This window comes from Oncorhynchus masou, unplaced genomic scaffold, assembly GCF_036934945.1.
Source record: "Oncorhynchus masou masou isolate Uvic2021 unplaced genomic scaffold, UVic_Omas_1.1 unplaced_scaffold_2135, whole genome shotgun sequence".
Taxonomy (NCBI): Eukaryota; Metazoa; Chordata; class Actinopteri; order Salmoniformes; family Salmonidae; genus Oncorhynchus; species Oncorhynchus masou.
This window is the reverse complement of record NW_027008612.1, coordinates 831-72,919: the sequence shown is the minus strand read 5'-3', so window position 1 is coordinate 72,919 and position 72,089 is coordinate 831. Positions and strand designations below refer to the sequence as shown.

General features: G+C 44.6%; 3 protein-coding genes across 3 annotated transcripts; all 3 read left to right on the top strand.

The window, feature by feature from the left end:
- Nucleotides 1–245: 245 nt before the first annotated feature.
- LOC135532975 (unconventional myosin-Vc-like) lies at nucleotides 246–5,273 on the top strand. Its single transcript, XM_064960386.1, is given in 10 exon segments — nucleotides 246–338; nucleotides 431–515; nucleotides 1,165–1,409; nucleotides 2,085–2,174; nucleotides 2,659–2,809; nucleotides 3,025–3,193; nucleotides 3,516–3,632; nucleotides 4,341–4,512; nucleotides 4,716–4,845; nucleotides 4,963–5,273. Coding segments are annotated over 10 exon segments (1,395 nt in total). The 3' UTR covers nucleotides 5,106–5,273.
- A 7,291-nt stretch (nucleotides 5,274–12,564) lies between these two features.
- On the top strand, nucleotides 12,565–27,982 carry LOC135532977 (guanine nucleotide-binding protein subunit beta-5a). The gene is made up of 11 exons (XM_064960387.1): nucleotides 12,565–12,790; nucleotides 15,628–15,764; nucleotides 16,124–16,165; nucleotides 21,050–21,126; nucleotides 23,578–23,710; nucleotides 24,512–24,655; nucleotides 25,088–25,179; nucleotides 25,335–25,383; nucleotides 25,560–25,656; nucleotides 25,906–26,072; nucleotides 27,636–27,982. The coding sequence occupies exons 1-11, from the start codon at nucleotides 12,655–12,657 to the stop codon at nucleotides 27,645–27,647; spliced, it is 1,086 nt and encodes a 361-aa protein (XP_064816459.1). The 5' UTR covers nucleotides 12,565–12,654; the 3' UTR covers nucleotides 27,648–27,982.
- An 11,125-nt stretch (nucleotides 27,983–39,107) lies between these two features.
- LOC135532974 (AP-4 complex subunit epsilon-1-like) lies at nucleotides 39,108–66,366 on the top strand. Its single transcript, XM_064960385.1, is given in 25 exon segments — nucleotides 39,108–39,441; nucleotides 42,783–42,854; nucleotides 43,186–43,309; nucleotides 45,973–46,046; nucleotides 46,164–46,285; nucleotides 46,683–46,842; nucleotides 47,317–47,461; nucleotides 47,464–47,482; nucleotides 47,752–47,825; nucleotides 47,941–48,063; nucleotides 48,280–48,389; nucleotides 48,859–48,998; nucleotides 49,579–49,633; nucleotides 49,635–49,692; nucleotides 49,977–50,092; nucleotides 50,346–50,530; nucleotides 52,215–52,335; nucleotides 52,553–52,664; nucleotides 53,446–53,584; nucleotides 57,579–57,670; nucleotides 57,673–57,821; nucleotides 58,255–58,869; nucleotides 59,081–59,271; nucleotides 62,966–63,129; nucleotides 64,075–66,366. Coding segments are annotated over 25 exon segments (3,474 nt in total). The 5' UTR covers nucleotides 39,108–39,300; the 3' UTR covers nucleotides 64,248–66,366.
- Nucleotides 66,367–72,089: the final 5,723 nt, after the last annotated feature.

Below are 72,089 nucleotides of genomic sequence, written 5' to 3'. Positions count from 1 at the left end.
GGTGGAAAGAGAGAAGGAGGAGGTAGAGAGAGAGGGAGGAGGTGGAGAGGGAGAAGGAGGAGGTGGAGAGGGAGAAGGAGGAGGTGAAGACGGAGAAGGAGGAGGTGAAGACGGAGGAGGTGGAGAGGGAGAAGGAGGAGGTGGAGAGGGAGAAGGTGGAGGTGGAGAGGGAGAAGGTGGAGGTGGAGAGGGAGAAGGAGGAGGTGGAGAGGGAGAAGGAGGAGGTGGAGAGGGAGAAGGTGGAGATGGAGGAGGTGCTCAGGAAGCAGAAGTACACAGAGAACGAGGCCAAGGCCAGATTCAGTCTGGAGGCATCACGACTCACTGCACAGAACATGGTGAGTGTGTGTGTGGGGGGGGGGCTTCCTAAAGTTCCTTGCGTGTAATTCACTTGCAATTCGCTCCTTACGATACTTAAATGTTATTCCAGGACTTTGAGGAGCAGCTCGACATGAAGGACAGGTTGATAAGGAAGCTACGAAACCAAATCAAGAGCCTTCAAACATCCGAGGAAGGTAACATGATTGCAACAAGTCATCTACATTTTATCACAGTTGATTCTCAGCTCTCCACTCATTTCCTGTATTTCATTTCATGTGTTTTCTTCCTCAGCCAATCAAACACCAGCGGTGTTTTTACTGTTGGAGTTGACACGGTTTTGTATTGCTGTCACATGACCACACAAGACTACATGGCCTAAGAAAATAGAACTTCGATGACCAAACAACTAGCTCTCTCGACGATAGTGTGCAGCCCCCTCCACATCTCTCTGATTCAGAGGGGTTGGGTTAAATACGGAAGACACATTTCGGTTGAATGTATTCAGTTGTACAACTGACTCGGTGTCCTCCTTTCCCTTCCCGATGTTTGTCTAAGCTCGGTTATGTTCATTAGGTACCAAATGGAAGAAAGACTGAAACAGGGAGGGGCTATCTGGACTTGTCTAATAAAAAACACAAATGTTTATTTTCTGTTGTAAAACATTTTCCGTTGTGTTCTAATGAACATGGCACTGTCCTATCCTCGTATCAGACCTGAAGCCCAGAGGAGTACTGGTTAACATGATCCCCAACATGGCTGCCCAGTTTCTCTTCATGTGTGTCCATTAAACTGCCTCATGTTTGTAACTGACCTCTACTCTCCTGTCAGACCTGAAGCCCAGAGGGGTTAACATGATCCCCAACATGGCTGCCCAGTTTCTCTTCATATGTGTCCATTAAACTGCCTCATGTTTGTAACTGACCTCTACTCTCCTGTCAGACCTGAAGCCCAGAGGGGTTAACATGATCCCCGGCATGGCTGCTCAGCTTCTCTTCATGTGTGTCCGTCACGCTGACTACCTTAACGATGGAGCCAAGCTCAAGTCTCTCATGAACGCCATCATCAGTGGGGTTAAAAAGGTCATCACGGTAAGCTGTGGCAATGTTTTGACAATCCTACTGTCTGTGCTGACATCTTGAAATCTCTACAAATACTAACTGAGTTTCTTCTTCTTTTTCTACTTGTTCTTCTTCTTGTTATTTTTCTTGCTATTCTTTTTCTACTTGTTCTTCTTGTTATTTTTCTTGTTCTTCTTTTTCTACTTGTTCTTCTACTTGTTCTTCTTCTTGTTCTTCTTGTTATTTTTCTTGTTCTTCTTCTTTTTCTACTTGTTCTTGTTATTTTTCTTGTTCTTCTTTTTCTACTTGTTCTTGTTATTTTTCTTGTTCTTCTTGTTATTTTTCTTGTTCTTCTTTTTCTACTTGTTCTTGTTATTTTTCTTGTTCTTCTTCTTTTTCTACTTCTTCTTGTTATTTTTCTTCTTGTTATTTTTCTTGTTCTTCTTGTTATTTTTCTTGTTCTTCTTCTTTTTCTACTTGTTCTTCTTCTTGTTCTTCTTCTTGTTATTTTTCTTGTTCTTCTTCTTTTTCTACTTGTTCTTCTTCTTGTTCTTCTTCTTGTTATTTTTCTTGTTCTTCTTCCTCCCTTGGAGGAATGATTGACCTTGTTTATAATGACATGCTCATTCTCTCAGCGCTCACACTCTCAACGTTATTGTGGTTGTTAATAGTTTTGTTGTTGTTGCTATTTGTTACCTGTCTCAGGATCACCAAGAAGACTTTGAGTTGCTATCGTTCTGGCTGTCCAACACGTATCACATTCTCAGCTGCCTGAAGCAGTACAGTGGAGAAGAGGTGGGATGGTTGTTTCTAGCATCACACCATCACCATCCACAGAGATCCTTATTGTTTGTGTTCGACACAGAGATTGTAATTGAGATTAAGGAGTCAAATCTATTCCACTCATTATTTTGTACAGTGTTTTTATTTTAATATATATATTTTTAGTTAAGAACAAATTCTTATTTACAAAGTCAGTGTTTAAAAAAACAAACATTTTTATTTCACTAGGCAAGTCAGTTAAGAACAAAATCTTATTTTCAACGACGGCCTACCGGGAAACAGTGGGTTAAACTGCCTTGTTCAGGGGGCAGAACGACAGATTTTTACCTTGTCAGCTCGGGGGATTCTATCTTGCAACCGTTTTGGGTTACAAGTCCAACACTCTAACCACTAGGCTACGCTGCCGCCCCTATGAAGTAAATGTATAAATTCTTCTTCTTCTCCATCTTCCCATTCTGTAACTGATGTTACTTTTTCTTTGTACATTCTGTCGTAGGAGTTTATGAAACAGAACTCTCCGCGTCAGAAGAAGAACTGCTTACAGAACTTTGACTTGTCTGAACACAGACAGATCTTCAGTGATCTGGCCATCCGTATCTACCACCAATTTATATCTGTTATGGAGAAGACTCTTATGCCCATGATCGGTAGGTTTTCTCTCATAAGACAACATGATATACATTGATATGATGTACATTGATGTGTAGTCACTTTCCAATCCATTAAATATCTGTTTACAATAAATTATTTCTATCCTCAAGATTATTATATTTAAAGGTAATAAATAAAGTGTTTCAATCATTCGTCTATTCATACCTATTCTATGTAATGAGTGTGTTTACGCGTCTCTGTTTTCCTCCAGTTCCCTGTATGCTGGAGCACGAGAGTCTCCAGGACATTTCTAGTATGAAGCCTACAGGTTTCCGTAAGCGTTCCAGCAGCATCTATGAGGACCAGGAGGTCTGCACCATCTACTCTCTCCTCCAGCAACCCAGTCTATACCACAGCACTATGAGTCAGCACGGCATGGAGGAGGGGGGGGTCAGAGGTAGGGGGGGGGGTCAGAGGTAGGGGGGGCAGACTAGTGGTGATGGGGGTCAGACAAGTAGGGGTGGGGGGGTCAGTGTGTAGGGGTGGGGGGTCAGTGTGTAGGGGTGGGGGGTCTGTGTGTGTGTGTGTGTGTGTGTGTGTGTGTGTGTGTGTGTGTGTGTGTGTGTGTGTGTGTGTGTGTGTGTGTGTGTGTGTGTGTGTGTGTAAAGGAAAGGAGTAAACTCCCTCTTGGGATCAATTGTGGTGTTTCACAGGGATTGATTCTTGGACCTGTGTCATTTCCAGTTTATATCTAACTGTGTGTATCTGTGTTGTCCAACAGGCTGTGAAACAGACCTTCTTCCTGGTGGGTGCGGACACACTCAACAACATCCTGCTACGCAAAGACATGTGCTCCTGTAGGAAGGGCATGCAGATCAGGTAGGGGACAGAGTGTGTGTGTATCCGTGTGTGTGTGTGTTGAACAAGAAGAGAGGAAGGAAAGAGAGAACCAGTAAGGAAGAGAACCAGGGAGGAAGAGAGAACCCGAGAGGAAGAGAGAACCGGTGAAGAAGAGAGAACCAGAGAGTGAGAGAGAACCAGAAAGGAAGAGAGAACCAGAGAGGAAGAGAGAACCGGAGAAGAAGAGAGAACCAGGGAGGGAGAGAGAACCAGAGAGGAAGAGAGAACCGGAGAAGAAGAGAGAACCAGGGAGGGAGAGAGAACCAGGAAGGGAGAGAGAACCAGAGAGGAAGAGAGAACCGGAGAAGAAGAGAGAACCAGGGAGGGAGAGAGAACCAGGAAGGGAGAGAGAACCGGATCAGAAGAGAGAACCAGGGAGGGAGAGAGAACCAGGGAGGGAGAGAGAACCAGGGAGGGAGAGAGAACCAGGAAGGGAGAGAGAACCAGGGAGCGAGAGATGGAAAGCTAAATCCTACTCAACAAACAGTGAAAGTTCCTACAATATGTGTTAGGTAACGTAATAACATGTTTCAGTTACCTGTCTGTGTTTTCCAGGTGTAACATCAGTTACCTGTCTGTGTTTTCCAGGTGTAACATCAGTTACCTGTCTGTGTTTTCCAGGTGTAACATCAGTTACCTGTCTGTGTTTTCCAGGTGTAACATCAGTTACCTGTCTGTGTTTTCCAGGTGTAACATAAGTCACCTGGAGGCGTGGCTAAAGGAGAAGGACCTAGTGCAGGGTACCATGGCTACTCTGAAGCCTCTGTCTCAGGCTGCCTGGCTGCTGCAGGTCAACAAGACCACTGATGACGACATCAAAGACATCACAGAGCAATGCTCAGAACTCAGCCCTGTACAGGTACTGAAGCGGCAGGTAGCCTAGCGGTGACGTGCGTTGTGCCGGATCGCTGGTTCAAATCCCCTAGAAAAAAATCTGCCGATGTGCCCTTGAGCAAAGCACTTAACCCTAATTGCTCCTGTAAGTCGCTCTGGATAAGAGCATCTGCTGAAATGTAATCGAAAGCGTGTTTAAATGAATCTTGTTTTACCGCCCTGTTCTAGATTGTCAAGATTTTGAACTCTTACACGCCCACTGATGATTTTGAGAAAAGGGTGGCACCGTCATTCGTCCGCAAAATTCAGGAAAATCTCGATCCTATGACAAGGATCAGGAGCACCTGCCTTTTACACAGTTTGAATTATTATTACATTTGAATTACTAGAAATTATATCATTTTAATCACAACGTCTCCATGAACTACATCTATGAAAGTAATTTATTTCCCTTGTCCCCAGGGCTTGCTCCAAGACCGTGAGGGGGGATCCTCCCAGCTGATGCTGGATACCCAGTATCGTTTCCAAGTCACCTTCCCCTTCACCCCGTCCTCTCAGGCCCTGGAGCTACTGGAGATACCATCCAGCCTCAGACTGGGCTTCCTCACCAGGATCTAACCCCTGACCTCTGACCCCTTCACCCTGTCCTCTCAGGCCCTGGAGCTACTGCAGATACCATCCAGCCTCAGACTGGGTTTCCTCACCAGGATCGAACCTCTAACCCCTGACCTCTGACCCATTCACCCTGTGAATCTCAGGCCCTGAAGCTACTGCAGATACCATCCAGCCTCAGACTGGGCTTCCACACCAGGATCTAACCTCTAACCCCTGACCTCTGACCCATTCACCCTGTGAATCTCAGGCCCTGAAGCTACTGCAGATACCATCCAGCCTCAGACTGGGCTTCCACACCAGGATCTAACCTCTAACCCCTGACCTCTGACCCATTCACCCTGTGAATCTCAGGCCCTGAAGCTACTGCAGATACCATCCAGCCTCAGACTGGGCTTCCTCACCAGGACCTAAACTCTGACCCCTGACTAGAGAAGCGGTCCAGTAACCTAAAGATGGCTGGTTTTTAATCCCAGTGATGACAGGGGAAAAGCTGTCAGGAGTGAAGTTGCCGCTTTCTACTAGAGTCTCAGGTGGCTCCGACTGCCATTGTGTCCTTGAGCAAGGCACTCCTAACCAATCAATCAATCAATCAAATGTATTTATGAAGCTCTTTTTACATCAGCCGATGTCACAAAGTGCTGTACAGAAACCCAGCCTAAAACCCCCAAACAGTAAAAGCAATGTTGATGTAGAAGCACATTGGCTCCAGGGACACTGCTCTAAAACCAACCTTTTACAATCATCACAGTAATTATGGATCCAAATAACCAAAGATCCTTTTAAAAGAATGAGTGTTTTGATTTACACTTGTTATACAGTTTGATAGAAATATTAAATGACTCCTGACTAATGTACAGCAAAAAATGCAGATGCTGTTGCGGAGTGATTTTCTAAAGCTTGGCAGTATAACGAGAAACCTTACTTTCTCAGTTCAGATGAGATGACAAATGTGAACTGTGTTGTTGTTTTTTTATATTGTCTTGTCTGTGTAAATTGAGAATGTGACCACTCAATGTTATTGAGTATCATGCACAGTAAATAAATCATGGCTTGTTTTTTTTGTTTTTAAGATACTTTTTTGTTTAGGGGGGGGGGGTATTATGCGACATGTAAAAACATGTGCCTAAAATTAATTATATTAATAGAATATTGTATTAGTTGATGATGATTCTATTTGCAAATTGCTGTACAGGAGCACTTTAGACCTGCAAATGATACAGTACGACCAGGGTTAGACCAAACCTCTTTCTGATACAGTACGACCAGGGTTAGACCAAACCTCTTTCTGATACAGTAGGACCAGGGTTAGACCAAACCTCTTTCTGATACAGTACGACCAGGGTTAGACCAAACCTCTTTCTGATACAGTAGGACCAGGGTTTGACCAAACCTCTTTCTGATACAGTAGGACCAGGGTTAGACCAAACCTCTTTCTGATACAGTAGGACCAGGGTTAGACCAAACCTCTTTCTGATACAGTAGGACCAGGGTTAGTCCAAACCTCTCTTTGATACAGTAGGACCAGGGTTAGTCCAAACCTCTTTCTGATACAGTAGGACCAGGGTTAGACCAAACCTCTTTCTGATACAGTACGACCAGGGTTAGTCCAAACCTGTCTTTGATACAGTAGGACCAGGGTTAGTCCAAACCTCTCTTTGATACAGTAGGACCAGGGTTAGTCCAAACCTCTTTCTGATACAGTAGGACCAGGGTTAGACCAAACCTCTTTCTGATACAGTACGACCAGGGTTAGTCCAAACCTGTCTTTGATACAGTAGGACCAGGGTTAGACCAAACCTCTCTTTGATACAGTAGGACCAGGGTTAGACCAAACCTCTTTCTGATACAGTACGACCAGGGTTAGACCAAACCTCTCTTTGATACAGTAGGACCAGGGTTAGACCAAACCTCTCTTTGATACAGTAGGACCAGGGTTAGTCCAAACCTGTCTTTGATACAGTAGGACCAGGGTTAGACCAAACCTCTCTTTGATACAGTAGGACCAGGGTTAGACCAAACCTCTTTCTGATACAGTACGACCAGGGTTAGACCAAACCTCTCTTTGATACAGTAGGACCAGGGTTAGACCAAACCTCTTTCTGATACAGTAGGACCAGGGTTAGTCCAAACCTCTCTTTGATACAGTAGGACCAGGGTTAGTCCAAACCTCTTTCTGATACAGTAGGACCAGGGTTAGACCAAACCTCTTTCTGATACAGTAGGACCAGGGTTAGTCCAAACCTCTCTTTGATACAGTAGGACCAGGGTTAGACCAAACCTCTTTCTGATACAGTACGACCAGGGTTAGTCCAAACCTGTCTTTGATACAGTAGGACCAGGGTTAGACCAAACCTCTCTTTGATACAGTAGGACCAGGGTTAGACCAAACCTCTCTTTGATACAGTACGACCAGGGTTAGACCAAACCTCTTTCTGATACAGTAGGACCAGGGTTAGACCAAACCTCTTTCTGATACAGTAGGACCAGGGTTAGACCAAACCTCTTTCTGATACAGTAGGACCAGGGTTAGTCCAAACCTCTCTTTGATACAGTACGACCAGGGTTAGACCAAACCTCTTTCTGATACAGTAGGACCAGGGTTAGACCAAACCTCTTTCTGATACAGTACGACCAGGGTTAGACCAAACCTCTTTCTGATACAGTAGGACCAGGGTTAGTCCAAACCTCTCTTTGATACAGTAGGACCAGGGTACAAACCTCTCTTTGATACAGTAGGACCAGGGTTAGTCCAAACCTCTTTCTGATACAGTAGGACCAGGGTTAGTCCAAACCTTTTTCTGATACAGTAGGACCAGGGTTAGTCCAAACCTCTTTCTGATACAGTAGGACCAGGGTTAGTCCAAACCTCTCTTTGATACAGTAGGACCAGGGTACAAACCTCTCTTTGATACAGTAGGACCAGGGTTAGTCCAAACCTCTTTCTGATACAGTAGGACCAGGGTTAGTCCAAACCTCTTTCTGAAACAGTAGGACCAGGGTTAGTCCAAACCTCTTTCTGATACAGTAGGACCAGGGTTAGTCCAAACCTCTCTTTGATACAGTAGGACCAGGGTACAAACCTCTCTTTGATACAGTAGGACCAGGGTTAGTCCAAACCTCTTTCTGATACAGTAGGACCAGGGTTAGTCCAAACCTCTTTCTGATACAGTAGGACCAGGGTTAGACCAAACCTCTCTTTGATACAGTAGGACCAGGGTTAGTCCAAACCTCTCTTTGATACAGTAAGACCAGGGTTAGACCAAACCTCTTTCTGATACAGTAGGACCAGGGTTAGTCCAAACCTCTTTCTGATACAGTAGGACCAGGGTTAGTCCAAACCTCTCTTTGATACAGTAGGACCAGGGTTAGTCCAAACCTCTCTTTGATACAGTAGGACCAGGGTTAGTCAAAACCTTTTTCTGATACAGTAGGACCAGGGTTATTCCAAACCTCTTTCTGATACAGTTGGACCAGTGTTAGTCCAAACTCTCTTTGATACAGTAGGACCAGGGTTAGTCCAAACCTCTCTTTGATACAGTAGGACCAGGGTTAGACCAAACCTCTTTCTGATACAGTACGACCAGGGTTAGACCAAACCTCTTTCTGATACAGTAGGACCAGGGTTAGACCAAACCTCTTTCTGATACAGTACGACCAGGGTTAGACCAAACCTCTTTCTGATACAGTAGGACCAGGGTTAGTCCAAACCTCTCTTTGATACAGTAGGACCAGGGTTAGTCCAAACCTCTTTCTGATACAGTAGGACCAGGGTTAGACCAAACCTCTTTCTGATACAGTACGACCAGGGTTAGTCCAAACCTGTCTTTGATACAGTAGGACCAGGGTTAGACCAAACCTCTCTTTGATACAGTAGGACCAGGGTTAGACCAAACCTCTTTCTGATACAGTACGACCAGGGTTAGACCAAACCTCTCTTTGATACAGTAGGACCAGGGTTAGACCAAACCTCTTTCTGATACAGTACGACCAGGGTTAGTCCAAACCTCTCTTTGATACAGTAGGACCAGGGTTAGTCCAAACCTCTTTCTGATACAGTAGGACCAGGGTTAGACCAAACCTCTTTCTGATACAGTACGACCAGGGTTAGACCAAACCTCTTTCTGATACAGTAGGACCAGGGTTAGACCAAACCTCTTTCTGATACAGTAGGACCAGGGTTAGACCAAACCTCTTTCTGATACAGTAGGACCAGGGTTAGTCCAAACCTCTCTTTGATACAGTACGACCAGGGTTAGACCAAACCTCTTTCTGATACAGTAGGACCAGGGTTAGACCAAACCTCTTTCTGATACAGTACGACCAGGGTTAGTCCAAACCTCTCTTTGATACAGTAGGACCAGGGTACAAACCTCTCTTTGATACAGTACGACCAGGGTTAGACCAAACCTCTTTCTGATACAGTAGGACCAGGGTTAGACCAAACCTCTTTCTGATACAGTAGGACCAGGGTTAGACCAAACCTCTTTCTGATACAGTAGGACCAGGGTTAGTCCAAACCTCTCTTTGATACAGTAGGACCAGGGTACAAACCTCTCTTTGATACAGTAGGACCAGGGTTAGTCCAAACCTCTTTCTGATACAGTAGGACCAGGGTTAGTCCAAACCTCTTTCTGATACAGTAGGACCAGGGTTAGTCCAAACCTCTTTCTGATACAGTAGGACCAGGGTTAGTCCAAACCTCTCTTTGATACAGTAGGACCAGGGTACAAACCTCTCTTTGATACAGTAGGACCAGGGTTAGTCCAAACCTCTTTCTGATACAGTAGGACCAGGGTTAGTCCAAACCTCTTTCTGATACAGTAGGACCAGGGTTAGTCCAAACCTCTTTTTGATACAGTAGGACCAGGGTACAAACCTCTCTTTGATACAGTAGGACCAGGGTTAGTCCAAACCTCTTTCTGATACAGTAGGACCAGGGTTAGACCAAACCTCTTTCTGATACAGTAGGACCAGGGTTAGTCCAAACCTCTCTTTGATACAGTAGGACCAGGGTACAAACCTCTCTTTGATACAGTAGGACCAGGGTTAGTCCAAACCTCTTTCTGATACAGTAGGACCAGGGTTAGTCCAAACCTCTTTCTGATACAGTAGGACCAGGGTTAGTCCAAACCTCTTTCTGATACAGTAGGACCAGGGTTAGTCCAAACCTCTCTTTGATACAGTAGGACCAGGGTACAACCTCTCTTTGATACAGTAGGACCAGGGTTAGTCCAAACCTCTTTCTGATACAGTAGGACCAGGGTTAGTCCAAACCTCTTTCTGATACAGTAGAACCAGGGTTAGTCCAAACCTCTCTTTGATACAGTAGGACCAGGGTACAAACCTCTCTTTGATACAGTAGGACCAGGGTTAGTCCAAACCTCTTTCTGATACAGTAGGACCAGGGTTAGTCCAAACCTCTTTCTGATACAGTAGGACCAGGGTTAGTCCAAACCTCTCTTTGATACAGTAGGACCAGGGTTAGTCCAAACCTCTCTTTGATACAGTAAGACCAGGGTTAGACCAAACCTCTTTCTGATACAGTAGGACCAGGTTTGGTCCAAACCTCTTTCTGATACAGTAGGACCAGGGTTAGTCCAAACCTCTCTTTGATACAGTAGGACCAGGGTTAGACCAAACCTCTTTCTGATACAGTAGGACCAGGGTTAGACCAAACCTCTTTCTGATACAGTAGGACCAGGGTTAGACCAAACCTCTTTCTGATACAGTACGACCAGGGTTAGACCAAACCTCTTTCTGATACAGTAGGACCAGGGTTAGTCCAAACCTCTCTTTGATACAGTAGGACCAGGGTTAGTCCAAACCTCTTTCTGATACAGTAGGACCAGGGTTAGACCAAACCTCTTTCTGATACAGTACGACCAGGGTTAGTCCAAACCTGTCTTTGATACAGTAGGACCAGGGTTAGACCAAACCTCTCTTTGATACAGTAGGACCAGGGTTAGACCAAACCTCTTTCTGATACAGTACGACCAGGGTTAGACCAAACCTCTCTTTGATACAGTAGGACCAGGGTTAGACCAAACCTCTTTCTGATACAGTAGGACCAGGGTTAGTCCAAACCTCTCTTTGATACAGTAGGACCAGGGTTAGTCCAAACCTCTTTCTGATACAGTAGGACCAGGGTTAGACCAAACCTCTTTCTGATACAGTACAACCAGGGTTAGACCAAACCTCTTTCTGATACAGTAGGACCAGGGTTAGACCAAACCTCTTTCTGATACAGTAGGACCAGGGTTAGACCAAACCTCTTTCTGATACAGTAGGACCAGGGTTAGTCCAAACCTCTCTTTGATACAGTACGACCAGGGTTAGACCAAACCTCTTTCTGATACAGTAGGACCAGGGTTAGACCAAACCTCTTTCTGATACAGTACGACCAGGGTTAGTCCAAACCTCTCTTTGATACAGTAGGACCAGGGTACAAACCTCTCTTTGATACAGTATGACCAGGGTTCGTCCAAACCTCTTTCTGATACAGTAGGACCAGGGTTAGACCAAACCTCTCTTTGATACAGTAGGACCAGGGTTAGTCCAAACTCTCTTTGATACAGTAGGACCAGGGTTAGTCCAAACCTCTATTTGATACAGTAAGACCAGGGTTATTCCAAACCTTTTTCTGATACTGTAGGACCAGGGTTAGTCCAAACCTATATTTGATACAGTAGGACCAGGGTTAGTCCAAACCTTTTTCTGATACAATAGGACCAGGGTTAGTCCAAACCTCTCTTTGATACAGTAGGACCAGGGTTAGTCCAAACCTCTCTTTGATACAGTAGGACCAGGGTTAGTCCAAACCTGCCTTTGATACAGTAGGACCAGGGTTCATCCAAACCTCTCTTTCTGATACAGTAAGACCAGGGTTAGTCCAAACCTCTCTTTGATACAGTAGGGCCAGGGTTCGTCCAAACCTCTCTTTGATATAGTAGGACCAGGGTTAGTCCAAACCTCTCTTTGATACAGTAGGACCGGAGTTAGTCCAAACCTCTCTAGCACCACTGCCAGTGGCAGCTTCCCTACTAGAGGCAGCTTCCCTACTAGAGGCAGCTTCCCTACTCGAGGCAGCTTCCCTACTAGAGGCAGCTTCCCTACTTGAGACAGCTTCCCTAATAGAGACAGCTTCCCTACTAGAGGCAGCTTCCCTACTAGAGGCAACTTCCCTACTAGAGTCAGCTTCCCTACTAGAGGCAGCTTCACTACGAGAGGCAGCTTCCCTACTAGAGGCAGCTTCCCTACTAGAGACAGCTTCCCTACTAGAAGCAGCTTCCCTACTAGAGGCAGCTTCCTTACTAGGGACAACTTCCCTACTCGAGGCAGCTTCCCTACTAGAGGCAGCTTCCCTACTGGAGACAGCTTCCCTTATAGCGGCAGCTTCCCTACTGGAGACAGCTTCCCTAATAGCGGCAGCTTCCCTACTAGAAAACTGAGAGATCATCTTTTATCTGACGTCATGACAGCTGAATCAGCTGCGAGCCTTCAGTTTGCAAAGAACCTTTTTGCCGCCCCGACGCTTCTCTGACAACGGGAATATATGAGATTTTCCATAAACCCTGAAATGGCTACACAGGAGGTTCAACCGAATGAGACTCTCACTAACCTAAAAGCAGAATCGGATACGTTGAAAACGAAGCTGGAGGACGAAAGAGCGAAACTGCACGATGTCGAACGTGAGTGGTGCTGAAAATGAGAGAGGAGAGGGGAAGGCCCCGCGAATGAAAACATAATCTGCCTCCCAAATATAATTGCATGACACATGTAAACACGACCATAATATTAGAATGTATATATATAATAGATATATATTGTACATTTGTCGTATTGCTATTATTAGGCCACAGTGCATTGAATCGGTCATTTGAAGAAAATGCATTATTTTTTGCATAATTTGTAAATGGTTTATTTGTAGCCATTTGCTCGTCCATGTTTTATTTTTTGTACTTGTCGGATTTGTTCAGATGACAAGATGCATAGAATGGCTATGTGTCCATTTCCATCTGCAATTACACATATAGCCTAGGCTGTGGTTGAGATTTATCCTTGTATTTGCCATTGACACTCAAAAGCACCGTTTTATTATAGCCTAGCCCAGATGGCGGTTTGTACAATTATTCGTATTCATCGGTGATTTATGCTTGGCTGGTCGATCTGGTTGAGATCAAAGAGATTAATGTAACATCTCTAACCGTTTACTGCACGTTCATCCCCAACACCATGCGATGGATTATGGTAACCACAGGCAAACGTCGGGATTTTCGTCCCTATAACAACAGTACACTAACGATAGCTAATGCTAGTCCCCTATAATTTACCACTCTAGATTCGTTAGATTGATCCCTACAACATTTGATTGATTCCCTGCAACATTAGATTGATCCCCTACAACAATGCCCTAATGTCGGATATTGGTCCAGAATTTACCACTTTAAAGTAGGATCTTGGTCCCTACAACAGTACACTAACGTAGGATCTTGGTCCCTACTCCCTACTACAGTACACTAACGTAGGATCTTGGTCCCTACAACAGTACACTAACGTAGGATCTTGGTCCCTACTACAGTACACTAACGTAGGATCTTGGTCCCTACTACAGTACACTAACGTAGGATATTGGTCCCTACTCCAGTACACTAACCTAGGATCTTGGTCCCTACAACAGTACACTAACGTAGGATATTGGTCCCTACTACAGTACACTAACGTAGGATCTTGGTCCCTACTACAGTACAGTAACATAGGATATTGGTCCCTATTACAGTACACTAACGTAGGATATTGGTCCCTACTACAGTACACTAACCTAGGATCTTGGTCCCTACAACAGTACACTAACGTAGGATATTGGTCCCTACTACAGTACACTAACGTAGGATCTTGGTCCCTACCACAGTACAGTAACATAGGATATTGGTCCCTATTACAGTACACTAACGTAGGATATTGGTCCCTACTACAGTACACTAACCTAGGATCTTGGTCCCTACAACAGTACACTAACGTAGGATATTGGTCCCTACTACAGTACACTAACGTAGGATATTGGTCCCTACTACAGTACACTAACCTAGGATCTTGGTCCCTACAACAGTACACTAACGTAGGATATTGGTCCCTACTACAGTACACTAACGTAGGATCTTGGTCCCTACAACAGTACACTAACGTAGGATATTGGTCCCTACAACAGTACACTAACCTAGGATCTTGGTCCCTACTACAGTACAGTAACATAGGATATTGGTCCCTATTACAGTACACTAACGTAGGATCTTGGTCCCTACTACAGTACACTAACATAGGATATTGGTCCCTACTACAGTACACTAACCTAGGATCTTGGTCCCTACAACAGTACACTAACGTAGGATCTTGGTCCCTACTACAGTACACTAACGTAGGATATTGGTCCCTACTACAGTACACAAACGTAAGATCTTGGTCCCTACAACAGTACACTAACGTAGGATATTGGTCCCTACAACAGTACACTAACGTAGCATCTTGGTCCCTACTACAGTACAGTAACATAGGATCTTGGTCCCTATTACAGTACACTAACGTAGGATATTGGTCCCTACAACAGTACACTAACGTAGGATCTTGGTCCCTATTACAGTACACTAACGTAGGATCTTGGTCCCTACTACAGTACACTAACGTAGGATCTTGGTCCCTACTACAGTACACTAACGTAGGATCTTGGTCCCTACTACAGTACACTAACGTAGGATCTTGGTCCCTACTACAGTACACTAACGTAGGATCTTGGTCCCTACTACAGTACACTAACGTAGGATCTTGGTCCCTACTACAGTACACTAACGTAAGATCTTGAACCCTACAACAGTACACTAACCTAGGATCTTGGTCCCTACAACAGTACACTAACGTAGGATATTGGTCCCTACTACAGTACACTAACGTAGGATCTTGGTCCCTACTACAGTACACTAACGTAGGATCTTGGTCCCTACTACAGTACAGTAACATAGGATATTGGTCCCTACTACAGTACACTAACGTAGGATCTTGGTCCCTACTACAGTACAGTAACATAGGATATTGGTCCCTACTACAGTACACTAACCTAGGATCTTGGTCCCTACTACAGTACAGTAACATAGGATATTGGTCCCTACTACAGTACACTAACCTAGGATCTTGGTCCCTACTACAGTACACTAACGTAGGATCTTGGTCCCTACAACAGTACACTAACGTAGGATTTTGGTCCCTACAACAGTACACTAACGTAGGATCTTGGTCCCTACTACAGTACAGTAACATAGGATCTTGGTCCCTATTACAGTACACTAACGTAGGATCTTGGTCCCTACTACAGTACACTAACGTAGGATCTTGGTCCCTACAACAGTACACTAACATAGGATTTTGGTCCCTACAACAGTACACTAACGTAGGATCTTGGTCCCTATTACAGTACAGTAACATAGGATCTTGGTCCCTATTACAGTACACTAACGTAGGATCTTGGTCCCTACTACAGTACACCAGGTGGCAGAGAAGGTGGATGGACTGGGCCAGTTTGTCATGAAGACCCGGCGTACTCTGAAGGGACATGGCAACAAAGTTCTCTGCATGGACTGGTGTAAGGACAAGAGGAGGATCGTCAGCTCATCACAGGTGAGTGTTGGATTATTGTACAATCTTCCTGAAGTCCGAAACAGATGCGTTCATGCAGTCGTCACTCCAGGCGGTCACTGTCCATGGTCCTGAAATGGATTGTAAGCTTGTCATTGGGGAATTTGAGGTTTGGTAAGTTCCTCCTAAACAGATGGATTCATGCCAGTCGCCACCCTTGATATACTTATGGTCCATAGGGCAGATTGTTTTTTTTTTGGGGGGGGGGGGGGGGGTTTGTTTCAGCTAATATGCACTGCTTTCAGTGGTTATTAAATGAATGCCATATTTTGTTGGAAATGTAGAGAATCTTACGCTTGTGTGCTACTTCTAATATTTTTCCAATCTTAACTTATTTTCAGGATGGGAAAGTGATTGTATGGGATGCCTTCACCACTAACAAGGTAGGGAATCTTTCTTCTCCCTCCATAAGCAGTACGGCAGGGTAGCCCAGGGCGGCAGGGTAGCCTAGTGGTTAGAGCGTTGGACTAGTAACCAGGAAGGTTGCAAGTTCAAATCCCCAAGCTGACAATGTTCCAAACTGTCATTCTGCCCCTGAACAGGTAGTTAACCCACTATTCCTAGGCTGTCATTGAAAATAAGAATTTGTTCTTAACTGACTTGCCTAGTTAAATAAAGGCTATAGAACTGACAACTGATTGGAGAAATAGTTAGAGTTCTTTGAGCTGATATTTAGTGTACGTTTAGTAGACTTGCCTAGTTAAATAAAGGCTATAGAACTGACAACTGATTGGAGAAATAGTTAGACTGTCATTCTGCCCCTGAACAGGTAGTTAACCCACTATTCCTAGGCTGTCATTGAAAATAAGAATTTGTTCTTAACTGACTTGCCTAGTAGACTTGCCTAGTTAAATAAAGGCTATAGAACTGACAACTGATTGGAGAAATAGTTAGAGTTCTTTGAGCTGATATTTAGTGTACGTTCCAAATGGCGCCCTATTCCCTACATAGTGCACCTCTTTTTGACTAGTGCCCTATTGGCCCTAGTCAAAAGTAGTGCACTATATTTGTATTTATTTGACCTTTGAATCCCATTTAAACCAAGGTCTCTTTTGCGAGGGAGTCCTGCATCTCACAATCTCACACAACAAACACAGTCCCGGAAGCACATTTGTTATTGGTTGCCGTCTGGGCCGCGGACAATGGGTTTTCATAGCAAGTTTTATTTTAAGCCTTCCCTTAGAAGCGTGCCAACATTGGCAATAAGAAGACACAATATTTCCTTGGCAGATTTGAATTCTGTTGTTGTTGTTGTTGTGGTTGTGGTTGCTTATTTCTGTAAGCAAGATGTTTCCCCACTGAGTTTGATGATGTCATGGTGTTGAAGTCTCCCTCGTGTATTTGAGATGGATAACATTGCAGTTGTGCAGAATCACCGATCAAATCACATTGCATACAAAATAACTATTGTGTGATCAAGATCAGAGATTCGGCGCCTCGGCGCCTTGATGAATACTTATGCCCTCAAACACGCCAATTGTTTTCTAGGAGCACGCGGTGACCATGATGTTATATTGCTGATTGTACCTTTATAATGTCGTGTCCTCTAGGAGCACGCAGTGACCATGATGTTATATTGCTGATTGTACCTTTATAATGTCGTGTCCTCTAGGAGCACGCGGTGACCATGATGTTATATTACTGATTGTACCTTTATAATGTCGTGTCCTCTAGGAGCACGCGGTGACCATGATGTTATATTGCTGATTGTACGTTTATAATGTCGTGTCCTCTAGGAGCACGCGGTGACCATGATGTTATATTGTTGATTGTACCTTTATAATGTCGTGTCCTCTAGGAGCACGCGGTGACCATGATGTTATATTGCTGATTGTACCTTTATAATGTCGTGTCCTCTAGGAGCACGCGGTGACCATGATGTTATATTGCTGATTGTACCTTTATAATGTCGTGTCCTCTATGAGCACGAGGTGACCATGATGTTATATTGCTGATTGTACCTTTATAATGTCGTGTCCTCTAGGAGCACGCGGTGACCATGATGTTATATTGCTGATTGTACCTTTATAATGTCGTGTCCTCTAGGAGCACGCGGTGGCCATGATGTTATATTGCTGATTGTATCTTTATAATGTCGTGTTTTCTAGGAGCACGCAGTGACCATGATGTTATATTGCTGATTGTACCTTTATAATGTCGTGTCCTCTAGGAGCACGCAGTGACCATGATGTTATATTGCTGATTGTACCTTTATAATGTCGTGTCCTCTAGGAGCACGCGGTGACCATGATGTTATATTGCTGATTGTACCTTTATAATGTCGTGTCCTCTAGGAGCACGCAGTGACCATGATGTTATATTGTTGATTGTACCTTTATAATGTCGTGCCCTCTAGGAGCACGCGGTGACCATGATGTTATATTGCTGATTGTACCTTTATAATGTCGTGTCCTCTAGGAGCACGCGGTGACCATGATGTTATATTGCTGATTGTACCTTTATAATGTCGTGTCCTCTAGGAGCACGCGGTGACCATGATGTTATATTGCTGATTGTACCTTTATAATGTCGTGTCCTCTAGGAGCACGCGGTGACCATGATGTTATATTGCTGATTGTACCTTTATAATGTCGTGTCCTCTAGGAGCACGCGGTGACCATGATGTTATATTGCTGATTGTACCTTTATAATGTTGTGTCCTCTAGGAGCACGCGGTGATCATGATGTTATATTGCTGATTGTACCTTTATAATGTCGTGTCCTCTAGGAGCACGCGGTGACCATGATGTTATATTGCTGATTGTACCTTTATAATGTCGTGTCCTCTAGGAGCACGCGGTGACCATGATGTTATATTGCTGATTGTACCTTTATAATGTCGTGTCCTCTAGGAGCACGCGGTGATCATGATGTTATATTGCTGATTGTACCTTTATAATGTCGTGTCCTCTAGGAGCACGCGGTGACCATGATGTTATATTGCTGATTGTACCTTTATAATGTCGTGTCCTCTAGGAGCACGCGGTGATCATGATGTTATATTGCTGATTGTACCTTTATAATGTCGTGTCCTCTAGGAGCACGCGGTGACCATGATGTTATATTGCTGATTGTACCTTTATAATGTCGTGTCCTCTAGGAGCACGCGGTGATCATGATGTTATATTGCTGATTGTACCTTTATAATGTCGTGCCCTCTAGGAGCACGCAGTGACCATGATGTTATATTGCTGATTGTACCTTTATAATGTCGTGTCCTCTAGGAGCACGCAGTGACCATGATGTTTTATTGCTGATTGTACCTTTATAATGTCGTGTCCTCTAGGAGCACGCGGTGACCATGATGTTATGTTGCTGATTGTACCTTTATAATGTCGTGTCCTCTAGGAGCACGCGGTGACCATGATGTTATATTGCTGATTGTACCTTTATAATGTCGTGTCCTCTAGGAGCACGCGGTGACCATGATGTTATATTGCTGATTGTACCTTTATAATGTCGTGTCCTCTAGAGCACGCGGTGACCATGATGTTATATTGTTGATTGTACCTTTATAATGTCGTGTCCTCTAGGAGCACGCGGTGACCATGATGTTATATTGCTGATTGTACCTTTATAATGTCGTGTCCTCTAGGAGCACGCGGTGACCATGATGTTATATTGCTGATTGTACCTTTATAATGTCGTGTCCTCTAGGAGCACGCGGTGACCATGATGTTATATTGCTGATTGTACCTTTATAATGACGTGTCCTCTAGGAGCACGCGGTGACCATGATGTTATATTGTTGATTGTACCTTTATAATGTCGTGTCCTCTAGGAGCACGCGGTGACCATGATGTTATATTGCTGATTGTACCTTTATAATGTCGTGTCCTCTAGGAGCACGCGGTGACCATGATGTTATATTGCTGATTGTACCTTTATAATGTCGTGTCCTCTAGGAGCACGCGGTGACCATGATGTTATATTGCTGATTGTACCTTTATAATGTCGTGTCCTCTAGGAGCACGCGGTGACCATGATGTTATATTGCTGATTGTACCTTTATAATGTCGTGTCCTCTAGGAGCACGCGGTGACCATGATGTTATATTGCTGATTGTACCTTTATAATGTCGTGTCCTCTAGGAGCACGCGTGACCATGATGTTATATTGCTGATTGTACCTTTATAATGTCGTGTCCTCTAGGAGCACGCGGTGACCATGATGTTATATTGCTGATTGTACCTTTATAATGTCGTGTCCTATAGGAGCACGCGGTGACCATGATGTTATATTGCTGATTGTACCTTTATAATGTCGTGCCCTCTAGGAGCACGCAGTGACCATGATGTTATATTGCTGATTGTACCTTTATAATGTCGTGTCCTATAGGAGCACGCAGTGACCATGATGTTATATTGCTGATTGTACCTTTATAATGTCGTGCCCTCTAGGAGCACGCGGTGACCATGATGTTATATTGCTGATTGTACCTTTATAATGTCGTGTCCTCTAGGAGCACGCGGTGACCATGATGTTATATTGCTGATTGTACCTTTATAATGTCGTGTCCTCTAGAGCACGCGGTGACCATGATGTTATATTGCTGATTGTACCTTTATAATGTCGTGTCCTCTAGGAGCACGCGGTGACCATGATGTTATATTGTTGATTGTACCTTTATAATGTCGTGTCCTCTAGGAGCACGCGGTGACCATGATGTTATATTGCTGATTGTACCTTTATAATGTCGTGTCCTCTAGGAGCACGCAGTGACCATGATGTTATATTGCTGATTGTACCTTTATAATGTCGTGTCCTCTAGGAGCACGCGGTGATCATGATGTTATATTGCTGATTGTACCTTTATAATGTCGTGTCCTCTAGGAGCACGCGGTGACCATGATGTTATATTGTTGATTGTACCTTTATAATGTTGTGTCCTCTATGAGCACGCAGTGACCATGATGTTATATTGTTGATTGTACCTTTATAATGTTGTGTCCTCTATGAGCACGCAGTGACCATGATGTTATATTGCTGATTGTACCTTTATAATGTCGTGCCCTCTAGGAGCACGCGGTGACCATGATGTTATATTGCTGATTGTACCTTTATAATGTCGTGTCCTCTAGGAGCACGCAGTGACCATGATGTTATATCGCTGATTGTACCTTTATAATGTCGTGTCCTCTATGAGCACGCGGTGACCATGATGTTATATTGCTGATTGTACCTTTATAATGTCGTGTCCTCTAGGAGCACGCGGTGACCATGATGTTATATTGCTGATTGTACCTTTATAATGTCGTGTCCTCTAGGAGCACGCAGTGACCATGCCGTGCACCTGGGTTATGGCCTGTGCCTACGCCCCCTCTGGATGTGCAGTAGCCTGTGGGTAAGTCCCTATACTCCTGGATGTGCAGTAGCCTGTGGGTAAGTCCCTATACTCCTGGATGTGCAGTAGCCTGTGGGTAAGTCCCTATACTCCTGGATGTGCAGTAGCCTGTGGGTAAGTCCCTATACTCCTGGATGTGCAGTAGCCTGTGGGTAAGTCCCTGTACTCCTGGATGTGCAGTAGCCTGTGGGTAAGTCCCTATACTCCTGGATGTGCAGTAGCCTGTGGGTAAGTCCCTATACTCCTGGATGTGCAGTAGCCTGTGGGTAAGTCCCTGTACTCCTGGATGTGCAGTAGCCTGTGGGTAAGTCCCTATACTCCTGGATGTGCAGTAGCCTGTGGGTAAGTCCCTGTACTCCTGGATGTGCAGTAGCCTGTGTGTAAGTCCCTATACTCCTGGATGTGCAGTAGCCTGTGTGTAAGTCCCTATACTCCTGGATGTGCAGTAGCCTGTGGGTAAGTCCCTATACTCCTGGATGTGCAGTAGCCTGTGGGTAAGTCCCTATACTCCTGGATGTGCAGTAGCCTGTGGGTAAGTCCCTATACTCCTGGACGTGCAGTAGCCTGTGGGTAAGTCCCTATACTCCTGGATGTGCAGTAGCCTGTGGGTAAGTCCCTGTACTCCTGGATGTGCAGTAGCCTGTGGGTAAGTCCCTGTACTCCTGGATGTGCAGTAGCCTGTGTGTAAGTCCCTATACTCCTGGATGTGCAGTAGCCTGTGGGTAAGTCCCTATACTCCTGGATGTGCAGTAGCCTGTGGGTAAGTCCCTATACTCCTGGATGTGCAGTAGCCTGTGGGTAAGTCCCTATACTCCTGGATGTGCAGTAGCCTGTGGGTAAGTCCCTATACTCCTGGATGTGCAGTAGCCTGTGGGTAAGTCCCTATACTCCTGGATGTGCAGTAGCCTGTGGGTAAGTCCCTGTACTCCTGGATGTGCAGTAGCCTGTGGGTAAGTCCCTATACTCCTGGATGTGCAGTAGCCTGTGGGTAAGTCCCTATACTCCTGGATGTGCAGTAGCCTGTGGGTAAGTCCCTGTACTCCTGGATGTGCAGTAGCCTGTGGGTAAGTCCCTATACTCCTGGATGTGCAGTAGCCTGTGGGTAAGTCCCTATACTCCTGGATGTGCAGTAGCCTGTGGGTAAGTCCCTGTACTCCTGGATGTGCAGTAGCCTGTGGGTAAGTCCCTATACTCCTGGATGTGCAGTAGCCTGTGGGTAAGTCCCTGTACTCCTGGATGTGCAGTAGCCTGTGTGTAAGTCCCTATACTCCTGGATGTGCAGTAGCCTGTGTGTAAGTCCCTATACTCCTGGATCAGTAGCCTGTGGGTAAGTCCCTATACTCCTGGATGTGCAGTAGCCTGTGGGTAAGTCCCTATACTCCTGGATGTGCAGTAGCCTGTGGGTAAGTCCCTATACTCCTGGACGTGCAGTAGCCTGTGGGTAAGTCCCTATACTCCTGGATGTGCAGTAGCCTGTGGGTAAGTCCCTATACTCCTGGATGTGCAGTAGCCTGTGGGTAAGTCCCTATACTCCTGGATGTGCAGTAGCCTGTGGGTAAGTCCCTATACTCCTGGATGTGCAGTAGCCTGTGGGTAAGTCCCTATACTCCTGGATGTGCAGTAGCCTGTGGGTAAGTCCCTATACTCCTGGATGTGCAGTAGCCTGTGGGTAAGTCCCTATACTCCTGGATGTGCAGTAGCCTGTGGGTAAGTCCCTGTACTCCTGGATGTGCAGTAGCCTGTGGGTAAGTCCCTATACTCCTGGATGTGCAGTAGCCTGTGGGTAAGTCCCTATCCCTATACTCCTGGATGTGCAGTAGCCTGTGGGTAAGTCCCTATACTCCTGGATGTGCAGTAGCCTGTGGGTAAGTCCCTATACTCCTGGATGTGCAGTAGCCTGTGGGTAAGTCCCTGTACTCCTGGATGTGCAGTAGTCTGTGGGTAAGTCCCTATACTCCTGGATGTGCAGTAGCCTGTGGGTAAGTCCCTATACTCCTGGATGTGCAGTAGCCTGTGGGTAAGTCCCTGTACTCCTGGATGTGCAGTAGCCTGTGGGTAAGTCCCTATAGTCCTGGATGTGCAGTAGCCTGTGGGTAAGTTCCTGTACTCCTGGATGTGCAGTAGCCTGTGGGTAAGTCCCTATAGTCCTGGATGTGCAGTAGCCTGTGGGTAAGTCCCTATACTCCTGGATGTGCAGTAGCCTGTGGGTAAGTCCCTATACTCCTGGATGTGCAGTAGCCTGTGGGTAAGTCCCTATACTCCTGGATGTGCAGTAGCCTGTGGGTAAGTCCCTATACTCCACCCAGACGTTCCATTTCTCCACTGTGCCACTGTGCTTCTCTTCCCCTTTGGGGTCTATGCCCGGTTACTGTAACACACAATTGTTGATGTTAAAAACGTTATAAATTGAGATCAGAGAGAAATTTGATTGATCAATTGATTGGATTTCAGTGGTCTGGACAACAAGTGCTCCGTGTACCCTCTGTCCTTGGACAAGAATGAGAACCTGGCAGCGAAGAAGAAGTCTGTCGCCATGCACACCAACTACTTATCTGCCTGTAGCTTCACCAACTCAGACATGCAGGTTAGACGAGACACCTCTTCATCTTCTTCCTTCGTCTGATGTAATGATTATTTGTTGTACATTTGTATATTTTGTTTTCGTCTTTATCAAGGTTTCTGTATTCGTTCCTTTCTATAACTCATTGAATTACTTGAATACTGCTAAATCAGTTGACTTTCCTATCATTTAAATTTTTTAATTTTTAATTTTACCCTTATTTTACTAGGCAAGTCAGTTAAGAACAAATTCTTATTTTCAATGACAGCCTAGGAACAGTGGGTTAACTGCCTGTTCAGGGGCAGAACGACAGATTTTGTACCTTGTCAGCTCGGGGATTTGAACTTACATTATGCAGATACATTATGGGAAATCACAGCCTGTCATACTGTACTGTACTTGGAAAGAACTTCTACGCTTGTTTAATAATTCACAACAGTCAAATGCTCCCCATTGGATATAGTTAGTCACATGTTTTAGCCTCGGCCAAGACTCTTCTATTTATGGGGCCGTGTCAGAGAATTCTGAATTCTGAATCTGAACAGTGGTTTCACTCTGACCCTGCTATAGGTAGTAGTGTGGTTGTACTTGGCTCTCTGGGAGCCGTTTTCCCTGACATATTCAATATAGAACCTGCAGTGACAATTATTTTTAGTCCTGAAATTAGACTAATATAGGTTTATGAAACCAGTCCTGGATGTAGATTATGGGGTGAATCTTAACCTTAAGTCTAATTTTCATTGACATTCAATGGATGACTCAGTGGCAGTTAGTATTGTGTTGCGATCTCAAGATGCAGTTTGTGACGAACCCCTTGTCTTCCAGATCCTGACGTCGAGCGGAGACGGAACCTGTGCATTATGGGATGTGGAGAGTGGTCAGCTGTTACAGAGTTTCCATGGACACGCCGCCGATGTTCTATGTCTCGACCTAGCTCCTTCTGAGACCGGCAACACCTTCGTCTCTGGAGTGAGGAGACAACTAGTAGTATTTCACTTAGTCTCACAATGAGAAATTGTGAGAAACCCCCCCCCCCCCAGCATGACTGCTTCTATAAGCCTTCTTTCTCCCTCCTCTTTTCACTTAAAAAAAATATATATATACAAAAAAACAGTCCTACTGTAACATACAACATTCCTTTCATATTTGTATTTTATTCCAAGAGATAGATTTGAAATGATAAGCAGAAACAGATGAAAGGACACCATAGTGATGAAATAGTTTCCCTCCCCTGCCTCTAGGGGGCATGTGTGGTCCAGACTGCAGAGAGACTGTGTTGCATTTTACATAATGTTGATTATTTTCTACTTTTATTTAACCCTGAAATACGCTTGAAGTTAAACCCTCTTTTGTGAGGGCGACCTGTGTGAATCCAGAATCCTCTATGTGTGTCTCATGCAGGGCTGTGACAAGAAGGCCAATGTATGGGACATGCGCTCAGGCCAGTGCATCCAGTCCTTCGAAACCCACGAATCAGACATCAACAGCGTCAGGTGAGGTCACAAGATATGACTTTATTCAAAGCGACTTATAGCACTTGTCAACACTGACAGTGACATGTATTAAATTCTTAAGTGGGAGTACTCTACCCTCCCGTTTGCGTGGGTTTCTTATATTACCTGGCGTTTGTCTCCTGCCTTGGCATCAGGTACTACCCCAGTGGAGATGCATTTGCTTCAGGCTCCGATGATGCTACAGTAAGGCATCATCCATATCATTTACTGCTTGATCGCATGTTGATCGCATGTTGCCTTTCTATGTCAAAGTTCACGAAGTCATTTCTTTGTAGAAAATAATAATAATAATTTACCCCATTTGCGGAAAAAATAAATAAAAAATAAATCTAAACATTAACAAGCATTGTTTGTTTCAGTGTCGTCTCTATGACCTGAGGGCAGACAGAGAAGTGGCCATTTATTCCAAAGAGAGCATCATATTTGGTGCCTCCAGTGTGGACTTCTCTCTCAGTGGTAAGACGCAATACCCTTAGGGACCGAGTCAATCCATAGCGAATAAAGCCCTTATTCTACTCGCCACATAAAACACATGATTTCACTGATCAATTTCACTAATTAAACCCATAATGATTTGCACTGAATTAAATTCAATGTTATTTGCTGTTGAATTAAGAATAGCTTACTTTCACGTGAACCTTCTCGTCAAAAAATGACGTGTTACGTTTCTATTGGTTGAGAGAGGACGTGCTTTTTCTTCTCCAGGCCGGCTACTGTTCGGTGGCTACAACGACTACACCATCAACGTGTGGGATGTCTTGAAGGGGACGAGGGTGTCCATCCTGTTTGGACACGAGAACCGTGTCAGCACTCTGCGCCTGTCTCCTGACGGAACGGCCTTCTGCTCGGGGTCATGGGACCACACTCTCAGGGTGAGGGATAGGGGTTATCACCTGGGTTACATTCCCAAAAGGACCACACACAAAATGTACCGGTATCCCCTGTATATAGCCTCCACATTGACTCTGTACCGGTACCCCCCTGTATATAGCCTCCACATTGACTCTGTACCGGTACCCCCCTGTATATAGCCTCCACATTGACTCTGTACCGGTACCCCCTGTATATAGCCTCCACATTGACTCTGTACCGGTACCCCTGTATATAGCCTCCACATTGACTCTGTACCGGTACCACCTGTATATAGCCTCCACATTGACTCTGTACCGGTACCACCTGTATATAGCCTCCACATTGACTCTGTACCGGTACCCCTGTATATAGCCTCCACATTGACTCTGTACCAGTATCCCCTGTATATAGCCTCCACATTGACTCTGTACCGGTACCCCCCTGTATATAGCCTCCACATTGACTCTGTACCAGTACCACCTGTATATAGCCTCCATATTGACTCTGTACCAGTACCACCTGTATATAGCCTCCACATTGACTCTGTACCGGTACTCCCTGTATATAGCCTCCACATTGACTCAGTACCAGTACCCCCTGTATATAGCCTCCACATTGACTCTGTACCGGTACCCCCTGTATATAGCCTCCACATTGACTCTGTACCGGTACCCCCTGTATATAGCCTCCACATTGACTCTGTACCGGTACCCCTGTATATAGCCTCCACATTGACTCTGTACCGGGACCCCCTGTATATAGCCTCCACATTGACTCTGTACCGGTACTCCCTGTATATAGCCTCCACATTGACTCAGTACCAGTACTCCCTGTATATAGCCTCCACATTGACTCTGTACCGGTACCCCCCTGTATATAGCCTCCACATTGACTCTGTACAGGTACCCCCCCACTCTGCGCCTGTCTCCTGACGGCACGGCCTTCTGCTCAGGGTCATGGGACCACACACAAAATGTTGTCATTCACAGAAAGTTACTTTCACACCTAAAACAAAACAGAAATGGATTTCAAAAGGGGTTCTGAAAGACACCCACCGAAAGTTGGCACGCAACTAATAAGAGGGTTATAAGAGACACACAACATTTACCTCAGAGGTAAAACTAAAGGAAAGCAACCCACTCCAATTTAGGATATGGAGTAAAATGAATATGGAGCCAAACAAACAAGGGGAAAAAAACAAACTATTTTTGGCTAACTAAAGTGGAAGCGCTAATGTGAGGGTGTAGCTTTATCAACATATCCTCTCTAGCTGATGCACTGGGCCAGCGGGTCCTAACGACCAGCTGGTTCCAGCACAGGTGAAACACATCCTGACTAACGAGGTGACTCCAATCAGTGTGCTAAAGCTAACATGCTAACCAACCTAGAACCTGTAACACCTGCTAATGTTTGTCTTATACTAGTTTCTTCTTCTTCGTCTTTTTGTCTTTCACTGATGCCCGTGCCCTCTCCATTCTATTTCATTAGAACAGCATCATTTTTACTTTTGGTTCATAATTTATGTAATTGTCAATTTTTTAAAAACATTTCAGTAATTTTATATTTCTATTTTTCAATTTTAGATCTGGGCTTAAAGAAGAGGAAAATGACACAGAAGAGGGGGAAAAAACGGTGAAAAGTGAATTCCGTGGTAGATAGATCAAGCCAGTTGTACATAAGAGACAGACATATTCCACTCTGCTTGAGTACAATCATAGACGTCATAAACTATGGCGACAGATTTTTCAATGCGAATATTCTAAAAATCCGCATGAAGAAAATATACCCATTTCCCCCACCAGGGGGGTTTCCACCAAATTGACTTGTGGATAAAATAAAATAAATTAGTGCGTGATGACGTAGTGCACACTATGTACTTTTTAGCTTAAGTTTTCATGTACTGAATAAATAAAATCTACAGTTCAATGTGTTTTCCGTCTTATTTTCAACTCGACTGATTTGTTTTGTTACAACAACAAATTAAACTGTTGGGTTAAATAGCAAATGTGTCTCCTCAGATCGCGGATACAGTGCGGTTAGGCTAGTTTACGCGATGAGATTATTATGGATAAGAGCAAGAATATTCTAACATATCAACATGTCACCAGAATAAGACCCTCGATATTTATTGGAAAGTAGCATCAAGCTCATCGCCGCCGTGCACTTTCACGAGACAGTGAAGTTCATTTATTTAATCTGTAGCCTAATAAACTACCTAGCTAACATGATGCTCAGATGACAGACACTAGATAACACCCCTAGCTAATGTGGCCGATGTGAAATGGCTAGCTAGTTTGCGGTGGTGCACGCTAATAGTGTTTCAGTCGGTGACGTCACTTGCTCTGAGACCGAGAAGTAGTTGTTCCCCTTGCTCTGAGACCTAGAAGTAGTTGTTCCCCTTGCTCTGAGACCGAGAAGTAGTTGTTCCCCTTGCTCTGAGACCGAGAAGTAGTTGTTCCCCTTGCTCTGAGACCGAGAAGTAGTTGTTCCCCTTGCTCTGAGACCGAGAAGTAGTTGTTCCCCTTGCTCTGAGACCGAGAAGTAGTTGTTCCCCTTGCTCTGAGACCGAGAAGTAGTTGTTCCCCTTGCTCTGAGACCAAGAAGTAGTTGTTCCCCTTGCTCTGAGACCGAGAAGTAGTTGTTCCCCTTGCTCTGAGACCGAGAAGTAGTTGTTCCCCTTGCTCTGAGACCGAGAAGTAGTTGTTCCCCTTGCTCTGAGACCGAGAAGTAGTTGTTCCCCTTGCTCTGAGACCGAGAAGTAGTTGTTCCCCTTGCTCTGAGACCGAGAAGTAGTTGTTCCCCTTGCTCTGAGACCGAGAAGTAGTTGTTCCCCTTGCTCTGCAAAGGCCACAGCTTTTGTGGCACGATGGGTAACGATGCTTCGTGAGTGACTGTGGTTGATGTGTGCAGAGGTCCCTGGTTTGAGCCCAGGTTGGGGCGAGGAGAGGGACGGAAGCTATACTGTTACACTAACATGATGCTCAGATGACAGACACTAGATAACACCTAGCTAGCATGATGTTCACATGACAGACACTAGATAACATGATGTTCACATGACAGACATTAGATAACATGATGCTCAGATGACAGACACTAGATAACACCTAGCTAGCATGATGTTCACATGACAGACACTAGATAACATGATGTTCACATGACAGACACTAGATAACATGATGTTCACATGACAGACATTAGATAACATGATGTTCACATGACAGACACTAGATAACATGATGTTCACATGACAGACATTAGATAACATGATGTTCACATGACAGACATTAGATAACATGATGTTCACATGACAGACACTAGATAACATGATGTTCACATGACAGACATTAGATAACATGATGTTCACATGACAGACACTAGATAACATGATGTTCACATGACAGACATTAGATAACATGATGTTCACATGACAGACATTAGATAACATGATGTTCACATGACAGACACTAGATAACATGATGTTCACATGACAGACATTAGATAACATGATGTTCACATGACAGACATTAGATAACATGATGTTCACATGACAGACACTAGATAACATGATGTTCACATGACAGACACTAGATAACATGATGTTCACATGACAGACATTAGATAACATGATGTTCACATGACAGACATTAGATAACATGATGTTCACATGACAGACACTAGATAACATGATGTTCACATGACAGACATTAGATAACATGATGTTCACATGACAGACATTAGATAACATGATGTTCACATGACAGACATTAGATAACATGATGTTCACATGACAGACATTAGATAACATGATGTTCACATGACAGACATTAGATAACATGATGTTCACATGACAGACACTAGATAACATGATGTTCACATGACAGACATTAGATAACATGATGTTCACATGACAGACATTAGATAACATGATGTTCACATGACAGACACTAGATAACATGATGTTCACATGACAGACACTAGATAACATGATGCTCAGATAACAGACACTAGATAACACCTAGCTAGCATGATGTTCACATGACAGACACTAGATAACATGAGGTTCAGATGACAGACACTAGATAACACCTAGCTAGCATGATGTTCACATGACAGACACTAGATAACATGAGGTTCAGATGACAGACACTAGATAACATGAGGTTCACATGACAGACACTAGATAACATGATGTTCACATGACAGACACTAGATAACATGATGTTCACATGACAGACACTAGATAACATGATGTTCACATGACAGACACTAGATAACATGATGTTCACATGACAGACACTAGATAACATGATGTTCACATGACAGACACTAGATAACATGATGTTCACATGACAGACATTAGATAACATGATGTTCACATGACAGACACTAGATAACATGAGGTTCACATGACAGACACTAGATAACATGATGTTCACATGACAGACACTAGATAACATGATGTTCACATGATTACAAAACACTTTGTGATTTGTCACACAGTCTTTGCACTGAAATGGTTTCTCCCCATTGTGAGTCCTCATATACAGTTTCAGTAGTTACTCACTTATTTAAATTCTTAGAGTTATGTACTCCTGTTCATTCAATTGTTCTGATGATCATATTTGGATAATTTTGTGTAATTATTATATTATAGTTCAGTGTATATACAAAATAATATAAATTATTTTCAGATTTGTCTGTGATTTGAAGTAAATACAAAAATAAATACGTATATGTTTTTACATACTATATGTCAATGATGTCTATGATTGATTGGACAATTGAAGTTTTGTAGAAAAAAACTAGAAGTGGAATCACCAATCGGATCACATATCTTGGTATTTATCACGCCCTGAACCTTAGAGAGACGTTTTAATTCTCTATTTGGTTAGGTCAGGGTGTGATGTGGAGTGGGCATTCTATGTTTTGTGTTTCTATGATTTTCTATTTCTATGTTTTGGCCGGGTATGGTTCTCAATCAGGGACAGCTGTCTATCGTTGTCTCTGATTGGGAACCATACTTAGGTACCCTTTTTCCCCACTTGTGTGTGTGGGAAGTTAACTTTATTTGATGGCACAGAGCCTTAAGCGTCACGGTTTGTATTGTTGATTGTTTTGTCGGCGTCATTTCTTAAATAACGTAAAATGTACGCTGCACCTTGGTCCTCATCCTTCAACAGCCGTGACAGAACTTCCCACCAACAAAGGACCAAGCAACGTGGTAAAGAGGACTCCTGGACATGGGAGGAGATCCTGGATGGTAAGGGACCCTGGAGGCAGGCTGGGGAGTATCGTCGTCCACGGGAGGAACTGGAGGCAGCTAAGGAGGAGAGGCAACATTGAGGGAACACGGCTGGCAAGGAAGCCCAAGAGGCAGCCCCAAAAAAAATGTTTTTAGGACCAGGTTGTGGATTTTGTCAGACAAAGCCAAATGAGGGCAGCAGCTGACCACCTTCGTGTTCTGGAAATTGAGGAATTCCTCACTAATGTAGCTTTTTTTGCGGACATATTCCGTAACTTAAAACGGGTTAAATCTGCAGTTACAAGGAAGAGGGAAAACAGTGTTGGACTTGGTGGAAAGGCCTTTAGTAGGAAGCTTTGAGTTGTTGGATTTGGACTTGTCCTCTGGAAGGCTACTGCACTTCAGCACACTGAAGAAACGACAGGCGGAGGGACCAGGCCGCAGCATCGTCACAGAGCTGATGGAAGACTTCAGCACACTGAAGAAACGACAGGCGGAGGGACCAGGCCGCAGCATCGTCACAGAGCTGATGGAAGACTTCAGCACACTGAAGAAACGACAGACGGAGGGACCAGGCCGCAGCATCGTCACAGAGCTGATGGAAGACTTCAGCACACTGAAGAAACGACAGGCGGAGGGACCAGGCCGCAGCATCGTCACAGAGCTGATGGAAGACTTCAGCACACTGAAGAAACGACAGGCGGAGGGACCAGGCCGCAGCATCGTCACAGAGCTGATGGAAGACTTCAGCACACTGAAGAAACGACAGGCGGAGGGACCAGGTCGCAGCATCGTCACAGAGCTGATGGAAGACTTCAGCACACTGAAGAAACGACAGGCGGAGGGACCAGGCCGCAGCATCGTCACAGAGCTGATGGAAGACTTCAACACACTGAAGAAACGACAGGCGGGGGGACCAGGTCGCAGCATCGTCACAGAGCTGATCTTCTCCACCAGATTGGAAGACTACAGCATGTCTGCCCAAGGATATCATTGCATTTGAACGTGATCCTTTCACAGTCCACCCAGGTGGGGAATTCTCCTCCCTTGCTAAGAAAGCGATACCCACGCTTAATGTAGACTCACAGTTGGGAGAAACCATATCAGTGCAAAGAATACTGTGGCAGGTACTTCAGAGTGAAGGGATACCTGACGGTTCGTAGGACTCCCTGGGAAAGGAGTTCAATGTAATTTGTGTGGAACTCACTTGTCAGCAAAAAGTGTGAAAAGACATCTGCCAACATGTGATGTAACAATGCCTGTCTTGCAGGGGCCGCCCTCGACCCAGACAAAGCACAGGTGGAGCTTAGCCCCGGTACTTTTGGTTAAGTCAATTCTGCCTACAACAATATCTGAAATTAAAATTTGTTGTCCACATTAAAATCTTCCTCAGGCAACAACAACAACACGAGTAAACAACAGCAAAATCAGAAAGCCCCATAGTAAAATAGTTCACCTTTTCAATTGGTCAGCTTGTCACATTCTATGCTGTCTATTCACCTATACTACACCAAGGTAATACAACATTAGTTGTTTCTTTATTCATGTTGTTGTGGTTGCCCATTTTAAAGAAAATTGTATAAAATGCTTAAAAGGTCCATCATTGGATTTCCTTTGGAATAAAATACATATTGTGCTTGTTTGAGGGGTAAGTTGAAAGCAACCGACTGTTGACAAGTCGCAGAGTGAAGTCGGGACAGCCGAACCGTCGGTCACTGAAGTAGTTTTCCAACAGTAAGGCTCCGTGCAACATGCCAGTGTTGCCGTAGTTTATAAAAGTTTTTCTTTATAATGTCGAAATAAAAATGTCTACAACCCCCATATCACATAATGACAATATACAGTACACAATCCATGTCTCAAAAGGCTTCAAAACCCTTCTTTAACCGGGCTCCTCACCTTTATAGACACTGATTCACGTGTATTTAACAAGTGACATCAATAAGGGATCATAGCTTTCACCTGGAGTCACCTGGTCAGTCTGTCATGTAAAGAGCAGGTGTTCATAATGTTTTGTACACAGTGTATGTGTGTACATTGTACAGCCAAGTAGTGAGAGAGAGGGCCTCAAATCACATTCATTTGTACATATCCACTGTATACATTAATTGCGGAAAAGTTTGTTCCTGTTTCAGTCACGTCTTTGTCACATTCACCTGGGTCAAACAATAGAGCCTCACAATGCAGGCGGTCACAGTTTATTGGTCGCGTACACAGATGGTATCACAGTTTATTGGTCGCGTACACAGATGGTATCACAGTTTATTGGTTGCGTACACAGATGGTATCACAGTTTATTGGTCGCGTACACGGATGGTATCACAGTTTATTGGTCGCGTACACAGATGGTATCACAGTTGATTGGTCGCGTACACAGATGGTATCACAGTTGATTGGTCGCGTACACAGATGGTATCACAGTTTATTGGTTGCGTACACAGATGGTATCACAGTTTATTGGTTGCGTACACAGATGGTATCACAGTTTATTGGTCGCGTACACAGATGGTATCACAGTTGATTGGTCGCGTACACAGATGGTATCACAGTTGAGGCAGAATGTTTGTTTCTAGCGCTGACAGTGCAGCAATACCTAGCAATTAAAAAAGCAATACACACATAATCCAGAAAATAAATTAAGAAATATCAGAACGAGCAATGTCAGAGGTCGGAATATAAATATATATACATTGCCTTGCGAAAGTATTCGGCCCCCTTGAACTTTGCGACCTTTTGCCACATTTCAGGCTTCAAACATAAAGATATAAAACTGTATTTTTTTGTGAAGAATCAACAACAAGTGGGACACAATCATGAAGTGGAACGACATTTATTGGATATTTCAAACTTTTTTAACAAATCAAAAACGGAAAAATTGGGCGTGCAAAATTATTTATTTTTATATCTTTATGTTTGAAGCCTGAAATGTGGCAAAAGGTCGCAAAGTTCAAGGGGGCCGAATACTTTCGCAAGGCACTGTAGTGTCTTCAGAAAGTGTCCAAACCCCTGGACTTATTCCACATTTTGTTGTGTTACAGCCTGAATTAAACATGGATTAAATATATTTCCCCCCCACCATCCATCTACACACAATACACCATTATGAAAAAGTGAAAACATGTTTACAAATTTTGGCAAATATATAGAAAATTTAATACAGAATCGAATTTACTTAAGTATTCACAAAGAAGAAGTTAATGTCAGAGCAGAAACTATACCATGAAGTCCAAGGAACTGTTTGTTGATCTCAGAGATAGAATTGTGATGAGTCAGATATCTGGGGAATTTCTAGAGTGTTGAACGTCTCCAAGAGCACAGTGGTCTCCATCATTTGGGAAATGGAAGAAATATGGAACTAACCAGATTCTGCCTAAAGCTGGCTGTCAGGATCAAACTGAGCAACCGGCCAAGAATGATCTTGGTCAGGGAGGTGACCAAGATCCAAATGATCACTCTAACAGAACTTCAGCGTTCCTTGGCTGAAATTGGAGAACCTGCCAGAAAAACAAGTCTCTACAGCAATTCACCAATCTGGGCTTAATGGGAGAGTTAGCCAGACGGAAGCCACACTTGAGAAAAAGGCACATGTCAGCACAACTGGAGTTTGCAGAAAGACTGAGTGGATAAGCCAAAATATTCTGTGATCTGATGAGACAAAAATGTAACTCTTTGGCCTTTAATGGCCTCGCGCTATGTCTGGAGAAAAGCAGGCACAACACATCACACGTCTAACCACATCCTTATTGTAAAGCATGGTGGTGGCAGCCTCATTCTATGGGGATGCTTTTCAGCAGCTGGGACAGGGAGACTGGTAAGGATAGAGGGAACAATGAATGGAGCCAAATACAGGCAATTCCTTGATGAGAACCTGTTACAGAGTGCAAACGACCTTAGACTGGGGTGAAGATTTATTTTCCAACAGGACAATGACCCTAAGCATACAGCCAAAGGAACGCTGGAATGGCTGCAAAACAAGAATGTGTAAGTCCTTGAGTGGCCCAGCCAGAGCCCAGACTTGAACCCCATTGAAAATCTGTGGAACGACTTGAAGATTGCCACCTACTGTACGGGATGGTAAAAAATACCTCAAAAACAAAATGTGTTTTGGATGAACAAATTCATACTAATTACCAGAAACAATAACCAAATTCACACTTACTACCCTGAATTTCAAACAAAAACAAAAACCTGTACTCCTTCTGTCAGATTTAAATGTATATTCAGATCCCTACCCAGGCTCAGGAACCTGGGAGGTGGGAGCCTCTTCATTCAATACTCCCTAGAACATTTTGTCTATAAAGTCATGAAGATCCAGAAATGTACATTTAAGTCATTTAGCAGACACTCTTATCCAGAGCGACTTACAAATTGGTGAATTCACCTTCTGACATCCAGTGGAACAGCCACTTTACAATAGTGCATCTAGATCATTTAAGGGGGGGGGGGGTGAGAAGGATTACTTATCCTATCCTAGGTATTCCTTGAAGAGGTGGGGTTTCAGGTGTAACCTGAAACCCCTGCTTGCCGCCTTCACAATGATGTCCAGCTTCTTCGATTTCAAAAAAATAAAAATAGTTTGACTAGTGTAATTTATCCCTTGCACTGTAAACTCCTCTTAAACTTATAAAAAGGACGCCCAAGGAAACACGGAATTGAGATGCCTGATCTGAAATGTGAAGTCCACCTTCTTCACTGTCAGTGTGTCAGGATCCTACGAGCTGAACAGCAGACTGTGGGACATCTACCACCATCCCCTCTACTTACTCCTTCAGATATTTTCACTGCCTCTACATCACAGGAGGCGAGGACGGCTCATGATAATGTCTGGAACGGAGCAAATGGAATGGCATCAAACACCTGGAAACCATGGAAACCATGTGTTTGATGTATTTAATACCATTCCACTAATGACGCTCCAGTCATTACCTTGAGCCCGTTTTCCCCAATTTAGCTGCCACCAACCTCCTGTGTTCCACATAGGAGACCTGCTGGATAGCCCTGATCCCAGCTACTACACCTCCTTCATCCTTACAGGGATCTCGGGAACGTGATTCCCATCACCATTACAGCAACATGCTTCATCCGACTCTTCAACTACCACATATTTATTCCTTCGACAAACACTTGCCACGTGTCCAAACTTTTTACAATTGTAACTCTGCAGCGGCTTCTGTACATATATGGTCTCACCTCATATCTCACATACCCAAGTTTTACATAAGACAGGAGAACCACTTCATCAAACAGTAAAACCGATAGGCTTTGCTCCTTCTTTCCGTCCATCATTCAATTCAAGCGACGTGCATTTACCACTCCTGGAACGATATCCCTAAACCACATAGATGGCACATTTAACCACAGTCTCTTTGTCCAACGAGACACCAGAGATGACACATTTAACCACAGCCTATGTGTCCGAGACACCAGAGATGACTCATTTAACCACAGTCTCTTTGTCCAACGAGACACCAGAGATGACACATTTAACCACAGCCTGTGACCAACGAGACACCAGAGATGACACATTTAACCACAGTCTCTTTGTCCAATGAGACACCAGAGATGACACATTTAACCACAGCCTATGTGTCCGAGATACCAGAGATGACACATTTAACCACAGCCTGTGACCAACGAGACACCAGAGATGACACATTTAACCACAGCCTGTGTCCAACGAAACACCAGAGATGACACATTTAACCACAGCCTGTGACCAATGAGACACCAGCGATGACACATTTAACCGGTGCCCTACTCTGAAAATCATAGCTTTCCACATCATACGTCAACATTTTGTAGAGCCACAGAGCTTTCTCCTGTTGCGCTTTCGACACACAACATCATACCTCTCCTGGTCACTCCGACCGAATACACTTTACCCAATTCATCCTTCACCATCTTCGAGACTGCAAAGGGGTCATCCAAAAAACAAACATCCTTGCCTATGAATCGCACTCCAACCATAAACTTCTGTTCATTTCCAATCTTACCCCTTTTTTACTCAATTTTTCTTCACCATCGTCCACTCATTCTCACCAACAGTCCTCACACCGAGAGAATTGCACAAAACTTCCACCATTACTTCCAAGGCTCTTTCGTCTCTGACATGAACTGTCAACTGTGGGACCTTATATACACAGTTGGGTGCCTTTCCAAATCATGTCCAATCAATTGAATTTACCACAGGTGGACTCCAATCAAGTTGTAGAAACATCTCAAGGATTATCAAAGGAAACAGGATGCACCTGAGCTCAATTTCGAGTCTCATAGCAAAGGGTCTGAATACTTATGTAAATAAGGTATTTCCTGTTTATTTTATTTTTAAGAAATTTGCTAAAAATTCTAAAAACCTATTTTTGCTTTGCCCTTATGGGGCGTTGTGTGTAGATTGATGAGGAACATGTTTTATTTAATCCATTTTAGAGAAAGGCAAAATGTGAAAACAGTCAAGGGGTCTGAATACTTTCCCGAATGCACTGTATAAAGTGGGTGAAACAATGTGTAGAAGTTATTTATTTTATTAGCCTTTATTTTACTAGGCAAGTCAGTTAAGAACAAATTCTTATTTCCAATGACGGCCTAGGAACAGTGGGTTAACTGCCTTTTCAGGGGCAGATCGACAGAACCTTGTCAGCTTGGGGATTTGAACTTGCAACCTTTCGGTTACTAGTCCAACGCTCTAACCACTAGGCTACACTGCCGCCCCATTAAAGTGTCCAATGTTCAATGACTCTATGTACATAGGGCAGCAGTCTCTTAGGTGCAGGGTAGGGTACTGGGACGAGGCTGGCTAGTGGGGACTACTGTCAGTCTAATGGCCTGGATATAGAAGTTGTTTCTCAGTCTCCCAGCTTTGATGTCTCCACCTTCTAGATGGTAGCGGGGTGAACAGCCCGTGGGTCGGGAGGCCAAGCCAAATTGCTTCAGCCTCCTGAGGTCGAAGAGGTGCTATTGCGTCTTCTTCACCATGCTGTCTGTGTGAAGGGAACATTGCAAGCTGTCAGTGATGTGCTGGTCCGAGGAACTTGAAGATTTTAACACTCTCCACTGTGGCCTCGTCGATGTCTGCAGGATGAAGTTGGTGAAAGGGATACCTAATCAGTTGTACAACTGAATGCCTTCAACTGAAAGGTGTCTTCTCTGCATTTTACCCAACCCTTCTGAATCAGAGGGGTGCTGTGATCGAGGGGGTTGCTGTGATCGCGCGGGGGGGGCTGCTGTAATCGACATCCACGACATCAACGCCCAGGGAACAGTGGCTTAACTGCCTTGCTCAGGGGGCAGAACAAAATATGTTTTACCTTGTCAGCTATGGGATTCAATCCAGCAACCTTTCAGTTACTGGCCCAATGCTCCTACCCCGCCAGGCTACCTGCCACCCCCAAGAGCAACTGCAAATTTGCAGTGACTGCAGTAAAACCTTTATGACCTTTGATTACATGATTTTTGTAAGTTCATGGAGTCGACATTTACATTTTACATTACATTTAAGTCATTTAGCAGACGCTCTTATCCAGAGAGACTTACAAATTGGTGAATTCACCTTCTGACATCCAGTGGAACAGCCACTTTACAATAGTGCATCTAAATCATTTAAGGGGGGGGGTGACATGCAAGTCGGACAATTTTTTATCACCACAATTCAACACAATTTGAAAAGCAGTGAACAACGATGGTCACAAACTTGACCAAACTGATGCACTCGAACTTGCCATTTACTGAAGGTAGGCGGTTATTGGCGCTTCGGTCGACTCCAATCAAATTTTGTAGAAAAGACCGGACGTGACATCACCAAACGGAACTTGCTGAATCAAAACAATGGCTGACTGGAGCTAGCTAACGTTACGTTAAAAAAACAAAACATGAATGCTAGTTTCAACTGTAGATAAGCAGGTGTGCATTATTTTTTAAAGACGATATCAGTGTTATGCGCAAATGATTCACTAGGTGTACTTTACGAGCAAGAAGCTAGCTGTTTGCGGCCTGCTTTGAGCGTCGCCATGAGTGATGTTGTCGAGAAGACTCTGTCTGCTCTCCCGAGCCTCCTTTCGCTAGACTCGCAGGCAGGAGCTGGGAAACTTTCTCCCTCCTCCAAATTAGGGAATCTGATCAAAGGAATCACCGAATTGACATCCAAACATGTGAGTACCTTAGCCAGCTCTCTGGCCAGTTGTCTTACACATTATGGTCAGCATCGATGCTGACAGCAGTAGCATAGCTCAAATTAGGTGGCTAGCTATCTGTACACTTTCGCTACAATTGGTGGTGTATTAACTAGTGCCCACAGCTACCTGTCTAGCCACAATTAACCTCTCTGAAACAAAACTGTAATTATTTACTAGTGTCCACGGATCCCCCAAATTCTATTCAACGTCAAGCCTATGCTTGAGACTGCGAGACTAATTGATGTTGATTTATTAGGATCCTCACTTTAGCTGACGCTAATACAGTGGTCTGACACAACGAAAAAGACATTGCAGACAAAATACTTTAAAATTTATATTAAACACATTGTGTGTCAGTCAGTTACACAAACACGTCTTTGCAGCACTTGACCATATGACTGGACAATAATCAAGAGACGATAAAACTAGAACCTGCAGGACTTGCTTTGTGGAGTGTGGTGTCAAAAAAGCAGATAATTTCTTTATTACAGACAAACCTCTCCCCGTCTCTACAACCATTGACTCTATATGTTTTGACCATGACAGTTTACAATCTAAGGTCATTTAGTCTCCTCAACTTGTTCAACAGCCACACCGTTCATTACCAGATTCAGCTGAGGTCTAGCACTTTTAAGGAATGATTTGTACTAAATACAATGCTCTTAGTTTTAGAGATGTTCAGGACCAGTTTATTACTGGCCACCCATTCCAAAACAGAATGCAACTATTTGTTAAGGGTTTCAGTGACTTCATTACCTGTGGTTGAATCATCAGCATACATGGACACACATGCTTTGTTTAATGCCAGCGGCAGGTAATTGGAAAAATAGAAAAGAGTAGAACGCCTAGAGAGCTGCCCTGCGGTACACCAGACTTTACATGTTTGACATTAGAGAAGCTTCCATTAAAGAGAACCCTTTGAGTTCTATTAGATAGCTCTGAATTCACAATATGGCAGAGGTTGAAATTTTCTCAACAACAGGTTATGGTCAGTAATATCAAAGCCTGCAATGAAATCGGTACAGCTCCCACAATCTTTTTATCAATTTCTTTCAACCAATCATCAGTCATTTGTGCCAGTGCAGTACATGTTGAGTGCCCTTCTCAGAATGTCTATTAATTTGTTTACAGAAATAGCATTGAATTTGGTCAACACACAATTTTTTCCAACAGTTTGCTAAGAGGGGAGACAGGGTAGCCTAGTTGTTAGAGCGTTGGACTAGTAACCGAAAGGTTTCATGTTCAAATCCCCGAGCTGACAAGGTACAAATCTGTTGTTCTGCCCCTGAACAGGCAGTTAACCCACTGTTCCTAGGCCGTCATTGAAAATAAGAATTTGTTCTTAACTGACTTACCTAGTTAAATAAAGGTAAAATAAAAATAAAAAATACATATTTAAATGAGCTGGCAGCAAGATGATAGGTCTGCTGTTAGAAATAAAAATAAAAGAGAGCCGCACACTCTAGGAGCTCAGGTGCAAAAATTTAATACCAACGTTTCGACTGCCAAGCCGTCTTCATCAGGGTATCAGGGTGCCCTGATGAAGACGGCTTGGCTGTCGAAACGTTGGTATTACATTTTTTGCATCTGAGCTCCTAGAGTGTGCGGCTCTCTTGTATTTTTATTTTCAAGTTTCTACTCCGCTAGCCAGCACCTCGTCTTAATAGGTGTGCATTTCTTTTTCTTCTAGATAGGTCTGCTGTTAGAAACAGTAAAGGCAGCTTTACCACTCTTGGGTAAAGGAATGACTTTAGATTCCCTCCAGGCCTGAGGACAAAGACTTTCCTCTAGGCTCAGATTAAAGATATGACAGATAGGAGTGGCTTTAGACTCAGCTACCATCCTCAGTAGCTTTCCATCTAAGTTGTCAATGCCAGGAGGTTTGTCATTATTGATTGATAACGATACATTTTCCACCTCTCACACTAACTTTACAAAATTCAAACTTGGAATGCTTTTCTTTCATAATTGTGTTTAATGCTGGAGTACGATGACTCACTGTTCATTGTTGTTGGTATTTCCTGCCTAAGTTTGCCCACTTTGCCAATGAAGTAATAATTAAAATAATTGTCAACATCATTGTGATGAGTAAGCCATCTGATTCGACAAAAGATGGAGTTGAATTTGTCTTTCATTTAAAGTACTCAAGTCTTTTTCCATCAATCTTTATATCATTGATCTTTGCTTCATAATAAAGTTTATTCTTTTTGTTGAGTTTAGTCACATCATTTCTGAATTTGCAGTAAGTCAGCCAGTCAGATGTTCAGCCAGACGTATTAGCCACTCCTTTTGCCCCATCTCTTTCAACCATACAGTTTTTACATTCCTCATCAATCCATGGAGCCTTAACAGTTCTAACAGTCAGTTTCTTAACAGGTTCATGTTTATCAATAATTGGAAGAAGAAAATCCATAAATTCATCAAGTGCAGCATCTGGAAGCTCCTCATTAATCACATCAGCCCAACAAATATTTTTAACATCATCCACATAAGAGTCACAGCAAAATCTATTGTGTGATCTCTTATACATTATTTTAAGGCCAGCTTTTGGAACTTTTTCTTTCCTGGATATGGTCACTATATTGTGATCACTGCATCCAATGGGTACGGATACAGCTTTAGAAAAAAGGTTCTACTGTATTAGTAAAAATGTGGACGATTATATTCCTGTAGTGTTTGTAAACACCCTGGTAGGTTGATTAATAACCTGAACCAGATTACAGGCACTGGTTACAGTGAGAAGATTCCTCTGGATGAAAACCAGACAATATTCAGGTCCCCAAGAAAGTAGACCTATCTGTTCACATCACATACACTGTCAAGCATTTCACACATTATTTAGATACTGACTGTTAGCACTTGGTGGCCTATAGCAACACCACAAAATAAAAGGCTTTAGAAGTGCCAAGTGAACCTGCAACCACAACATTTCAATAACACTTGACATAAGATCTTCTCTAAGCATTACAGGGATGTGGCTCTGAATATATACAGCAACACCTCACCCATAAGCATTTCTGTCTCTTCTATAGATGTTATATCCTTGTATTGCTACTGCTGTATCATCAAATGAATTATCTAAGTGAGTCTCAGACATGGCTAATATATGAATGTTATTTGATGTTAGCAAGTTATTGATTTCATAAACCTTATTTCTAAGGATGCATATATTAATATGGGCTATTTTTTCCAGCCCTTTCCTGTGTATCTTATCAGAGATAATATGGAAAAGAGCAAACAAAGACCAGAGCCCATGCAGGCCCCACTACACCTGACCCTCAACTCTTTACAAACATTCCCCTTGTCTTTATTTCCAGGAGGAGGAAAAACTTATTAAAAAGGAACTGGAGTCAATCAAGGAGCAGGTAGCGTCTCCCAACACCACCATGGTAAGTCTCACTTCGTCTTCCCTTCACACAGAGCAACACAAAGAGAGAGAGAGGCATTGCAATGTGTCCGTAAAAAAAAAAAAAATCGAATCACGCTGGCACTCCCTTTGTTTTTAGCGACATGAATCTGTCATCACTGAGGCAGATTTTATAGATGTGTTTACTTGTATTATATGTGGAATGTGTTACCCTGGCAATGGCTTTCTTAATAATTGCACCAGAGGGGAACCAAAACACGGTATTTTAACACTTGTGTTGAATATTTGGACATTCTTCTCAGTCGAATGGTTGCCACGTGAAGTAACGTTGACGTATAATAATGTAATTTCAGCGTCAGATGAAGGAAATAATGGTGAGAGCCATCTACTGTGAGATGCTGGGTTACCAGGCGTCCTTCAGTTACATTCACGCCATCAAGCTGGCCCAGCAGGGCAGTGTCCTGGAGAAGAGAGTGGGTACGTTCCATACACATACACATTCATAGGATGGGTACGTTCCATACACACACACATTCAGAGGATGGGTGCGTTCCATACACATACACATTCATAGGATGGGTACGTTCCATACACATTCATAGGATGGGTACATTCCATACACATACACATTCATAGGATGGGTGCGTTCCATACACATACACATTTATAGGATGGGTGCGTTCCATACACATTCATAGGATGGGTACGTTCCATAGACATACACATTCATAGGATGGGTGCGTTCCATACACATTCATAGGATGGGTGCGTTCCATACACATACACAGTCATAGGATGGGTGCGTTCCATACACACATTCATAGGATGGGTACGTTCCATACACATACACATTCATAGGATGGGTGCGTTCCATACACATACACATTCATAGGATGGGTACGTTCCATACACATACACATTCATAGGATGGGTACGTTCCATACACATACACATTCATAGGATGGGTACGTTCCATACACATACACATTCATAGGATGGGTGCGTTCCATACACATACACAGTCATAGGATGGGTGCGTTCCATACACATACACAGTCATAGGATGGGTGCGTTCCATACACATACACATTCATAGGATGGGTGCGTTCCATACACATACACATTCATAGGATGGGTGCGTTCCATACACATACACAGGATGGGTGCGTTCCATACACATACACATTCATAGGATGGGTGCGTTCCATACACATACACATTCATAGGATGGGTGCGTTCCATACACATACACATTCATAGGATGGGTGCGTTCCATACACATTCATAGGATGGGTGCGTTCCATACACATTCAGAGGATGGGTGCGTTCCATACACATACACATTCATAGGATGGGTACGTTCCATACACATACACATTCATAGGATGGGTGCGTTCCATACACATACACAGTCATAGGATGGGTGCGTTCCATACACATACACAGTCATAGGATGGGTGCGTTCCATACACATACACATTCATAGGATGGGTGCGTTCCATACACATACACATTCATAGGATGGGTGCGTTCCATACACATACACATTCATAGGATGGGTGCGTTCCATACACATACACATTCATAGGATGGGTGCGTTCCATACACATACACATTCATAGGATGGGTGCGTTCCATACACATACACATTCATAGGATGGGTGCGTTCCATACACATACACATTCATAGGATGGGTGCGTTCCATACACATACACATTCATAGGATGGGTGCGTTCCATACACATACACATTCATAGGATGGGTGCGTTCCATACACATACACATTCATAGGATGGGTGCGTTCCATACACATACACATTCATAGGATGGGTGCGTTCCATACACATTCAGAGGATGGGTGCGTTCCATAGACATACACATTCAGAGGATGGGTGCGTTCCATAGACATACACATTCAGAGGATGGGTACGTTCCATACACATACACATTCATAGGATGGGTGCGTTCCATACACATACACAGTCATAGGATGGGTGCGTTCCATACACATACACAGTCATAGGATGGGTGCGTTCCATACACATACACAGTCATAGGATGGGTGCGTTCCATACACATACACATTCATAGGATGGGTGCGTTCCATACACATACACATTCATAGGATGGGTACGTTCCATACACATTCAGAGGATGGGTGCGTTCCATAGACATACAGTACCAGTCAAAAGTTTGGACACGCTGACTTATTCAAGGGTTTTTCTTTATTTTTACTATTTTCTACATTGTAGAGTAATAGTGAAGACATCAAACCTATGACATAACACATATGGAATCATGTAGTAACCAAAAAAGTGTTAAACAAATCTTAATATATTTTATATTTAAGATTATTCAAAGTAGCCACCCTTTGCCTTAAACGACAGCTTTGCACACTCTTGGCATTCTCTCAACCAGCTTCACCTTAAATGCTTTTCCAACAGTCTTGAAGGAGTTCCCACATATGCTGAGCATGTGTTGGCTGCTGTTGTTTCTCTTTGCTTATCTGAACTGTTCTTGTCAAAATATGGACTTGGTTGTTTACCAAATAGGGCTATCTTCTGCATACCACCCTTACCTTGTCACCACACAACTGATTGGCTCAAACGCATTAAGAAGGAAAGAAATTCCACAAATTAACTTTGGAAATGGCACACGTGTTAATTGAAATGCATTCCAGGTGACTACCTCATGAAGCTGGTTGAGAGAATGCCAAGAGTGTGCAAATCTGTCGTTTAAGGCAAAGGGTGGCTACTTTGAAGAAAATAAAATATAAAATATATTCTGATTTGTTTAACACTTTTTTGGTTACTACATGATTCCGTGTGTGTTATTTCATAGTTTTAACGTCTTCACTATTCTACAATGTAGAAAATTGTAAAAAATAAAGAAAAGCCCCTTGAATGAGTAGGTGTGTCCAAACCTTTTACTGGTACTGTACATATTCATAGGATGTTATGTGTTCATATGATATTTATATAAATAATCGGTATGATATATTCTCCTGGAATTATCATTTTGATTTGGTAACGATTCAGAAAGCCTCGCTTTACTGTAACACATTTGATTGAAATTCAAACGATTTAATTTTTTTCCCTAATTTGTCCAATAGTTCTGTTGATTTAATCTGTGTCTCCAGGTTACCTCGCTGTATCCTTGTTCCTTAATGAAACCGATGAGTTTCTGCTACTCCTGGTGAACACAGTCCTAAAGGTGCATTTTCAACCCTGATTTTGTTGTCCTTGGGTTTCCACATGCAGTAGTTGAATGAATATTGCAAGACGTTGCTGTTGTTGTTTTATAGACTTGGTGGTGTTGTTATTTTGACAGGATCTGCAGAGTACCAACCTGATCGAGGTGTGCATGGCTCTAACTGTCGTCAGTCAGATGTTTCCCAAAGATATGATACCTACCATTCTGCCAGTGGTGGAGGAGAAACTTACGCATCCAAAGTAAGGACTTGAATATTACATACAGATCCTTATACTTTTCTCAATCTCACTTTATGGGCAAATGTGACTTAAAGTGCAGGTGAGTGAGTCATTCGTTTGGTGTGTAATCTCGGTAGGCATTGAACCCACAACATATCTGTTGCTTTGTGTTATGACAACGCTCCGATGTAGGGCCATTTACCCATTTTCAGAAACCTTTTTTTTGGGGGGGGGGGGGGGGGTGGATCCTGAAACTTAATGTCCTCAGAGAGGCAATACATCTTGCAGCAGGTCATAAAACATCACACATCTAAAAATGTTAAATAAATAGCAAAGGATATTTACAATCAAATAGGCGGTAGGGTAAGTGCAGTTTCACAGTGCTCAGAGCAATTAGGACCAACTTATCTGTCCACAGGGAGATCATCCGGAGGAAAGCAGTCCTGGCTCTGTACAAGTTCTACCTGATCGCACCTAACCAGGTGCAACATATCCACAGCAAGTTTAGGAAGGCCCTGTGTGACAAAGACCCCGGAGTCATGACAGCCTCTCTACACATCTACCGACAGCTCATCAAGGTACTTCCTGTCATAATGGCATCATTTCTTCATCCATATCACTGGGGAGAAAAAAAGACTTGAGATAACTAGGCTCCCGAGTGGCGCAACGGTCTAAGGCACTGCATCTCAGTGCAAGAGGTCATCACTACAGTCCCTGGTTTGAATCCGGGCTGTATCACATCTGGCTGTGATTGGGAGTCCCATAGGGCTGCGCACAATTGGCCCAGCGGGTTTGGTCGGGTAGGCTGTGATTTGTAAATAAGAATGTGTTCTTACATGTTCTTAACTGACTTGCCTAGTTAAATTTAAAAACTAAAAACTTGGGTAATCAAATAGACTAACAGTGGAATTGTTCTACCAATTCATTTTCACATTGATTACATAAATCACAAACATTTTGTTTTTAGTTGTGCCACGTAAGTACAGACTACACTAGCCAATGTGGTATCCTATAAGACTATAAGCAACTTGCTGTTTCCCCAATATCTCCAGGAGAACCCAGAGAGTTATAAGGATCTGACCGGGAGCATGGTGACCATCCTGAGGCAGGTGGTTGGAGGTAAACTCCCCCTGGACTTCAACTACCACAGTGTTCCTGCTCCCTGGCTTCAGATACAGCTGCTCAGGATACTGGCCTACCTGGGAAGGAAGACCAGGGGTACAGTAATATAGCATATCATTCTAGATGTGTTTCCGTCCACACCTCCCCCTTCACATTCTGGTGTCACCTGATTGAGTAGAACTCTGGGCCTGTTAGCCCTGGAATTAGAAGCACTTGGTATGGAGATTGTCCATTAAGCTTTTTAGTTCAGCTGTTGTCTGGGAGACCCTGTCCCTATAATCGTTGTCTATTTAGGTGAGAGTTTGTTGTAGACTCAGAAGGGCAACTCCGTTTTGTAACTAAGATGTTCCTCTGGGTTTTTACAGCACTAGTGAGATGATGTATGATGTACTGGAGGAGTCGTTAAGAAGAGCAGAGATGAATCACAACATTACTTACGGTACGGTATTACTTAAGGTGTCCTCTACGAGTTGTCAGAACACATCTGCACAGACATTGTTGCACCCCCCCCCCATTCTTTGGGTTTAACTTCCTACTTCCTTGTTATTTTTCAGCCATTTTATTTGAGTGTGTGAAGACCATCTATACAGTTCATCCAAAGTCACAACTGTTGGAGAAAGCAGCAGAATGTATCGGGAACTTTGTCCTATCGCCTAAGATCAACCTCAAATATCTGGGTAAGATCCTACCCTGTTCAGTGTGGTCAGAAGTTGGGCCTAATCTTTTTTTTTTTACTTTTTTTTTACATGATGTTAATAGTGATCATAGGACATCCATTAAAACCAGTTTACAAACCACAACTCTATTGTACTTCAGTTGTATTGACGTAATTGAAAGAACTTGCCTGCTGGACACTCCTATGGTGAATAATGTGTGTGTGTGTGTGATCTCAGGTCTGAAGGCTCTGACGTACGTGGTGCAGCAGGATGCTAACCTGGCCCTGCCTCACCAGATGACCATCATAGAGTGTCTGGACCACTCTGACGTCATCATTAAGCGCGAGGTGAGTCATCATGGTTTCTGGACCACTCTGACATCATCATTAAGTGCGAGGTCAGTCATGGTGTATGGACCACTCTGACATCATTAAGCTCAAGGTGAGTCATCATAGTGTCTGGACCATTCTGACATCATCTTTAAGCGCGAGGTCCGTCGTCATAGTGTCTGGACCACTCTGACATCATCATTAAGCGCGAGGTGAGTGAGGCAGGAGATGCCATGGTGTGGCAGGGCTTTGACATTTACTGTACTCATAGGTGGGGTTGCAAAATTCCAAACGTTTTTCCCCAAAGTTCCAAGGTTTTCAATAGATCTCAGTTGGAGGATTCCCGGAATAAGTAGTGAGTGAACTTGGAATCCTCCTACTGGGATTTTTTGGGGGAGAAAAAAAACCTGGGAACTTTGGTAACGTTTCCAGAATTTGACAACCCTTCTTGACGTGTCAATCAGTATGCCCCTCCTCTCCCCAACAGACACTAGAGTTACTCTTCCGGATCACCAATGCCCAGAACGTTACAGTGATCGTCGAGAAGATGCTTGAGTTCCTCAGGCTGACCAGTGACGACTACAGCACTATAGACCTCGTGGGGAAAGTAGCAGAACTAGCTGAAAAATATCCTTTCCTTATTGAGTCTTGACCGTGGGAACATCATGCTATGGAAATGGGTTTACTTAGAACGAGCTAGGAGCTACAATCAAAGGCGTTCATGATATTGCTGTTGGGTTTCTCTCTGTTGATTGCAGGCCTGGCTAACAAGTGTATCAGTGAGATCTGGAGAAACCCAGAACTGCTGGACCTGAGACTATGATGTTAATGGGACAGACAGTTTTGTGTCTGTTCTTTTTTTTGTTGTTGTAATTTTACCCCATTTTTCTCCCCAATTTCATGATATCCAATTGCGATCTTGTTTCATCTCACCGGGCACGGGAGGGGCGAAGGTCGAGTCATGCGTCATCCAAAAACATAACCCTCAAGCTGCGCTTCTTAACACCCTCTCACTTAACCCGGAATCCAGCCTCCCCAATTTGTTAGAGGGAACACCGTTCCCTCCTCCTCCTGGGATTGAACCGCAGGCTGTAGTGACGTCTCAAGCACTGCGCCACTCGTAGAGGCCAGTTTGTATCTGTTCTGTTGTTGCTCTTTTATTCATGACCCCAATCCCAATGGTCTGTTGTTCCTATAAACACTCTACGTATGCCCCAGACAACGTCTGGTTCATCCAGACTATGACCTCTGTGTTCTCTCTGGGGGGGAGACGTGATGCAGCCTGACATCCCTAACAACTTCCTGAGACTACTGGCTGAAGGTACATAAACCACTGGACCCGCTGAACCTGGTTCGTTGTGGTTTCCGGTGGTACTAAAGTGATTGACATTTAATTCCATTTATGTCAGGTTGAGGTCTTGTCCATTTCAATTCAGGAAGCAAACTTGACATTTACGTTTTTCACATAAAAAAAAATGTAGGGAAATTAGAATTAAAATGTGAGTTTTACTTCCCAAATGGCCTTAATTGAATGGAATTGACCCCATCCATGGTTTACATGGCGTAATTGATCCCAGGTGTTAATGCCTGCCTCTGCTGCTCCAGGTGTTGATAATGTGGAGGACAGGCAGCTGAGGCTATTTGCTGTGGACTCCTACGTGTCCTTACTACAGGGGGAGACGGCCAAGCTGCCCCAACGCTTCCTACAGGTCATCAGCTGGGTCAGTATCCTGGATACTGCTAAAACGATTTACCTCTTGTTTCCAGTTTCAATGGATGACATTTTAAAGAGCAATTTTATTTAGATTGTTTCTTAAATGAAGCAGGGTTGTGATTTATTCCTGATGAATAATGAATTCCTACTTTCTGATATCAACATTCAAATAGACTTACCCCAAACCACAGAAATGTAACTTCCTGATCACCTCTGTGATTTTCCCTGGTCCCTTCTTCTTCTTCTCCCACCTACTGTAGGTGCTGGGTGAGTATTCCTACCTGAGAGAGGAGGAATCTGACCCGGGCAGTGTGATGAGACTGCTGGCCAGACTACTGGACCAGAGACACACCTCCACTGAGACCAGGAGCTGGGTACTGGGGGCCATGACCAAGCTGTGCTCCAGCCCAGTGTCTGTGGCCCTGGCCAGGGATGTGTGTGAGAGGTACTTGTCTTCTCTGTGTCCCACAGTCTGTTTGGGCTAACATTCCACTCGGCCTGTTTGGGCTAACATTCCACTCGGCCTGTTTGGGCTAACATTCCACTCGGCCTGTTTGGGCTAACATTCCACTCGGCCTGTTTGGGCTAACATTCCACTCGGCCTGTTTGGGCTAACATTCCACTCGGCCTGTTTGGGCTAACATTCCACTCGGTCTGTTTGGGCTAACATTCCACTCGGCCTGTTTGGGCTAACATTCCACTCGGCCTGTTTGGGCTAACATTCCACTCGGCCTGTTTGGGCTGACATTCCACTCGGCCTGTTTGGGGTGACATTCCACTCGGCCTGTTTGGGCTAACATTCCACTCGGTCTGTTTGGACTAACATTCCACTCGGTGTCACATTTTGAGATTTGAGTCATTTGAGATTTGAGCAGACTCTCTTATCCAGAGCCACTTACAGTAGTGAGTCATTTAGCAGACTCTCTTATCCAGAGTCACTTACAGTAGTGAGTCATTTAGCAGACTCTCTTATCCAGAGTCACTTACAGTAGTGAGTCATTTAGCAGACTCTCTTATCCAGAGTTACTTACAGTAGTGAGTCATTTAGCAGACTCTCTTATCCAGAGTCACTTACAGTAGTGAGTCATTTAGCAGACTCTCTTATCCAGAGTCACTTACAGTAGTGAGTCATTTAGCAGACTCTCTTATCCAGAGTCACTTACAGTAGTGAGTCATTTAGCAGACTCTCTTATCCAGAGCCACTTACAGTAGTGAGTCATTTAGCAGACTCTCTTATCCAGAGTCACTTACAGTAGTGAGTCATTTAGCAGACTCTCTTATCCAGAGTCACTTACAGTAGTGAGTCATTTAGCAGACTCTCTTATCCAGAGCCACTTACAGTAGTGAGTCATTTAGCAGACTCTCTTATCCAGAGCCACTTACAGTAGTGAGTCATTTAGCAGACTCTCTTATCCAGAGTCACTTACAGTAGTGAGTCATTTAGCAGACTCTCTTATCCAGAGTCACTTACAGTAGTGAGTCATTTAGCAGACTCTCTTATCCAGAGCCACTTACAGTAGTGAGTCATTTAGCAGACTCTCTTATCCAGAGTTACTTACAGTAGTGAGTCATTTAGCAGACTCTCTTATCCAGAGCGACTTACAGGTGCAATTAGGATCACGTGCCTTGCTCAAGGGCACATCGGCATGTTTTTTTGTTTTACCTTGTCGGCTCAGGGATTCGAACCAAGGACCTTTCGGTTACTGGCCCAACGCTCTAATTTCTAGGCTACCTGCCACCTCTATATGGGGCGGCAGGGTAGCCTAGTGATCGAAAGATTGCAAGTTCGAATCCCCGAGCTGACAAGGTACAAATCTGTCGTTCTGCCCATGAACAGGCAGTTAACCCACTGTTCCTAGGCCGTCATTGGAAATAAGAATTTTTTCTTAACTGACTTGCCTTGTAAAATAAAGGTAAAAAAAATAAATATATGACACAGAGTGGGTTGTTAGCACAAAACCGGGCTGAATTTCAGGCTTATTTCCTATGCTCACACTTCTCACTAGCTGGTTTTGCTCGTAGTGGATCTTCTGAAGATGTCAGAAGAGTCTTGTAATGTGATATGCGTTTTTGACCTGCTTTAGATGAATGCACAGACTAAGTCACTCTGTAATTTGATGTAAATGCAGGTACTCTGGGTCCCTGAATACGGTGCTCCGGCAAAAGGCCCAGGAACTGATGATCCTTAGCCAGGATACAAAGCTCCGAGCCAGGGTACTGCCAGCCGACGGCAGGCTAGAAAGCCTGGAGGTACACCGCCATCTATTGGCAAAACTTGCACTGCTACCCCACGGAACGTCATTGGCTCTATAAAACAAAATGTTTATGCTCTTTATTTAAGCTTTGTTCAACCTGGTTATCTCTCTGGCCAAGAGCAGACATCCCAAAGTATTGAACTACTTTAATATTTGCAGTTGATCTAATCATTTCCTGTCTGAGTTGGCTGTGGTGTTGTTTCATTCCTCAGGTAGACTCGTCCCTGTCCTTCCTGGATGGCTATGTGTCTGAGGCGTTGGCTGCTGGGGCAGCTCCTTACAAATCTCCTCATCAGAGGCAGGAGGACCTGGTCCAGGAGAAAGGTAACAAGTTGACATCCTCCACTTTTGTTGTTTTACTATGAAAAATTTGTAATTATTTATAATTTTTATAATCACTTCCTGTGATCACATGTTGGTAAAATAGCTGGCTGACTGTGACTGGCTGACTGTGACTGGCTGACTGTGACTGGCTGACTGTGACTGGCTGACTGTGACTGGCTGACTGTGACTGGCTGCTGGTAACTCTGGCTGCTGGTAACTCTGGCTGCTGGTAACTCTGGCTGCTGGTAACTCTGGCTGCAGGTAACTCTGGCTGCTGGTAACTCTGGCCTCTGGTAACTCTGGCTGCTGGTAACACTGGCTGCTGGTAACACTGGCTGCTGGTAACACTGGCTGCTGGTAACTCTGGCTGCTGGTAACACTGGCTGCTGGTAACACTGGCTGCTGGTAACACTGGCTGCTGGTAACACTGGCTGCTGGTAACTCTGGCTGCTGGTAACTCTGGCTGCTGGTAACACTGGCTGCTGGTAACACTGGCTGCTGGTAACTCTGGCTGCTGGTAACTCTGGCTGCTGGTAACTCTGGCTGCTGGTAACACTGGCTGCTGGTAACACTGGCTGCTGGTAACACTGGCTGCTGGTAACACTGGCTGCTGGTAACACTGGCTGCTGGTAACACTGGCTGCTGGTAACTCTGGCTGCTGGTAACTCTGGCTGCTGGTAACTCTGGCCTCTGGTAACTCTGGCTGCTGGTAACACTGGCTGCTGTATGACAAATGACTACTCTTGAGGATACATAAAGTGTCTTCCCATCTCTTTCTCAGCTCTGAGCCTGGAGCCCTATGGTCTGTCCCTGCCGGTCAGTCTGTCGTCCTGCAGCATCACAGACAGACGGTCTCCTACTCTGCTCTCCATGAGCTCAGGCCTGTCTGGAAACAGCACTGAGCTATCTCACCAAGAAGGGTATGTTCTCATCACTCTCACAGTGTCCACTAATGATGATGAAATAAGACAACTGAATTTGGCTTCAACTATGCAAAAAAAAACACAAGTCTCTATGGTTGTCAGTGTATAGCTCAGATGGAGTAACTCACCTTTGGGGCTTTGGGTTATATTAGTATTCCATGTTAGTTGAACCAATAAGTAGCTTATACACTGAGTCTACAAAATATTAGGAACACCACCTTCCTAATATAGTGTTGCACCACCTTTTGCTCTCTGAACAGCCTCAATTGGTCGGGGGTCATGAACTCTACAAGATGTTGAAAGCCACTGGGATAGTGGCCCATGTGGACTCCAGTGCTTCCCACAGTTGTGTCAAGTTGGCTGGATGTCCTCTGGTTGGTGACCCATTCTTGATACACACGGAAAACTGTTGAGCGTGAAAAACCCCAGCAGCGTTGCAGTTCTTGACTATAGAATATTGATGATTTGTTAAAGTAGTAAAAAAGAAGCTCTCTGTTTCCTTACCTCAGGCTGCACACCCTCTTCTCTCAATCAAGTGATTATATTTACACCCGTCAGACTATTCTCAATTTAATCTTGTATTTTTACCTTTATTTAACTAGGCCATTAAGAACAAATTCTTATTTTCAATGACGGCCTAGGAACAGTGGGTTAACTGCCTTGTTCAGGGGCAGAACGACAGATTTGTACCTTGTCAGCTCGGGGGTTTGAACTTGCAACCTTCCGGTTACCAGTCCAACGCTCTAACCACTAGGCCACCTCTACACTCTAACCACTAGGCTACCCTGCCACCTCTACACTCTAACCACTAGGCTACCCTGCCACCTCTACACTCTAACCACTAAGCTACCCTGCCACCTCTACACTCTAACCACTAAGCTACCCTGCCACCTCTACACTCTAACCACTAGGCTACCCTGCCATCTCTACACTCTAACCACTAGGCTACCTGCCACCTCTACACTCTAACCACTAGGCTACCCTGCCACCTCTACACTCTAACCACTAAGCTACCCTGCCACCTCTACACTCTAACCACTAGGCTACCCTGCCATCTCTACACTCTAACCACTAAGCTACCCTGCCATCTCTACACTCTAACCACTAAGCTACCCTGCCACCTCTACACTCTAACCACTAGGCTACCCTGCCATCTCTACACTCTAACCACTAGGCTACCCTGCCATCTCTACACTCTAACCACTAGGCTACCCTGCCACCTCTACACTCTAACCACTAGGCTACCCTGCCATCTCTACACTCTAACCACTAGGCTACCCTGCCACCTCTACGCTCTAACCACTAGGCTACGCTGCCGTATGTGAAATTAGTTCCTATTTTTAGAATGGCCGATTTTATGAAATGTACAGGAACAGGGGGGGAAAGCAATGTCGTCTTTATGAACATGAATAACGAATGGAGGCCTCGCTCGTTCCCGCCGGTCCGTTTTGTAGGCTACTTCGGTTTTATAGCGGAGCGTGTGTACTTCATATGAACAGCCTGAGAAATCAATATAAGATTACACTCCATGCATCAAGCACTGTTTGAGGAGCATGCCTTCGCTGTGCCACAGGTGATGTTCCACCCAAACTCTGTATGCCATGAGCTCTCCAACCCTGTTTTTTTTTTTTTAACCTTTATTTAACCAGGCAAGTCAGTTAAGAACAAATTCTTATTTTCAATGACGGCCTGGGAACAGTGGGTTAACTGCCTGTTCAGGGGCAGAACGACAGATTTGTACCTTGCCAGTTTGGGGGTTTGAACTCGCAACCTTCCAGTTACTAGTCCAACGCTCTAACCACTAGGCTACCCTGCCATTTAAGGAGGAGCATGTGCTTAATATGAGCTGAGAAATAAATACAATAAAACTCTTATTTCACTCCACGACCCAACCCCTTTTTGAAGGGGATGCTCTCGCCAGCGCGACAGGTGATATTTCGCCCAAAACTCTGTATGCCATGGGCTCTCAAACCTTATTCCTGCTTAACTTTGAGAAACCAAGTGAAATCTGTTCGAGAACATCGATAGTAAAATGTTTTCGCAAAAAAACAAAACATATTTCACTAAAAATAAAACTGAGGAGCATGTTTAAGGAGGAGCATGTGCTTAATATGAGCAGCTGAGAAATAAATACAATAAAACCCTTATTTCACTCCACGACCCAACCCCCTTTTTGAAGAGGATGGTCTCGCTAGCGCGACATGCTCAACCGTTTTATCTCACTAAACTGTTGACAGCCCGTCTGCGCGGACTAGAAAGGAGAGGAGGTGATTGAAAAGTATGGTGGTGATGTATTCTGTAGCTAAAGGTAACGGTGTCACCCAATTTTTAATTATAAAAACAATTCATTTTACGAGGCTATTCGACATCAAGTACAGAAATTCACTTTAATTGTAGGCTAACGCTGTAAACCGCCCTGCACCATCAAAGAACCAACAGCATCGCTTTGTATGTACGTACAAGATACGTTCTACAATTTGTTTAATTTTGGAGTATAGGCTCAACCAATTAAGTACCAAAGACATCTTGAGTCAGGTTTGTGTAATATGCGCTAGGCTATTTATGGTATTGTGTAATAATAGCTAGGCTATTGTGTAATATGCGCTAGGCTATTTATGGTATTGTGTAATATGCGCTAGGCTATTTATTGTATTGTGTAATAATAGCTAGGCTATTGTGTAATATGCGCTAGGTTATTTCTTGTATTGTGTAATATGCGCTAGGCTATTTATGGTATTGTGTAATATGCGCTAGGCTATTTATGGTATTGTGTAATATGCGCTAGGCTATTTATGGTATTGTGTAATATGCGCTAGGCTATTTATGGTATTGTGTAATATGCGCTAGGCTATTTATGGTATTGTGTAATATGCGCTAGGCTATTTATGGTATTGTGTAATATGCGCTAGGCTATTTATGGTATTGTGTAATATGCGCTTGGCTATTTATGGTATTGTGTTATATGCGCTTGGCTATTTATGGTATTGTGTAATATGCGCTTGGCTATTTATGGTATTGTGTAATATGCGCTAGGCTATTTATGGTATTGTGTAATATGCGCTTGGCTATTTATGGTATTGTGTTATATGCGCTTGGCTATTTATGGTATTGTGTAATATGCGCTAGGCTATTTATGGTATTGTGCTATATGCGCTAGGCTATTTATGGTATTGTGTTATATGCGCTAGGCTATTTATGGTATTGTGTAATATGCGCTAGTCTATTTATGGTATTGTGTCATAATAGCTAGGCTATTTATGTTATAAAAGGCACAATCATAATATTTGGACTCGGGCTCTAATATGGTTATGGTTGATTTGAGTTAATCGATCACCTTTAGAAAGCGCTGTCCATTTAGTTGTTGTTAGGCTTTGGAACAACATCCACAATGACCATGTTTTACACTGTTTCAACCTGCTGTTGAACTTCTTTCTTCAAATTGATCATCACAGTGAGGTGAGTTTTAACAGTAAGATAGGCCAACTGTTTTAATGATAAGTTTTAGATGTGATTTTCTATTGCATTTCCACTTATGTCATGGAAGGGACAATAGAGCCCTGAGTACCAGGCCATTAGGACCTAATGGAGGGACAATAGAGCCCTGAGTACCAGGCCATTATGACCTGATGGAGGGACAGTAGAGCCCTGAGTACCAGGCCATTAGGACCTGATGGAGGGACAGTAGAGCCCTGAGTACCAGGCCATTAGGACCTGATGGAGAGACAATAAAGCCCTGAGTACCAGGTCATTAGGACCTGATGGAGAGACAGTAGAGCCCTGAGTACCAGGCCATTATGACCTGATGGTCATAATGGTCACCGCAACAGCCCTAGACTCAGTGTATAATGAAAACAGTATTGGTCCAAGAACAGAGCCTTGAGGAATGTCGACATTTACCGTAGATTGTCAGAGGAATTTAAACCAGACTGATGACATGTTCTTTGATATAATCTTGTAGAAGACCCAGGTTAGTATCCCAATGTTATTTCAGCTCTACCACTCTGAAGTTGGAGGGGGTGAAGAGGGTGTGGGGAAAGGATGGGTACCTGGCCCAGCAGCAGAGTGCAGGTGAGACCCCAACCCCCTAGTGGAGCTGCCCAGTCCCCTGCTGTCCCCTCAGAGCCCACCCTCCCAGACACAGAAACCCTCCTCTGGACTTGAGCCTGACCAGGAGAAACGGCAGCTGGCCTCGTCGCTCTTTGTTGGCCTGGGGTCCCACAACTCTGTGTGTCTGGTGAGATTACCTTCTACTGTTTGGTTGTTCATTAATCATTGCCAATCAATCAAACGTATTTAAGGCTTTATTTAAACCCTTTTACATCAATAGTTGTCAAAGTGCTTTACAGTAACCTGGCCTAGACTTCAAAACAGAAACATACAGGTGCTTTAGCTATCAGCTCACGCCGGAGTACTGTTTAATTTTTTATTTAACCTTTATTTAACTAGGTAAGTCAGTTAAGAACAAATTGTTATTTGTTGCCTGAGTGCTGTCGGATGGTTGCTGAGTGCTGTCGGATGGTTGCTGAGTGCTGTCGGATGGTTGCTGAGTGCTGTCGGATGGTTGCTGAGTGCTGTCGGATGGTTGCTGAGTGCTGTCGGATGGCTGCTGAGTGCTGTCGGATGGCTGCTGAGTGCTGTTAAATATCGGCTGGTACTCTCCCCAACAGATGGGCCGAGCCGAGACGGCGCCCCGACACTTCAGAAGGAAACCCAGGGGGGAGTCATCATCAGGCGCCAGCGAAGGCTCCTCTGACTCCTCCCACTCGTCTCGCAGCGCTGCCGTTGACAACCTTCTGCTTAGCAACCTACTGGACTCGACCACTGTGGCCTCAGAGAGGGGTGCTGCTACCACCACCACACCTCAACAGACCTCCCAGAGAACACTGGACCATACCACTAGCAACGGTAACCCCCATGTAGAGGGGACGGAGCAGAGAGTAAAGGCAGGAGGACCTCTCTCTCTGATCAGGGGAAATGGCATGGTGGCTGTTGTACCGCCCACACACACACAGACAGACCCACAAACACAACAAGATCTACACCCAGCTCCAGCACTAGAGAGACCCAGCGACCTCCCTCTCACCTCCCACCTGCCAGCAGAGCTCTCTGGGCTGGCCCGCTCTGAGTTCACCCCCCTCTGCTCGGACCAGGACTCCAGCCTGGCTCTGTCAGCCTGTAGAGTGTATAAAGAGGATGCCTTAGTGTTGCTGGTCTTCATATCCAACAACAATGACTCAGCGCTCCACCAGATGGCGCTGCAGCTCACCTGCAAAGAACTGGAGGTATATATTTTTCAGACTGGCCTTAACAACAAAGTTCCCTTGTTTTTGTCAGACATCCTGGTTGGAAGATCCCGGAATCAAGACAGAAATACCAGGGGATCCTCCAACCGGGATTTAGAAAAACCATGGATCTTTGTGAAAGTTTCAGGAATTTTTGCAGCCCGTAAATCATGTCAAACTGATGACTCTATCATGTTGTTTTCCCCCTCAGATGTCCTGTATCTCAGGTAGTCCGTTAAAGGAGGTTAAGGGTCACAGTGTGTCGGTTTGTCTGCACACTGTTGTCATGAAGAGAGCCTCAGTCCAGGTGGAGCTGGCTGGGTTACTGTCCTACCAGAGACCCCTGGGCCAGCACCAGGCAGCACAGTTCTCACTGAGCCTCTCTCTGAAACACTTCCTCAGGTAAAACTACTGCTATCTGTAACTATCAGCACTGTCTTACAGGTTACCCTGGGTCCTAACCTCTCATGGGCTGCCTATGTGACCAGGAATGGTACTGTAGAGCTGTCATAATGCAACAACAAAGTGGCAAAACATGTTAGCGCTCAGTCACTACTCTAAGTCGTTCTGGATAAGAGCGTCTGCTAATGACTCTATAACGACAGGGTTCCTTTAGAACTAGCAGCATTAGTTCCGGTGCTTTGGACAAATCACGATTTCTCAGGTGTTGGCATCTTTTGAATTTCTGAAGAGGAGGGGACAGTTAGGCTCGTAGACTTGTCCGTAACTTGTAAAGAGAGAGAGGTCGGAGCACTTTGTTCTGGTTCCGATCCTAGTTCTATCTCTCCTCTTAACACGTATGGACCCAGAACTCCTACTTCCACAGGCCAACTCCCCCCTACTTCACAGGTCAACCCCCTACTTCACAGGTCAACTCCCCCTACTTCACAGGTCAACTCCCCCTACTTCACAGGTCAACTCCCCCCTACTTCACAGGTCAACTCCCCCCTACTTCACATGTCAACTCCCCCCTACTTCACAGGTCAACTCCCCCCCCCCCCCCCCCCTACTTCACATGTCAACTCTCCCCCCTACTTCACAGGTCAACTCCCCCCTACTTCACAGGTCAACTCCCCCCTACTTCACAGGTCAACTCCCCCTACTTCACAGGTCAACTCCCCCCCCCTACTTCACAGGTCAACTCCCCCCTACTTCACAGGTCAACTCCCCCCTACTTCACAGGTCAACTCCCCCCCCTACTTCACAGGTCAACTCCCCCCTACTTCACAAGTCAACTCCCGCCCCTACTTCACAGGTCAACTCCCGCTCCTACTTCACAAGTCAACTCCCCCGCCCCTACTTCACAGGTCAACTCCCGCCCCCTACTTCACAGGTCAACTCCCCCCTACTTCACAGGTCAACTCCGCCCCTACTTCACAGGTCAACTCCCGCCCCTACTTCACAGGTCAACTCCCGCCCCTACTTCACAGGTCAACTCCCCCTACTTCACAGGTCAACTCCCGCCCCCTACTTCACAGGTCAACTCCCGCCCCTACTTCACAGGTCAACTCCCCCTACTTCACCGGTCAACTCCTCCCCCTACTTCACAGGTCAACTCCTCCCCCTACTTCACAGGTCAACTCCCCCCCCTACTTCACAGGTCAACTCCCCCTACTTCACAGGTCAACTCCCCCTACTTCACAGGTCAACTCCCGCCCCCCTACTTCACAGGTCAACTCCCGCCCCTACTTCACAGGTCAACTCCCGCCCCTACTTCACAGGTCAACTCCCCCCTACTTCACAGGTCAACTCCCCCTACTTCACAGGTCAACTCCCGCCCCTACTTCACAGGTCAACTCCCGCCCCTACTTCACAGGTCAACTCCTGCCCCTACTTCACAGGTCAACTCCCGCCCCTACTTCACAGGTCAACTCCCGCCCCTACTTCACAGGTCAACTCCTCCCCCTACTTCACAGGTCAAATCCCGCCCCTACTTCACAGGTCAACTCCTCCCCCTACTTCACAGGTCAACTCCCGCCCCTACTTCACAGGTCAACTCCCGCCCCTACTTCACAGGTCAACTCCCGCCCCTACTTCACAGGTCAACTCCTCCCCCCATCCCCCCCCCCTACTTCACAGGTCAACTCCCCCCCCTACTTCACAGGTCAACTCCCGCTCCTACTTCACAGGTCAACTCCCGCCCTACTTCACAGGTCAACTCCTCCCCCTACTTCACAGGTCAACTCCCCCCTACTTCACAGGTCAACTCCCCCTACTTCACAGGTCAACTCCCGCCCTACTTCACAGGTCAACTCCCGCCCTACTTCACAGGTCAACTCCCCCCTACTTCACAGGTCAACTCCCCCCCCCCTACTTCACAGGTCAACTCCCCCCTACTTCACAGGTCAACTCCCCCTACTTCACAGGTCAACTCCCGCCCCCCTACTTCACAGGTCAACTCCCGCTCCTACTTCACAGGTCAACTCCCGCCCTACTTCACAGGTCAACTCCTCCCCCTACTTCACAGGTCAACTCCCCCTACTTCACAGGTCAACTCCCCCTACTTCACAGGTCAACTCCCGCCCTACTTCACAGGTCAACTCCCGCCCTACTTCACAGGTCAACTCCCCCCTACTTCACAGGTCAACTCCCCCCCCCCCCTACTTCACAGGTCAACTCCTCCCCCTACTTCACAGGTCAACTCCCCCCTACTTCACAGGTCAACTCCGCCCCCTACTTCACAGGTCAACTCCCGCCCCTACTTCACAGGTCAACTCCCCCCTACTTCACAGGTCAACTCCCCCTACTTCACAGGTCAACTCCCGCCCCTACTTCACAGGTCAACTCCGCCCCTACTTCACAGGTCAACTCCCCCTACTTCACAGGTCAACTCCCCCCTACTTCACAGGTCAACTCCTGCCCCTACTTCACAGGTCAACTCCCGCCCCTACTTCACAGGTCAACTCCCGCCCCTACTTCACAGGTCAACTCCTGCCCCTACTTCACAGGTCAACTCCTCCCCCTACTTCACAGGTCAAATCCCGCCCCTACTTCACAGGTCAACTCCTCCCCCTACTTCACAGGTCAACTCCCCGCCCCTACTTCACAGGTCAACTCCCGCCCCTACTTCACAGGTCAACTCCCGCCCCTACTTCACAGGTCAACTCCTCCCCCATCCCCCCTACTTCACAGGTCAACTCCCCCCTACTTCACAGGTCAACTCCCGCTCCTACTTCACAGGTCAACTCCCGCCCTACTTCACAGGTCAACTCCTCCCCCTACTTCACAGGTCAACTCCTCCCCCCCCCTACTTCACAGGTCAACTCCCCCCTACTTCACAGGTCAACTCCCGCCCTACTTCACAGGTCAACTCCCGCCCTACTTCACAGGTCAACTCCCGCCCCTACTTCACAGGTCAACTCCCCCTACTTCACAGGTCAACTCCCCCTACTTCACAGGTCAACTCCCGCCCTACTTCACAGGTCAACTCCTCCCCCTACTTCACAGGTCAACTCCCGCCCCTACTTCACAGGTCAACTCCCGCCCCTACTTCACAGGTCAACTCCCGCCCCTACTTCACAGGTCAACTCCCGCCCCCTACTTCACAGGTCAACTCCTGCCCCTACTTCACAGGTCAACTCCCCGCCCCTACTTCACAGGTCAACTCCCGCCCTACTTCACAGGTCAACTCCCGCCCCTACTTCACAGGTCAACTCCCGCCCCTACTTCACAGGTCAACTCCCGCCCCTACTTCACAGGTCAACTCCCCCCTACTTCACAGGTCAACTCCCGCCCCCTACTTCACAGGTCAACTCCCGCCCCCCTACTTCACAGGTCAACTCCCGCCCCCCTACTTCACAGGTCAACTCCTGCCCCTACTTCACAGGTCAACTCCCGCCCCCCTACTTCACAGGTCAACTCCCGCCCCTACTTCACAGGTCAACTCCCGCCCCTACTTCACAGGTCAACTCCCGCCTCTACTTCACAGGCCAGATGGAATTGTTGCCATAGTGTCTATCATAGGGCAAGATGGAGCTACCACCCTATTGCTTACATCTCAGATCTACACCTAGTGCCTAGTGGGCCTCTGTTAGCCACTACTACTTCCTGTGTGTGCACACTGTTGACATTCTCCTTCCTGTTTGTGTTTATACAGGCCTTTGACTGTGTCCACAGGGGATTATGGGAAAATGTGGTTGTCTTTCTCTCATGACTTGAAGCAGAACCTTCGACTGGTAACAACAGAACACCGAGAACCTCTGACGGCCACACTGGACGTGCTGAAGGGCAAACTACACCTCCACGTTGTCGACATCATAGGTCAGCAGGTGGCACGCTCTCATCTTAATGTTTTATCCCAGCCCTGACCATTTTAGAAAATCTCATGCCTATCATAATACTGTTATTGTACATCTTTCTGTCATACACTGTTGTTAATGCGGCAGGTAGCCTAGTGGTTAGAGCGTAGAGGCGGCAGGGTAGCCTAGTGGTTAGAATGGAGGGGCGGCAGGGTAGCCTAGTGGTTAGAGCGTAGAGGCGGCAGGGTAGCCTCGTGGTTAGAGCGTAGAGGCGGCAGGGTAGCCTCGTGGTTAGAGCGTAGAGGCGGCAGGGTAGCCTCGTGGTTAGAGCGTAGAGGCGGCAGGGTAGCCTAGTGGTTAGAGCGTAGAGGTGGCAGGGTAGCCTAGTGGTTAGAGCGTAGAGGCGGCAGGGTAGCCTAGTGGTTAGAGCGTAGAGGCGGCAGGGTAGCCTAGTGGTTAGAGCCTAGAGGCGGCAGGGTAGCCTAGTGGTTAGAGCGTAGAGGCGGCAGGGTAGCCTAGTGGTTAGAGCGTAGAGGCGGCAGGGTAGCCTAGTGGTTAGAGCGTAGAGGCGGCAGGGTAGCCTAGTGGTTAGAGCGTAGAGGCGGCAGGGTAGCCTAGTGGTTAGAGCGTAGAGGCGGCAGGGTAGCCTAGTGGTTAGAGCGTAGAGGCGGCAGGGTAGCCTAGTGGTTAGAGCGTAGAGGCGGCAGGGTAGCCTAGTGGTTAGAGCGTTGGACTAGTAACCGAAAGGTTGCAAGTTCAAACCCCTGAGCTGACAAGGTACAAATCTGTCGGTCTGCCCCTGAACAGGCAGTTAACCCACTGTTCCTAGGCCGTCATTGAAAATAAGAATTTGTTCTTAACTGACCTGCCTAGTAAAATAAAGGTCAAATATTTTTTTTTACAAAAAATGCCACTTCATCATGAAGTGGGTAATGGAAGTTTATTACTTTTGACCTTTTCCCTTTAGGGTCGGAGGGCATCGTGGCGTGCCGGCTGCTTCAGGGTCCAGGTCAGGGTCAGCCATGTCTGCTTCACTGTCGTGTCCACGCTGACTCGCTGGCCGTGTGGCTGCGCTCCCCTGTCCCTGAGCTGCCGGACTCCCTCCTCTACCACTGTCAGAAAGCCCTGACGGAGACCTGAGCCGGGCCGTGTCTCATTCCAGGAAGTTGTTCCCTTCATTCACCTCACTGATAATTTCTATTAAAGTTATATGGCAGCGACTAAGGATGCGCTTCGACAGGCAGCCCAATTCTGATTAAAAAAAATCACTAATCGGTCTAATCCAATCAGCTCTGAAGATCTGATGTGATTGGTCAAAAGACCAATTAGTGGAGAGAGAAAAAAAAATGAGAGAATTGGACTGCGTGTCTTTTTGGTTTACACCTGACCAGTTGTTTGTCTCATCGGTAAAGGAGAGTCGACAAGGACGAAGGCGAGGAAACCACTTTATGGAATGAAGTGCAGCCCTGCGCTCACAGGCCCCAAGCACCAACACTGAGGGGATTCTATCACACAGAGACATACAGTGGAAAGCAGCTGATGTTATGTGTCCTTGTCTTTGCAGTACAGTGTTTGCTATATATTTTTCTCAACAGTGATTTCACGCGGTTTTATTTTTTATGCTCATGTAATTAATGCGTTTTTAACGGGAACATCTAATTGTTCTTATCGCTTTCACATAGCTCTTTGTGAAAACGTGAGCTGTGAACCTCAGAAGGAACGAGAAGGAAAGCGTGCTCTGTATGAGACACCCTCTAGAAATAAACAAATACTTTATTAAATGAGGAGTTCAGTGGTCTCTCAGTTCTACCAGCTTTGACTTGACTTAATAAGCTTCACTATCTGTGTGAGAAGGAAGCCCAGGAAGTCTAGAAGTCATTGGCTTCTTGGCCATGTTTCCCATTTGATCTTTTACCTGATCTTTGGTCTTATTGGTCTCCTTGACTGTTTCCCTCTCTCCCTCCTCTCTTCCCTCTCTCCCTCTCTATTCCTCCTCTCGCTCTCCCTCTCTCCCTCCTGTCTTCATCCTCTCTCCCTCTCTTCCTCCTTTCTCCCTGCTCTCTTCCTCTTTCTCCCTCCTCTCTTCCTCCTTTCTCCCTCCTCTCCCTCTCTTTCTCCTCTTGCTCTCTCCCTCTTTCTCCTCTCGCTCTCTCCTGCTCTCTTCCTCCTCTTGCTCTCTTCCTCCTTTCTCTCCCTCTTTCTCCTCTCGCTCTCTCCTGCTCTCTTCCTCCTCTCGCTCTCTTCCTCCTCTCTCCCTCTCTTTCTCCTCTCTCCCCCTCTCTTGTAGCATTGACACGAGTTGAGCTACTGTTGAATGGTCAGAAAAGCTTAAGTAGTTAATTACATTATCAATATTCAGAAAGGTATTCTCAAGGCAGAAATGTTTCAGTTCAACAGTACATGTTATACTGAACTGTCATTGTCCTGCATGTTACGTTCTCCAGACGCTGCATCTAATCATTCATGATCTACTAACAGTATGCATTTGATTGATTTCCAATACACAGGCAAGAGCTGAAACCCAGGAGTCATCGATGATTATATTTTTATAACAATGCTGCATTTCAAACTTATTTATTAGATATTCTTATAGAATATATTTGATTGTCTTGTAAAATACAAGATGATAAAATAGCTTTAAGTCAAAACATCTTTGCGTCATGTGTTCCCCTCAGATATCAGTTAGTTAGTCTAACGTTAATCTATTCCACGACACACGTCCTCCTCATGCTTGCTGTGCGCCGTAGCCAGGGGACAAAGTTCATCTGTTAGTTTTCAATGATATTTAATGTGTGTTCAGATGCAAATCATTTTTTGCCTTTTCGTTTTGTAAAAGCTTGAGTCCTAAAAGTGGATACATTTTCTGTATGGAACTGAAGAATTGTATGTAACTTGAATGCTAACACAAAGATAACCAACCAAAACACCTTATGTTCTGATGCCAAGGAGACATGTTCATTTTGTGCCTGTAGTACAAAGAGACCAGTGTACTTTAGTGCCTGTCTGCAGTTCTGCTTACTTCAGTTAATAAACCTGACATTTAACCTTTTACTCGTCTATTTAGGTAATCATTCATTACTTTGAACATGCAACACCAGTAACCATGTGAAAAGAGGTTTAAGATTCAAGACTTGTATAAAGAATTGTTTGTATCGTGTGCATAACTACTGTAACCATTTACTCAATAAAATAAGAATTGTGTATAAATATCTTTGTAAAAACTAGAAATTGTAAGTGTACAATAAAACGAGTGTGTATGCTTCAGCTGTGAACGTATTTTTATTGTAGTCGAAGGACTTTAAAAGTAAAAATAAAAAAAACACAGACTAATGTTAAAATGTAGTCTAGTGTAGCAGTAATGTATTACAGTTGTAGGATGATAGCCTTTAAACGGAGAAGTAGTGACTATTCATAGTTGTGGGATAGTAGCCGTTAAACAGTAAAGTAGTGACTATCTCTGCGTTACCTGTTTCCATGTTTTTGTTTGTGTAAAATACTACACGTAGGCCTAATTTAATCAACCAACGACCTTGTTAAGAAAGTGAGAAGCAATCACTTCATTTCACTCTTACTATCATTCAACAGGTTGGTGATTGCTGTCATATGCTAAAAATCACACTTCCCGATTCCCTCAAATTGGCTGGTAAAATCACACTTCCTGATTCCCTCAAAATGGAGGCTGGTAAAATCGCTTTTAGGAGTTCTGTATGGACAGCGTAGAAGTTTCTCGTCAACAATATTTCCATGACTTGTTCAACTCGGATTTCTCAACTTCTGTATTTAGACTGACCACCTGTGGCTATTTTAAAACTGCAGAGTTGCATGTAAGTTTCACGAGAAAGAGCACTAAATACACAAGCCGTCCCTTTACTGTGCGTTGTCATCTTTACTTTCGTAATGGTTCATACCAGTAAATGTATTTAATCTAGAAATAAACGATACAAGCCCTGGTGTTCTGACCACGTTCCCAACCCCCCAGACTTCACACCTTAAGAAACTAAATGGATCTCTGGTGCCACCAGGTGGCCATTACAGGGTACTCCAGTTAATTTGTGGCAGCAGTGCTTCCACATATATTTTATGTAAGGTAATAATTTCTGGCAAAACAATTATCTCCAAATTTCACAGAATGTGTACTTATTTGATAGGTTATTCTTCCAACTTAACTCTTAATCTGATTTTATTTATCATTTCCAATTGGCGGCAGAATGACCAGGTGAATTTGGTTGTTGGTTACCGTCAAAAGTGGTTATTTCCACCAATATTTTTAAAACATTAGCTTTGCTATTTGGTGGAAAGCAAACAGAGCATATTTTGGTGTACGGGGGGCAGGAGAGGATTTTAAGGTAGATAGGTCAAGTGTTTTATTGGCAAGGGTTGTTGCAGGGAATTTAAACTGACTGACTGACTTTTAAAACCCTGCATCCAAGAGAGGAGGGCTTCACCTGGACCAGTGGTGACGGCACCAGAACCTCTCGCATCGACTATCTGTTTACCCGGGACTGTCCCCCAACTGATGCTAGAATAACCCCTGCTTTCTTCTCAGATCACTACTCTATCATCCTCCCTTTTAGAGGATGATCGAGTAGTTAGTCAGTACAGGAAGCAGTTCAGCTACAGGACTTCTTTAGAGAGATAGGAACCCTTCTAGAAGATGATAGAGTAGTTAGTCAGTACAGGAAGCAGTTCAGCTACAGGACTTCTTTAGAGAGATAGGAACCCTTCTAGAAGATGATAGAGTAGTTAGTCAGTACAGGAAGTAGTTCAGCTACAGGACTTCTTTAGAGAGATAGGAACCCTTCTAGAAGATGATCGAGTAGTTAGTCAGTAGTTCAGCTAGAGGACTTCTTTAGAGAGATAGGAACCCTTCTAGAAGATGATAGAGTAGTTAGTCAGTACATGAAGCAGTTCAGCTAGAGGACTTCTTTAGAGAGATAGGAACCCTTCTAGAAGATGATAGAGTAGTTAGTCAGTAGTTCAGCTAGAGGACTTCTTTAGAGAGATAGGAACCCTTCTAGAAGATGATCGAGTAGTTAGTCAGTACAGGAAGTAGTTCAGCTACAGGACTTCTTTAGAGAGATAGGAACCCTTCTAGAAGATGATCGAGTAGTTAGTCAGTAGTTCAGCTAGAGGACTTCTTTAGAGAGATAGGAACCCTTCTAGAAGATGATAGAGTAGTTAGTCAGTACATGAAGCAGTTCAGCTAGAGGACTTCTTTAGAGAGATAGGAACCCTTCTAGAAGATGATAGAGTAGTTAGTCAGTAGTTCAGCTACAGGACTTCTTTAGAGAGATAGGAACCCTTCTAGAAGATGATCGAGTAGTTAGTCAGTACATGAAGCAGTTCAGCTAGAGGACGTCTTTAGAGAGATAGGAACCCTTCTAGAAGATGATCGAGTAGTTAGTCAGTACAGGAAGCAGTTCAGCTACAGGACTTCTTTAGAGAGATAGGAACCCTTCTAGAAGATGATAGAGTAGTTAGTCAGTACATGAAGCAGTTCAGCTACAGGACTTCTTTAGAGAGATAGGAACCCTTCTAGAAGATGATAGAGTAGTTAGTCAGTACAGGAAGTAGTTCAGCTAGAGGACTTCTTTGCCACACGAGCACAGTGGTGGGAAATGGTGAAAGGGAAGGACGAGGACCTTCTTTAGAGAGATAGGACTGACTGACGGACGGATGGACGGACAGATAGATAGATAGACAGATAGGCCCAATTCTGACATAATGAACAAAAATACAAATGTAAAATGTTGTTGGCCCTATGTTTCATGAGCTGAAATAATAGATCCCAGAAATGTTCCATACACAGAAAAGCTTATTTCTCTCAAATGTTGTACACAAATTTGTTTACATCCCTGTTAGTGAGCATTTCTCCTTTGTCAAGATAATCCATCCACCTGACAGGCGTGGCATATCAAGAAGCTGATAAAACAGCATGATAATTACACAGGTGTACCTTGTGCTGGGGACAATAAATGGCTGCTCTAAAATGTGCAGTTTTGTCACACAACACAATACCACAGATGTCTAAAGTTGAGGGAGCGTGCAATTGGCATGCTGACTGCAGGAAGGTCCACCAGAGCTGTTGCCAGATAATTTAATATTAGTTTATCTACCATAAGCTGCCTCTAACGCCAACCAGCCTCACAACCACAGACCACGTGTATGGTGTTGTGTGGGCGAGTGGTTTGTGAACACGGTGCCCCATGGTGGCGGTGGGGTTATGGTGTGGGCGAGTGGTTTGTGAACACGGTGCCCCATGGTGGCGGTGGGGTTATGGTGTGGGCGAGTGGTTTGTGAACACGGTGCCCCATGGTGGAGGTGGGGTTATGGTGTGGGTGAGTGGTTTGTGAACACGGTGCCCCATGGTGGAGGTGGGGTTATGGTGTGGGCGAGTGGTTTGTGAACACGGTGCCCCATGGTGGAGGTGGGGTTATGGTGTGGGCGAGTGGTTTGTGAACACAGTGCCCCATGGTGGCGGTGGGGTTATGGTGTGGGCGGGGTCATAAGCTACAGACAACAAACACAATTGCATTTTATCGATGCCAATTTGAATGCTCAGAGATACCGTGATGAGATCCTGAAGCCCATTGTTGTGCCATTCATCCACCCGCCATCACATCATGTTTCAGCATGATAATGCACGGCCCCATGTCGCAAGGATCTGTACACAATTCCTGGAAGATGAAAATGTCCCAGTTCTTCCATCGCCTGCATACCACTAGACATGTAACCCATTGAGTATGTTTGGTATGCTCTGGGTCGACGTGTACGATTCCACAGGCCTCAATAACAGCCTGATCAATGCGAAGGAAATGTGTCGTGCTGCATGAGGCAAATGGTCACACCAGATACTGACTGGTTATCTGATCCACACCCCTACCTTTTCTTTAAGGTATCTGTGACCAACAGATTCATATCTGTATTCCCAGTCATGTGAAATCCATAGATTAGGACCTAATGAATTTATTTAAATTGACAGACTTTCTTAAATGAACTGTAAATCAGTCAAATCTGTGGAAGTTGCTTGTTACATTTATATTTTTTGTTCAGTCTATATGATCCTGTTGCATTTTAGTTTTCTAATGTTGTAAACTTAATGTCCCAATCTTAAACTATATTAGCTCGCTGGAAATTGTGCATGTCCTAAAATAAAACTCAGCCAGTTTACACACTCAGAAAACCAGGGTGGGGCGGCAGGGTAGCCTAGTGGTTAGAGCGTAGAGGCGGCAGGGTAGCCTAGTGGTTAGAGCGTAGAGGCGGCAGGGTAGCCTAGTGGTTAGAGCGTAGAGGCGGCAGGGTAGCCTAGTGGTTAGAGCATTGGACTAGTAACCGGAAGGTTGCAAGTTCAAATCCCCGAGCCCCTGAACAGGCTGTTAACCCACTGTTCCTAGGCCGTCATTGAAAATAAGAATTTGTACTTAACTGACTTGCCTGGTGCAATAAAGATTAAAAAAATAAAAAGACCAGCTGTCTCTCATAGCCTCTAACTGAAATCTGGACAGACCATAATCTCTCACATACTGTAGCCTCAGATAATATTAACCCTTGCAAAAGTAAGCATTCTTTTGGAGTAAAATTATACATGAATATGAGTGGAGAAATACGATTGATTTATTTCTGCGTATTGAGAGAAATTAGCAGTTATGGATCGATCAAATAGTAGTATTTAAAGAGTTTACAGAAGAAGAGACGTCTGTCACCATCGAATCAAATGTTATTTGTCACGTGCGCGGAATACAACAGGTGTAGAACTTATAGTTAAATGCTTACAGTTTGGTGGTTCCTGTCTTGGATCTGAACACTCACCTGCTCCTGATGGTGGAGTCAAGAAGTCAGCACTGTTATGGGTGTAAGATGGCTCAGTGATGCCATCTGTTGGTAAATATTCATTACTGCAACTCTTGTGTTTTACCGGGGTGCTTGAGACACCCGGATGTGTTGTGATGTACTGAACAAGACTGGTTTCTCGCATCAATGCCTCTGTCTCGTCATTTAACATGCAAACAAGTGCCACCTCTACTAAAAAGATTCTCAGGAATCTTTTGTGAGAAGGAAAATGGCCAAGGAGAGTGAGGGAGAGGAACCTTGTGGCCATGGCAGGTACTTCCACCCTGGAGCCACAGTTTGAAATCAGCTGGGTTGATCTAAATGTTACCAACAATGGGAATGCAGAAGAATGATCTGAAGAAGACACAAACGGGTAAGTATATTATTTTATCCCATGACTTTATATCTCGATTGTAGACTTATTTTGTGCCTTAGAAAATCAAAAACTTTCATCTTGAGTGGACAATCGCTTTAAATGTATTCAGCAGGAAGTCACTCATTTTCAGTCGTTAGACACAGATGCTGGACTCGTCTCCTGGGCTAAAAACAAAAACCGATTCCCACAGGCACACACATTGTCAATGTTGGTCTTGTCAATCCCTGCCTCCTCAGCAGAGATGTTTTTTTAGCAGAGGGGGGCTCAACATGAGACCCCACCGCGCTCGTTTAGGTCATAGAATGGTCACTGCACTTTCTAAAATGGTCACTGCACGTTTCTAAAATGCAGTCACGCCCTCTTGTAGTTGACCTCTGGAAAGAGCCACAACCCACTTTACTCAAGCAATTCAAATGATGGGCACGAGATAATGTGTGAGATGCAAACAACTTGACCTGGTAGGAGATGGCTTCATTTGAAACTGGTGATGTGATTTGAAAAGCCAGCAGTATGTATGTACATGTAACAGTATAACTTTAGACCGTCCCCTCGCCCATACCCAGGCGTGAACCAGGGACCCTCTGCACACATCAACAACAGTCTACTACTACTTCAAGGTCTCAGAGCAAGTGACATCACCGATTGAAACGTTATTTAGCGCGCACGCTAACTAAGCTAGCCGTTTCACATCCGTTACATACAGTCCTGTGGAATGAATGAAAACATTGGCCTTATGACAAGATATGAGATCAATTGAATATTTTGAGTCGGTGTTG

Coding starts and splice junctions, on each gene's coding strand:
- LOC135532977 (XM_064960387.1), top strand. CDS start 12,655: ATGAGATTTTCCATAAACCCTGAAATGGCTACACAGGAGGTTCAACCG. Junction 25,180..25,334: donor TCAGACATCAACAGCGTCAG/GTGAGGTCACAA, acceptor CCTTGGCATCAG/GTACTACCCCAGTGGAGATG. Junction 25,384..25,559: donor CAGGCTCCGATGATGCTACA/GTAAGGCATCAT, acceptor TGTTTGTTTCAG/TGTCGTCTCTATGACCTGAG.